Source organism: Vigna unguiculata, chromosome 6 (genome assembly GCF_004118075.2).
Source record: "Vigna unguiculata cultivar IT97K-499-35 chromosome 6, ASM411807v1, whole genome shotgun sequence".
Lineage (NCBI taxonomy): Eukaryota > Viridiplantae > Streptophyta > Magnoliopsida > Fabales > Fabaceae > Vigna > Vigna unguiculata.
The window spans coordinates 16555451-16627539 of record NC_040284.1 but is presented as its reverse complement, the minus strand read 5'-3'; the positions used below and the strand labels follow the sequence as shown (position 1 = coordinate 16627539).

The 72089-nt window shown below is 30.9% G+C and overlaps 3 protein-coding genes across 13 annotated transcripts; all 3 read right to left on the bottom strand.

Annotated features, from left to right (window-relative positions):
* Positions 1-15213: 15213 nt before the first annotated feature.
* Positions 15214-24156, bottom strand: LOC114188205 (citrate synthase, glyoxysomal-like). The gene is made up of 13 exons (XM_028076765.1): positions 23755-24156; positions 20685-20865; positions 20374-20459; positions 19584-19688; positions 18298-18360; positions 17988-18097; positions 17580-17699; positions 17338-17413; positions 17060-17133; positions 16769-16889; positions 16324-16421; positions 16098-16221; positions 15214-15601 (listed from the first exon to the last, which is right to left on the bottom strand). Exons 1-13 carry the CDS (start codon positions 23992-23994, stop codon positions 15470-15472), a joined length of 1530 nt encoding a protein of 509 aa, XP_027932566.1. The 5' UTR covers positions 23995-24156; the 3' UTR covers positions 15214-15469.
* A 6978-nt stretch (positions 24157-31134) lies between these two features.
* LOC114188261 (protein MAIN-LIKE 2) lies at positions 31135-35904 on the bottom strand. Of its 6 annotated transcripts, none has more exons than XM_028076845.1 (7): positions 35749-35904; positions 34325-34497; positions 33787-33919; positions 33036-33680; positions 32747-32914; positions 32271-32660; positions 31135-32196 (listed from the first exon to the last, which is right to left on the bottom strand). In XM_028076845.1, exons 3-7 carry the CDS (start codon positions 33856-33858, stop codon positions 31240-31242), a joined length of 2232 nt encoding a protein of 743 aa, XP_027932646.1. In that variant the 5' UTR covers positions 33859-33919; positions 34325-34497; positions 35749-35904; the 3' UTR covers positions 31135-31239. The 6 variants fall into 6 exon arrangements, with proteins under 6 accessions (XP_027932646.1, XP_027932641.1, XP_027932645.1 ...); XM_028076840.1 differs by having other exon boundaries at positions 33800-33919; positions 35749-35903; XM_028076844.1 differs by having other exon boundaries at positions 31135-32175; positions 33800-33919; positions 35749-35903.
* Positions 35905-50776: 14872 nt separating this feature from the next.
* Positions 50777-62363, bottom strand: LOC114188076 (serine/threonine-protein phosphatase 5). Of its 6 annotated transcripts, none has more exons than XM_028076583.1 (14): positions 62155-62363; positions 61022-61184; positions 60676-60845; positions 60516-60587; positions 57650-57800; positions 55636-55806; positions 54681-54789; positions 54478-54595; positions 53015-53162; positions 52427-52675; positions 52147-52272; positions 51964-52064; positions 51401-51475; positions 50777-51191 (listed from the first exon to the last, which is right to left on the bottom strand). In XM_028076583.1, exons 2-14 carry the CDS (start codon positions 61089-61091, stop codon positions 51132-51134), a joined length of 1620 nt encoding a protein of 539 aa, XP_027932384.1. In that variant the 5' UTR covers positions 61092-61184; positions 62155-62363; the 3' UTR covers positions 50777-51131. The 6 variants fall into 6 exon arrangements, with proteins under 6 accessions (XP_027932384.1, XP_027932383.1, XP_027932386.1 ...); XM_028076582.1 differs by having other exon boundaries at positions 61022-61187; positions 62155-62356; XM_028076585.1 differs by lacking the exon at positions 62155-62363 and adding an exon at positions 61991-62097 and having other exon boundaries at positions 61022-61187.
* Positions 62364-72089: the final 9726 nt, after the last annotated feature.

The window sequence follows — 72089 nt, the reverse complement described above, 5'->3', positions numbered from 1 at the left end:
CAGTTTTGATTGCAAGGTTTGTTGAAGTATTCATTGAAAGATTATTGAAATTATTGAACTATTCTATTTTGCTTTCAAAGGCCAATAGTTGGGCTTGTAGATCAACCTAACGAAGGTTGATTTGATCAGATAATTTGACCACCACCGGATTGTAATCAGCATCCAGTCCATTCAGCGTTTGAATCATCAAATTTGAGTTGGAGATTGGTGATCCTGCCAACTTTAATTTATCAGTAAGGTGTAAAACAATTAAGGGTCTTTAGAATTTAGGATTCTCACACGATAAAACATAATAGAGCACTAACCTTGATCCATAAGAGATCCTATGAATATGCGTTCTTCAATTTGTATTCTTTCGTGTGCTCTTCAACCACTGTTTCCCAATCTATCTCTTTGCCTCTCTTTCCTCTTCTCACGCGTTTTTGATGGGTTACTGTTAAAAGAACCTTATGGCCAGAGACAGAACTCCAATCCCTTTTATCAATCAACGTCCATCAAGTTGGTTTTTATTTTATCTTTATTTTATTTTATTATCACTTCCCATAATAATAACCAATAAGTCTTTAAATTTTATTAAATCATAATTGGGTCATCATAATATTTCAAATGAGTCACTAATAGAATTAATTCGTCAATCAATTCTAACATTCTCCCACTTGACTCATATGATGTTATAACATTATGTGATTTAATACATAAACATAATGCACATTAAAAGACCTTGCATAAATTGGTTCCATCATTATTCATAATTAAATATACAGAAATAATAAGAGTCATGACGGTCACACATCATTCGATCGACATGATCCCTTTCATGTTCTACTGTATCATCTTTTTCTCCTTAGTATGACCTTAAAACAAGAAGTCCATAATGGGTTCAAACATAATGTCATTTTACAAAGCAATAACATAACATAATTAGTTTTCTTCATCATAATTTGCATGCATAAACATAAAGAAGATAACACAGGTTTCAGAAATTTATACATTAGGGAGCTCAAAGTGTCATATAAACATTAATAACATTAATAGTCAACATTTAACATTCACTAGTAGACATAATGTTCATATTCTTTACATGACCAGCATAAAATTTAGGCGATAACCCTTTTGTTAAAGAGTCAGCAATCATAAGATATGTGCTAATATGTTCTATTGACATTCTACATTTCTAAACTTCTTTTTTAACGATAAAGTATTTCAACTCCATATGCTTAGCACCTTTGGAATACTTGTCGTTTTTAGAAAAGAAGACTATTGTGGAATTATCACAATAAAATTTTTAGCGACTTGGAAATACTGTCGACTACTCCAAGTCCTGAAATAATGTTTCGCAACCAATTAGCCTGAACTGTGGCCTCAAAGCATGCCACAAATGCAGCTTCCATGGTGGATGCAGCAATGACAAAATGTTTCGCACTTTTCCATGAAATCGCTCCTCTGGCCAATAGATACACATAACCAAATGTAGACTTTCTTTTATCCACACAGCCGGCAAAGTCTGAATCTGTATAATCTATCACCTCAAGGTGATCAGATTTTCTATAAGTTAGCATGTGATTCTTTGTTCCTTATGGGTATCTTAAAACTTTCTTTGCAGCTTTCCAATGCTCTAGTCCTGGATTACTTTGGTATCTACCAAGCATACCAACTACAAAGCTAATATATGGCCTCGTACAGGTTTGAGCATACATCAAACTCCCAACAACATATGCATAAGGGATATTTTTCATCTGTTTCTGTTCTAAATCAATCTTTGGACATTGCATGAGACTAAACTTGTCTCCTTTCTGTATTGGAATGGGAGATGCTGAACATTTATCCATTCTTAATCTCTCTAAAACTTTATTAATATATGCATTCTGAGACAAACCTAACAGTCCTTGTGATTTGTCACGGAATATTTTTATTCCTATCACATAGTATGCCTCACACATATCTTTCATTTCAAAGTTATTAGAGAGAAACCTCTTAGCCTCACTTAATAGACCAAGATCATTAGTTGCAAGCAAGATATCATCAACATACAGAATCAAAAATATAAACTTACTCCCACTGACCTTCAGATATATACACTGATCAACGGTGTTTTCCCTAAATCCAAAGGATACAATAATATCATTGAACTTAAGATACCATTGTCGAGAAGCTTGCTTAAGTCCATATATCGATCTCTTAAGTTTACACACCATGTGTTCCTTTCTTTCTTTAGTGAACCCCACCGATTGGTCCATATAGACATCCTCTTCTAAATCCCCATTTAGAAAAGTAGTTTTAACATCCATTTGATGCAACTCAAGATCATAATGAGCTATTCATGTCATGATAATTCTAAAAGAATCTTTCTTAAAAACAGGCGAAAATGTTTCTTTATAGTCAATGCCATATTTTTGAGTAAAACCTTTGGCAACAAATCGGGCCTTGTAACGTTCAATATTGCCTTGAAAGTCATGCTTAGTCTTAAAGACCCATTTACACCCAACTCTCTTGCATTCTTTTGGCAATTCCACAAGGTCCCATACATCATTATGTGTCATTGATTTAAGCTCATCTTTCATGGCATCTAACCACTTATCAGAATGATCACCATTAATGGCTTCTGAAAAAGAAATTGGATCATTATCAATACTTAAGTCATTCAAAATAGTCATTCAAAATAGCAGACTTTCTATCTCTGTGAGATCTTCTTAATATTATTTCTTGTGGTTGTTCTACTATTGGTTCATTGTTAACCTCGAGATCATTAATTTATTGTTGTGAGTTTCTACAACATGTGGAACAACAAATCTTGATAAAGAAGTACTAGCTATAAGAACTTATACTCTAACTTCCTTAATCTCCACATTTCGTAAAGCTTCACTCCCACTAGTTTCACCATTCTCAATGAACTGAGCATTTCCAGTTTCAATGATTTTTGTACTATGGGTAGGATAGTAAAACATATACCCTTTTAATTTTTTTGGATAACCAATGAAATATCCATGGATTGTTCTTTCATCCAGTTTATTTTCTTGCGGATTGTATATTCTTATTTTTGCCTAACAACCCCAAACATGCAGGTGTCTCAAACTGGGTTCCCTACTCGTCCATAACTCAAAAGGAGTCTTTTGAACAACTTTACTAGGAACACTGTTCAACAAATACATGGCAGTCTTTAAAGAATACATCCACAATGATACAGGTAAACAAGAATTACTTAACATACTCCTAACCATATCCAGTAAAGTTCGATTACACCTTTCTTATACACCATTTTGTTGTGTTGTGCCTGGCATTGTGTATTGAGCATAAATACCATTTTTCTCAAAGAACTTAGCGAACAAACCAGGGTGTTGTCCACTTTCATCATATCTTCTATAATACTCACCACCTTTATCAGACCTTGCGATTTTCACCTTTCTATCTAATTGCCTTTCCACTTCATTTATATAAACTTCCAAGGTATTCACTGATTGAGATATCTCATGCAGTAGATAGACATGTCCATAACATGAAAAATCATCAATAAAGGTGATGAAGTATTTCTCTTTATTGAAAGAATTTACATCAAACGGACCACATATATCGGTGTGTATGATTTCAAGAAGTTAAGTGCTTCTCGTGGCTCCTTTCTTTATGTGTTTTGTTTGTTTGACTTTAATACAATCCCCACACACATTCAGATCAGTAAAATCCAAATCCAAAAAGATTTCATTCTTTACTAATCTTTGTATTCTTTCTTTGGAAATATGTCCCAAACGTTTATGCCATAAGTAAGTAGATCGTTCATCCACTAAACTACATTTAGTGCCAACATTGTGATGCAAAGTTATAAGGGTTTCAACATATAAATTATCCAATTCAATTTATATAAACTATCATAAAGTGTATCAGATCCAATCATAAAAGTACGCTTAAACAAACTAAAACAATCATTCCCAAACTTACAAAAGTATTTAGCAACATCAAGCTTAGACAAAGAAATTAAATTCCTAGTGATACTAGGTACATAAAAAGTATCCACAAGGTCTAAGTGATATCTAGTGTCGAGGATTAGACGATAAGTCCTGACCGCTTCCACTGGAACGTTTTCTTTATTGCCCATGAAGACGAACTTCTCATTTGGGTTTATAGTTCGAGTTGTAAGAAATCTCTGCATCACATTAGAAACATAAGTCATACATCCAGAATCAATCCACCACGTATTATGGGGAACTTTAGTTAAGTTTGATTCAAAACATACGTAAGCATTATGCTCACCTTTTTTTTCGAACCAAACTCTACGCTTTATGCAGTCCTTCTGGAAATGTCCATACTTCCCACAAAAATGACATTTGTCATTTTTCTTCTGGATTTTGGTTGAGGACTCGTCAATCTTTAGTGGTCTTTTACCCTTTCCATGTTTCTTAGTACCTTTCTTTCCAACAGCTCCTTGATTCTTCACATATTGAATATAATGGCTTCCTAAGTTCTTCAGTCGGGTCTCTTTCTAAACTAGCATACTGTGAAATTCATATACATTCCACTTGTCTTTCATGGTGTTGTAGTTCATCTGAAATGGACCATATTCAGATGGTAATGAGTTTAGAATGAACTGCACGAGAAAACCTTCATCCACTGTCATTCTAGAGACTTAAGTCTTGTTGCGATATTTTTCATCTCGATCACATGCTCATGCATAGTATGTGAACCGTCAAACTTCATGGTGGTCAACGTACTGATCAGTGCCCCAATGAGAGATTTATCAGCAGTTTGGGAGCGCTCTTCCACAAATTTCACACATTCTTTTGCATTATCAGTTTTGGGGAGAGCTGACTTAATATTGCTTGCTATGCTCATTCTCATAAACATTAAGCTAAGTTTGTTTGACCTTTCCCAAGCTTTGTAATGGGCCTTCTCTTCATTGCTACTTACATCCGTGATAGCAGTCGGCTTTTCAACTTGAAAAGCTAAATCAAGATCCAACACACCTAAGTGAAATTGGACTTGTTCACCTGAGTGTAAAGATACCGGAACAGAGACTGCAATTAACATATGCCTAACATTAATGCTTTGAGTCATAAAACTAAACGTAAATACAGATTCAGACATAAACAATCATTCTATGCATACTAATGTTCTCCTTTGGGAGATCCAATAATACACAAACATAAACATAATGATGTTAATCATATTATAACATTATTGATAATTAAAATATGCATCAACTAGAATCACCTATTACCTTTGGGTATATAAATAAAACTAGTGACATAAAAAATTATCTACAATCATGCTCATTAATTATGAGAACAATTAATCAACCTTTGGGCGATCCTTAAATGCCTTATAATTAATGAACTTCAATTAACTCATAAATTAATTATTCATAATTTAGCATCCATACTATGAGTAATTGAAATAAAAAAATTAATAATTTGAAATCACAAAAACTTTAAAATTTTGACAACTTTGGTGACTAACAAAATTTATCATACTTGATTTCAAATAAGTAAATAAATACACATTGAATTGTTATAAACCATACATAGCATTCTCATTAATTTTAATTTTAACAATAACAAATATACATATTATTGCAAATTAAAATAAAATTATTCATATAATAAAAACATTATATGTCAATATATCATTATATGGTTATATGTAAAAGAAACAAAAAACAAAAAACAAAATGTAACCCACGTAATTGAATGGCACAACATTCCTTTAATTTCAAATAAATAAAATAGCGTAAGGAGAAAAGGAATTGGAAAACCTCCAATTTGGCACATTCATAGTAACGATTGTCATACTTTCACATTATGCCATTCATTCCAAATTAAAATAAAAAAGAAACACTTTCATACGTTCACACATAACAGTAGCGGAAAACATGAATTCAATCAGACACGTATTCCGATTAGTCGCACATATTCAATCTATTTGCATTTAAACCACACACACAATTCCAATTAATGGCAGAAGCGGGATGCAATTTTTTTTAACCCCAACAACATCGTTCATACACAAGTTGAAAACATTCATGAAGGCATTGCGATTATAAACCCTCGATTAATAATTAGTGTTCGTAAAAATAGGGGATAAACTTAAATTAGGATTTATAGCATTAGGGGAAAACATCATAAAGGAGAAACATCACATAATAGAAGAATCATAAATCCTACAATCTTGCTCTGATACCACATGTAAAACAATTAAGGGTCTTTAGAATTTAGGATTCTCACACGATAAAACATAATAGAGCACTAACCTTGATCCATAAGAGATCTTGTGAATATGTGTTCTTCAATTTGTATTCTTTCGTGTGTTCTTCAACCACCGTTTCTCAATCTATCTCTTTGTCTCTCTTTTCTTTTCTCACACGTTCTTGATGGGTTACTGTGAAAATAACTTTATGGCCAGAGATAGAACCCCAATCCCTTTTATAAACCAACGTCCATCAAGTTGGTTTTTATTTTATCTTTATTTTATTTTATTTTATTATCACTCCCCATATAATAACCAATAAGTCTTTAAATTTTATTAAATCACAATTGGGCCATCATAATATTTCAAATGAGTCGCTAATAGAATTAATTCATCAATTAATTCTAACATAAGGTTCTTCATTTTGAGAAGATAATGATCAATCTTCATTTCTTCTTTGCGAGTGTTGTGAAATTCTGACTTGAGGTAGATTGTCTTTGATTTTGTATGTGCACCTATTAGGCTTTGAGCTTCGTCCCAAAGTTCCTTGGAGGTTTCACAGTGCAACAACTATGTTGCAATATCAATGGCCATTGAATTTCTTATCCAGCCTAGGAGAGCTTGATCTTGTTCAATCCACTTTTCATAGTCAGGATTGGTTTTCTGAGTTTTGTCACTTGTAGTCCTAGTATGTAGCCCTCAAGTTTGCAACATTTTATCAATGGAAGAGCTAGTGACTTCCATAGGAGATAGTTATCTTTGTCTAACCTGACAGAAACATTTGTGGGTAGGTCATTTTTGTGATTTGTGTTAGCTGCGAAAGACATGATTAGATCGAGAGCCTTCAAGCTTAAAAGCTATAAAACCTAAAAAGATAAAATGGAGAAATATTGTAGTCTTTTTGTATTGCAGATGTTGTGTTTATATAAACACAATACAGTATAATCATAATCTCTATAATAAAGTCATCATTGAATACAATAAACAATATAGGAAATAATTGATATTGATGGTTGCACACATAAGAAATAATACACAGGCATAATACCAGAGATATTAGGATAATATTATTTACATAATATCTCTGGTATTAATTCTAATAATTAGAATTGTAACTTTCTCTAACTTTAAGAAAATAAAATATCTTGCGATCCTCCTCTTATACTAATATCTCGTTCTTATTTTTCTTTTATTTAATTGTTTCATATTATAACATGTGACAGCTAATTAAATTTTGAAGTGTCAATTTAAATAAGATGTCATGATTTAGTAATTCTTAATACCAGCTTTTTGAAAAAAATCATCCTTGATTTTAAAATTTGAGATTCGAGTCAGTGGCGGATCTTGATCAAGAATGTTGGAGGGGCCAAAGTAATATGGTTATTTGATTTTGATTGAATCATTAGTATAATGTTTTCAAAAAATAATTTATGTAACTGAACAATTGAATCATTAGTATAATGTTTCAAAATATGTGAAGAAGTAGAATCTATGTTGTTTTTCATCTTCACGTAGTTTTTCTTGTGTCACTTTTAAAAAAACATTTATTATTTTATTCTTCATCAATATACTTTCTTTTAAATATATTAAAAATAATTTGTTATAATCTAATAAAAAATTGAGAGACATAATTATTAAAAGAGAAATATATGGTAGTCAAGTCACATAATACATTATTTTTTACTTTTATAATAATAAAAAATGAATATACAAGATACTCATGAGATAAAAAAATAATTTTAATAACTATTAAACTAATATTTCATTATCAAGTACGACAAGAGAGTTACATCTTGTTATTCGAGAAAGAAAAGAAACAAATAAGAAATAAGAGCAAAAATAATGAATATATATATCTAACTTTATTTTTTCTTCAACAAAAATATAAGTGAAAAATTAGAAAGACAATGAGAAAGAAAATAAAAAATATATCTTATTAAATATTTTGTTTAATTACTCTTTTGGTTACTATTTCCAAAAATATCAAGATCTTTCCCTGTTTTTTAGTCTCAATTTAATCTCAATTGTTTAGTAACAATTTGATATTTTTAGATAAAAATATAGATAAAAAAGTAATTAAACATAAATATGTGTATTTTTTGTTATATTTGATTTTATATTTTATTATTTATTAGTATTAAATATTTTATTTTATAAAAGAAATAAAAATATATATAATTTAATTTTCTTCATTTTTTAAAATACACTATCTATAATTTAAAAAAATTTCAAAAACATATATATAATTTTTAAAAAAAATCAAAAATTTTTGGGCTTGCTTCATAGAAGCTCCGCCCTTGATTCGAGTGTTTTTATCTTGTGAAAAATTACACTCGTGTAAACTTTTAGAATTGTAGGTGAAATTTTTATTTTAACAAAATAATCAATTTATAATTTCAAAATGGTTTAATTACACGGAAGATTCATGTTTTCATTACAGAATCTCAATTGGGTCTTCAACTTAAAAGTTATCTCAATTGGATTCTATTTTTTGAAAATTTGTTCCAATTTGGTTCTTTTCGTTAGGGTATCATTGACGACATTAAGTTTGTGCCATGTGTCAGCTTGTGGTTTTTTTATTTTCTTTTTTAATTTTTTTTAATTTTTTTTACTTTTTTTTCTTGAAAAAATAATTGACACATATCAAATTAGGGGTTTTTCCATGTGTCAACTTGTGATTTTTTAAATTTTTTAAATTTTTAAATAAAAAAAAAACTACCACGTGTCAAAATATGATTTTGCCACGTGTTAATTATTTATGTGAAAAATCTCGATTTGGTCCCAGTATTTGTTATTTTGTCTCAATTTAGTCCTAATCTCTTTTTAAACTGAAGTAATTTCAAATCTTCCAAATTAAGACCAAATTTAACTTTTATATCAATATTATAATGATATTTTTATTATAATATATATTTTTTAAATTCAAATGTAAGTTGTTTAGAAATTATTAAAATCATTTTTTTAAATAAAGTTCAATGCAAAATTTAAATTTAAATAAAATTAATTTGGTCAAAAATATCTATTATAATAAAAATATCATTATAATATTAATATAAAAGTTAAATTTGGTCTCAATTTGGAAGAGATGAAATTGCTTCAATTTAAAAAGATATTAGGACTAAATTGAGATAAAATAACAAATACAAGGACCAAATCGAGATTTTTCACATAAATAGTTGACATGTGGTAGAATCATATTTTGACACGTGGCAGTTTTTTTAATTAAAAAATTTTAAAAATTTTAAAAATTTTAAAAATTTTAAAAAATCACAAGCTGACATGTGGCAAAATTCTAATTTGGCATGTGTCAACTGTTTTTTCAAGAAAAAAAAGTAAAAAAAATTAAAAAAAAAAACACGAGCTGACATGTGGCTCACAGTTAACGTCGTCAATGATGCCCTTATGGAAAGGAGCAAATTGGAACAAATTTTCAAAAAATAGAACCCAATTAAGATAATTTTGAAGTTGAGGATCTAATTGAGATTTTGTAACCAAAGTTGAGACCTTATGTGTGATTAAACCTTTCAAAATTGTAGCGTATACTATGAAATTATCTTTCATATTTTTGCTACTTTGTTTCATCTTGTTCTTTGTAATTATACTCATCTTAAATTTTCAATAATACAAATGAATTAAATATAACATGAGAAACCAATTTACTTATATATAAAAGTAAAAAAAAAATATAATAAATTTAAAATTGTTTAGAGAATAATATATTACATATTTTAAAAATAATATTAAATTATTATGTTATTATTTTCTATATAGGTATAACTGTTATATAAAAGAAAATATACCTTTGATTTAATTTTTTTAAGTAAAAGTTTAATTACATTTTTGTTAATTTACTATTTAATATATATATATATATATATATATATATATATATATATATATATATATATATATATTATACGAGTATAAATAAAATATTAAGTAAAAATAACTCATATTTAAAGTATTAAATTATTTTTCTATACTAATTTTTTTAATTTTGAATTCTATCCTTTTGTGATTTTTAATTACTTGGTTATTTAGTAAAATAAAATTTTAAAAATATATTTTACTTTTATTTCTTAAAAAAATATTATTTAAAAAATTATATATTTATTGATATATATTTAAATAATTATACTATAATTTAAAATTAATTTTAATATGAATATTTTTAGTATGTAAAAGTTAAACTAATATTATTTGATAAAAAAAAGCATAATTTAAAATTAATTTTAATATGAATATTTTTAGTGTGTAAAAGTTAAACTAATATTATTTGATAAAAAAAAAACTAACATTAATCGTATGTACATAGAAATTGACATAAGGTTTCAAATAATTATATTTGTAATAAAATATATTAAAATATTTAACTTAATAGTTCATTTAGCTTTAATTAGATATTTACAGTAACAAAAAATCATACCTCTTAATATAATAAAAAAAATTATATTATTTGAATTCACTCTTTACTATTTTTAACTTGAAAATGTAGAGTTGTAAGACTTATCGAAACAAGAAGTAAAACCTTACAAACTAATTATTTTAAAATATACCACTAATATATTTATATTATTAGTACTTGAGTTTAAAAAATTATATTAGATGTAATTTGATTAGATGAGTTGTCAATGAATTGATAAGACTAGTCTAGCAATACATATTAGATAAGTAATTCAAGTATTGATTATATGAGTCTAATTATATATAATTCAAGTATTTATACACAAATTAGACGAGTCTATTAATACACATTAGACGAGTATGTTCATTCGCTAATTAGACGAATCTTGCAATATACATTAGATGAGTTTGTTTATACACTAATTAGACGATTTTAACAATACACATTAGACAAGTCTCAATATACACTGATTAGATGAATCTAACGGTGCACATTATACGAGTGTGTTCATATACTTATGAGACCAGTCTAACAATACATATTAGAAGAGTTTGTTGATGCATTGATTAGATAAGTCTAGGAATACACATCGAAAAAGACTTTCCATGTATTCATTAGTCGAGTATAGCAAAAAATATTACACAAGTCTAACAATACACATTAGACGTGACTGTAGATACACTAATTAATTAAAAGAGTATAACAAAAAGATATTAGACGAGTCATTCTATACATTGATTAGATAAGTTGTCGATGAATTGATTAGACCAGTCTAGCAATACATATTAGACAAGTAACTCATGTATTGGTTAGACGAGTCTAGCAATATACATTAGACAAGATTTTTCATACACAGATTAGATGAGTCTATAAACACACATTAGACGAATATGTTCATTCACTAATTAGATTAATCTTGCAATATACATTGGACGAGTATGTTCATACACTAATTAGACGAGTTTAACAATAAACATTAGATAGGTCTCAACTCTAACAATACATATTATAAGAATTTGTCTATGCATTAATTATAAGAGTCTAGAAATACACATCAGAAAAGACTTTCCATGCATTTATTTGACGATTATAGAAAAAAATATTATATGAGTATAACCATACACATTAGACGAGATTGTAGATACCCTAATTAGAAGAGTATAACAAAAAGATATTTGACGAATCATTCCATACATTGATTAGATGAGTTTACGAATACTTTGATTAGATGAGTTGTCAATGAATTGATCATACTAGTATAACAATACACGTTAGACAAGTCATTCATATATTGACTAGATGAGTCTAACAATATACATTAAACAAGCTTTTTCATAACAATTTTGACAAGTCTATTAATACGCATTAGACGAGTATGTCCATTCATTAATTAGATGAATCTTGCAATATAAACGTTTTTGTTCATACACCAATTAGACGAGTCTAGTAATAAAGATTTGATGAGTCTACCTATGCACTAATTAGACAAGTATTTTGTGCATAAAACATAAAACAAGTCATTTCATGAATTAATTAGACAAGTCTAAGAATACGTATTAGGTGAGTCCATTCATACACTGATTAAACGAGCCTTGCAACACACAATAGATGATTTTGTCCATACACTTATTAAATGAGTCTAGCAATATACAATAGACGAGTTTACTTATACACATTATATGAGCCTATTAATACATATTAGACAACTTTATCCATTATTTGATTAGATGTATCTTATAATATATATTAGATGAGTTTGTCCATACACATTAGATGAGTGTAGCAATACACATTAGATGAGTGTGTCGATGTTGGATGAATTTTTCAATGCACTGATTATACGATTCTAACAATACACATTAGACCAATATCTCCAAACACTGATTTGTATTTATAACAAATATATTCTACATATTTTTGGATAGTTTATCCTTTGTATTACTCTATATTTTTAACATGTTATATCTTTTGTATTTTTAGATATATATATATATATATATATATATATATATATATATATATATATATTGACTTTTTAAACTTATGAATAACTTACAAATATTATTTTTTTTTCTAGATATTTTTTACTATAATATATATTTAAATACTTTTTGATATAAGGTTAAAATATCTTTTTGGTCCCAATTTTCGTCAAGTTTTGTTAAATAAGTCCTAATTGGTTTTGTGGTATAAAAAATAAATTTGGTCACATCTTCGATAGGGACAAAATTGGTCAATTTTAAACTAAATTGGAACTAAATTGAACAAAAATAAAAAATATAAAGATCAAATTGAATATAAAACATTGACTTTGGCACGTAGCACGCTACTGGATTGACACGTGGACATTTAAAAAAATTTAAAAAAATATTAAAAAATTCAAAAAAAAAATAAAAAAAACCACGAAGTGACACGTGGCAGTCACTATTCATGGATGTTAATGATTTAAACAGTGTTAGCAAAAAAGGACCCAATTGAACAAAATTGATAAAAATTGGGACCAAAAATGTATTTTAACCTTAAAATAATGAATACTCGATTATTTTAATATTAAACTACTAAAGTATAAATAAAAATTTTATAAACGAGTTTCATTAGTTATAAATATTCTCTCTCTAAAAACCTTTTCTCTAGAGCTATTTCCCTTCTCTCTAAATTTCTCACTCATGTGTTCATCTATTTGACGATAAGAGACCGTTATGGTGAATTGTGAGACGAGTTTTCTAGTTCTGCTCGATCAATTTCTCAAATAGAGTAAGTTGATTTTCTGCACATTTTCCTTGTTTAATTTGGTTTTCTGTGCATGCGAGAAATTTTCACTCACATGTGTCATTTGAGTTTTATTCATGTTTTTCCATTAATTAGTGGTTCTGATTATGTTCCCTGATCATGTTATTGTTGTTCTTAGGTTGAGTTGTGGTCTCTGTTAGGTTTAAAAAGGGGTTTGATACTCTCTTTGGATTTTTTATGTTGTTTGTTTCACTGTTTTATAAATGAAGTTGTATGAAAATGTTGATGTTTTGATTTGCAGTTGAAGTTGAAGTTATCTGATATTGATAGTTGTGGTAAACTTCATTGTGATCTGTGCTTAGCATCTGTATAGGTTCTTGGATTGTCTGGAATGTCTAATAACCATTCTTATTCTCAATTAGAGAGGAATAATGTATGTGGTGAGAGGAGTAGGAAATCCTAGTCTAGGGATTTTACCTTGACCATATGGATGTCAAAAAATTCGTACCCACGGATAAAACCCGCAATGGGTGAAAAATGGATATTATAAATGGATACCCGCGGGTAATGGATACTGATATTTTTAATACCCGTATGTTAACGGAACGGGTACGGGTATCATAGTATCGTACCTGTGCCCGCTATACTCTAATTTAAATATAAAAAAAATAAAAAACATGATTAAAATATTAACATATTGATTTTGAATGAATTATTTTTTATCAATTAGTTTTAAAAAATTCATTTCTTTGTAAAGTGTCATTCAACACTATTTAAATGGATTATTTGAACTTTGTTTAAAATTTATGATTGTTTAAAATTTATAAATGTTATGTACTGTATTTTATTTGAATTTACAATTAAAATATGTTGTTAAATGTTTATTTCTATTTTTTTTGTAAATACTCGCAGATACTCCTGAATATCGTGGATATTAAAAAATTATACGAGTATCCTACCCACCCCATTAACATCCCTAGACCATAGGTACTAATGGGCTAACCTTATATGTAATATAATTCTTTTTTTTATCACTCACTTTGAAGATCATGAGATGCCACATTAAATGCACAACTTACCGGGATTCTATATCAATTCGATATCAATGCAAGTATTTCGAATAATTGAGTCATAATCTTTATATGAAATTGAATGAAGATTATGTTTGATTGATGTAATTTCATTTATAATTGGTTCAACTATAAGTGCATATGTTTAGTTGTTATCAGTATATATCTGATGTATATTCTTTTAGAAACTTTTAGTTGGACATGTAATAATATTTCAGTTAATCTTACTTAATATGATGTTGTGTGTGTTGGACTTATATGCTTTGATTTCTATCCGCTATAAAATATGTTGTTTAATAGCTTAAACTGTTAAATGAAAAGTAACAAAATGAAATAGAAAAATATACGTTAAAAAATCCTTTTATATATTATTATAAATAGTAGAATTAAACTTTCCCGTCAGTTGAATTTTAAAGTTAAAAAATACACATATTAACGTGTTAAGCTATGTTTTGCCATTATGATCAATAATTTAATTTACAGGATAAAAAAATTAATAATGAAAAATAAAAAAAAAATTCAATTTTACCACTGATTTAAGTTTTTTGGAGACTGGACGAAACTTAATTCACTTTCAAGTTTGTATAATTTATGAAGAGCACAAAAACACAACAAAAGTTCGGTTAGATTATGCTCGTTCATTGAAACTATTTTCAATTTTTTTAGTTTATGCACTGTTGTTATTATAAAACTAAATTTCCAATAACTAATAATGATCAACATTAGTTTTACTTTATTAATATTCTATTACAGATTATGTTTATAAACAAATTATTGGCCTATAAATCATTTATTACTGTTTAACTACCCTCTCTAACAGTTGAACTACCCTGCATCTGTTCCAAATTCAATACATTGAGACTGAGTTATCAAAATTATATATGGCATTGCAAATACAAGGAGTTTTTTCCAGGTAGAAAAATAACAAGAAACAAAATACTAACACCATAGTCTGTTTTTTATTTAATGATTTTATTCATGGTGCCATAATTTATACATAAACCATTATACTTTTATGTACCAGAAGAAAAATATAGTTTCTCTGGAGCTAGATTTTATTGATCACTTTGGCAGTTTCACTAGTAAATCCAAGTTATGCCCCAGATCCAGCAAGTCGCCTCTTTGAGGCATTTGATACTGTCAATTGACCAAGTTTATCAGTGTTACCTGATACAGTCCTTTGATTCATGGGTGTATATTGCCTTAACCATTCCCCAACGTAAACCTGAACATATCAGATATTTCAAAATTAGTCAGAAAAGTCAATTCTTGTCGGGTTCACGATAAAAAACAAAAAAAAAATCAGTCTGTAATGGTAGTTCAAAAAACCAAAACAGTAAAATGGTGACAATTTGCAACTACCAAAAAATCCACAGCAAATTACTGTGATATTTGTTTAACTGCCTAATGGAATGTCTGCTATTAGAAAATGTTCCAGAAAACTAACTACGATTAATCCAAAAGTACCCATGCTTGAGTCATTTCCACCATCACATCAACACTAGTACAATTATGCCAATGTGATGGTTTACTATATGCATCTGATGTATTTACAAATATTTTCCATTACTAAAGAAAGATATAGTCCAGCCTCAATGTGATACTGAATGCTACATAACAAAACATTCATACAAGCATATCAGCATTAACAAAATGATTATGCCAATAAGCAAGACCTTACTTAATATAACCAGAAAAATGACTTAGAGAAAGGAAATAACCTGCTGAGGTCTCATAATCTTTGTATCAGGATCATTCAAGGACTCTCGCCAATGTGCCAAGTATCCAGCCATTCGAGGGATGGCAAATAAAATAGTGAAAAACTCAGGTTGAAACCCCATGGCCCTGATGGTACAAAAAAATGAGCTCAATCCTAGTCAATTAATCTGGGGGAGTAACATATGTTACCCTCTGTGGTTACAAAAACTTAATGTAATAGTAGGTTACCTATAAATTAATCCAGAGTAGAAGTCAACGTTTGGATATAACTTCCTCTTGATGAAATACTCATCAGACAGTGCAATCTTCTCCAAGGCCACTGCAATCTGCACAATCAAGTCATTTCAGATGAAACTTACAAATTCAAACTAAATTTATTGAAATGATTTGACATTCATTAAGTATAAGAACTTTTGCAGTAACAAGCTCAAAGAATTTGGCTGGATTATTATAGAATTAAATTCAAATACTTGTACACATACATATACAAAACAGTTTGTAACATTTGTTTTTAAAAATGTCCCAAAATAATACAAAAAAAGACTTTTAAAATATAATATTTAGATATTGTATTCACAGTCCAATCATAGGCCTTATGAACAGCGTACTCAGTTTAAGGAACATACAACAGATACACAACAGCACAAACAGATAACAGAAAATGGATAAACACCTCTATAAGAGGATCCCGGCCAACAATGGAAAACACTTCCTCTGTCAGTTTTCTTAAGACCTTTGCTCTTGGATCATAATTTTTGTACACACGATGTCCAAAACCACTGAGCTTTCGTTTCCTGAAGAAAGAAACACATCAGACAATAATATCAAATAAAACTATCATTTCTCCTACTTGCGGTGAAGAGACCCAAAAAGTAGGAGTCACATAAGAGCAAGTCATTACACCACTATTCTACACAGAAAAGGGAAAACGCAAAGATACAAGAAAGAAATAAGTAATAGCCACCTGGCTTTAACACCCTCAATGAACGCTGGAATGTTCTCAACAGTTCCAATTTCACTCAACATTTTGAGTACAGCCTGCGTAACAAAAAGTTACATTAGCATAGTCAAATGAGTATAATCAAAGGTTAGATTTCTACATTACTTTCTTTCCGTATTTAAGCAAGCAATGGTAAAATAATCACAAGAACATCCTAAGCCATGAAGATTTAACCTGTAGTTTCTACATTATACAAAGGTTAGATATAACTCTACTCTATTTGCTTTCCGTATTTACATTACCTCATTGGCTCCACCATGAAGAGGTCCATATAGAGCTCCAATAGCCCCAGCAACAGCAGTATATACATCAACACCACTGCAAGGTAAAAATAAGGCAATGTGATGAGATAGGTTACTTCCTTTTACTTGGAAAATTACTACTTGGGCTAAATTGTGTCACTTGTGAATATTTAGACGCAGTTAAAGCAGACTCAGTAAATTTGTTTTGCAGAACTCTCGTACTTTTATGTACCAGATTCTACCTTGATGAGAGGTGCCGCACAGCGGATGTAGAACAATTCATTTCATGTTCTGCATGCAGGATGAAGATAATATCTAGCGCTCGAGTTAGCCGAGGATTAGGTTTATATGATCGATTGCCACTGAAAACATGAATAATGGAGACATTATTTGATTTATGCCATATAGTCTCCCGATAACAAAATTCAGCTAATGTGGTTACAATTCTACCATCATTGATTAAATCATACTACATAGTATTTTTTGGTGAGTAAATCTTGTTACTTCTGATTCAAAGATTTTGATTTTTTATATATATGAAGAACAGAAAAAGAAAAGCATCATGAAGATCAGACAAAGAAATAACTTAATACAAGAAACAACTTCAGGTTAATTCAAATATCAATCAGACTTTACACAGTAAGACATACAAAGAATCTAGCATGTATAGGAAATTCTCTGTGTAAGAAAGTTTGTTGGATGGAAGCACAGGCGGTCTTCCTGCCAATCTAAGATTAATAGCAGCAGCAATTGTCGTTATCTGCAGTCAAAGTAGAAAAAATGATGATGGAACAAAGCAGTTGGACAGCCCTTGCAAATTAGCATTGAATTGAATAAATATTTCACAAAAATTCAGAAAATAACCGATAAGCATGAAAAGCATTCAGAATAATTGAATCATTAATTACATATACCATGGACTGATAATTAAGAAGAATAAAGACAACTCAATAAGTAAACCTTTCCAATAACCCGTGCTATTTGCTTGTCTCTCACTTGCTTTGAGTTGTAGATATCAAGACCCTACATTAAAATATAAAAAAGTGTTACGAGAAATAATCAAAGCTGAATCAAATACAACAAGACAGTCAAGGTAAATTATTATTTAAACTAGGAAAGTAAGATGCAGTTCCTTGAATTACTTGACTCATTATACACTTAAATAGTGCAATCACCTTACGCAATAGCTACCAACTCAGACCAGCAGGGTTAGTAACTTAAAGAAAAATAACATTAATTTATAAAATGCTGTAGTTCTGAGCTTTTATTTAATTCTAAATTCCAGTTACCCATTTTTGTAGACATCTAAAATCTTCAAGGGCTCCAATAATGCTTAGAATCAGTTAGAATATCTAGAGGGAATATCATAGTATCATCATTATATATTTAGAGTAGTTTTGAATATCTTAGAAAATTTAAAGGGAGTAGCTTCCATATTTCGTTACATTTTACTATTTGTTTCCCTATTTCATTAGTGTTAAGAAGTAGATTTTAAGTTTAATTCAACTCCACAAAACCTGCTTGTAAGGTGAGGTTTACACCCACTTTTATACTCTAAATTGACCTTATCTCTGGTCGATGTAGAACTTCCAACACACACCCCTCATGCCGGGGTATATACATCTTGTGCGTGGAACTAGACATTAATAGATGATCTGATAGCGGTCCGATAGCGGATGGAATGATATGTCCAACAAACACAAATCTCGCTAGGATAGACTCTAACAATGGTTCTGATACTATGTAGTGGATTTTAAGCCTAATTTAACTCCATAAAATCGATTTGTAAGGTAAAGTTTGTACCCACTTACATACTCTAAATTGGCCTTATCTCTAGTCGATATAGGACTTCCAACAATTAGGATTAAGAGTCTTGTATAAGTAAAAATAGATCTTTGTTTTTTGTATCACTTCCAACGCGCATAATGTCGTTACCTACATGACAATATTATTCAGAATCTCTATTCTCTCTCTTCCTCCTTACCTGCCTAAATCCCTTTAATCTCAAGAGAAGCAAAGTTTATTGTCGTATATAATACTCAAAAAGTCAAATGAAACAAGCTAAAAGATTTGCCAAGTACAGAAATTTTAAAAAAATAGGACAAGTTACACAAAAAAAATTAGCATATTTCCATTACAAAAGTAAGGTTTGAAGGATCCGTATTATATTACCATAATTTATGCATCAATGCTAAGCAGATAAAAAATTCAGTAACTTGAACTTGGCCAAAGTTTGTGTTACTTACATGGAGAGCAGGGTTTGCATCGGGATGATAAACAGACAAAGCGCTCATGGCATTAACAAGCATACCCATCGGATGTGCATCATGTGGCATTGCTTTTATTATATCCTACAAAAGAAATGTATACCGCTGTTGTTAGCTTAATACACTTGTACTTCTAAAAAGAAATTAACAACCTGATTACTCTCCTTTGAATGATCATGACAAAAGAACTATGTAGAGTGATTGCACAAGAAATTCCCAGGCTTATACATTAGAACACAAACCAGTCTGGTAAAATAGCAATATTTGTAACATAAAACATGAACAATAATCATACTGATACATGAACCACCCCTAACCTTTATCAACTATCCAATTAAGTGAGATAACAACATGCTTAGTATGATTCTCAATTTTCTCCATAAAAGCATTGCTAGAATATATCTTCGAGAGTGAAGACAATAGAGACATACAATACTAAAGTGCAAGTTATGACTTCATGATGTATGAACTATATGAAGTGTATGTGTATGTGCATGAACTTACTGCTTAATTTACTCTGATCTACTAAAATAGCTTTGAATCACTTGTTCACTCTAAATGCTAACCAATAGATAAAAATAAAAAGAGCTACCAAAGTTTTTTGACAATGTAAAATACAATTGCCATATTAAATTTTTAAGTAATAATACAAAAGATGTGATTTGCTAACAAATCTAAAAGTGGTTACTGACTGAAACAAAAAAGGTTGCCAGATAAAAATTTGGGTCCTTAAACCAATAGTAAGTTATTTGATAGCAGAAAAGCTCACCAAAACTCCTTGTGGTACAGCTGAATGCTGTGATATGTTGAACTCCCATGCTGCTAACTGACTTTCAGAAGGCAAATTTCCATACACTAAAATGATAGAGTAAGATAGATTTAACAAACACTAAAAACATATAAGTAATGCATAAAATGAAGCCTGAATTTATTAATAAGGAGACTACATCTACGCATCTTTGGTGATATAAAATTAGAAACTCAGATAATCATCAGTGAAAAGAAAAACCCACTATTTATCAGAAGCAATGGCAACAAAAGCCCCATGCACGTGCAAAGAAATTACTAAACAATACTCACTTATGAGATATGACACTTCCGTAAAGGTGCTTTTCTCTGCCAATTCCTCAATCGGATATCCTCTATATCTAAGGATTCCCGCATCACCATCAATGTAAGAAATCCTTGAGATGACTGGAGCAGTGTTCAAGTAGCCAGGATCATAAAGCTTGAGTCCCTTGTCATTTTTCCCAGTTGATATCTACACATCAAAAAGTTAAAAACCCTATAATCTAATACTAAGAATTAGCATACATAAACATCATTACAATTAATTACAGACCACCATATCTACAATTTCAGTGCTTCACTATAAAATCTGAATAAATACCTACAAACAAAAAATACTTACCTTCAAAGTTGTTTGGATTGTGAAACCCTTTTTTTTTTCATTTTTAGTTTTACTTGTAATAAAAAAATTTCACAATGTTTCCATCTTATCCTATTTTCAAATGCTTGAATAAGAATCATTGAAAAACAACTTTTTTCCTTTTCTGGTTTTTACTGTTTTCTATACAAACTTTTGAAAATAGAAAATAAAGTGAAATAACTAAAAGAAAACATTTGGAGTTTGGTCGTTTTGCATGTTCTCAATTACAAAAGAGAGAGACCCTAATGCCAAATTAGTGCATCCCCAACTTGATCCTTGAAATTAAAGCAGTCAGGTAATTGATCCCTGACATTAACAAAAAAGCAAAATTACCTCTGAAATTGTAAATTATCAATCAATTCAATCCATCCATTAGTTGGTGTCTTGTAAAATTGTTAGAAAAACTGAGTTGGTACCTCAAGTGTTTGCATGACATCCAAAAGTGCATGCCATGTAAGAGGAACCAAATAAATTGACTGAAAATTTGATAAATCATTTTTGATGAAATTGACCCCTTCTCTCTTCAAGACCAGCACAAGGGTAGGGCCACTAACACTCAAACCCTAGGCTCACAAACAAAAAAATATTTTTGCCAATAGTTTCTCAAAGCAAAAAGGTCAAATTTGTTGACAAAATGACCCAACATACAGCTCCCTAGAAAAGTCTCTTTCTTCCAAAGTTCGCATTAGGTCCCACTCACTGTTGGCCGGCCTCACCTCACCTCTCTTTGTCTTCACACTATTCATGAGTGCACAGGAAAAAACATTTCTTCAAAATTTCAAATTCCAAGTGCATACATATAGGGAATAAAAAAGACTTTCACAGTGGTATGCAGTTGAGTGCTAGGATTAATCCACGTACAAGCAAGAAGAACTAAAACAAGGAGCAAGCAATTACTTCCACATGAACAAAACCTAAAGTTTTGATCAAATATGCAAAGTTTACTCGAAACACATAAACCCTAATCCGGAATTTTGCGGGGAACCCCAAAGCTGGATGCAGGTTGAAATTGGCCACAGCTTATGTTCTTGGGCTTTATGTTCTTGGCAGTGTTCAGGAACTGAAAGAATTAGGGAGAGAAATAGGAAAAGGTAGAGCGAGATTTAGCAAAGACGTTTATTGAAATGCAAAGATAGAACTTCAAGAGTTCCCCCAAGTTAACACTCCAGACAGAGAACAGACTTTCTCCCAATAACAATCAAAGAACCAAAAGTAACTCTTACAAACAACTCACTTAGGTATTTATATAACACAACCTTATACTCCAACACATTACTACTAACTAACTGATGTAACTAGTTCTTTTTTCTTCTAACATAAACCTACCATGTCTTAGGAATCTTAGCCACATCTAAGACTTGTCTTCTTCTAAGGTCCTAACATGGTGAAGTCAAACAATTCAATTAAATTTTCCAGTTCAGCCAATGCATAAGTGATTGCTTGCTTACGTTTTGCTGCTTCTTGTTCAAACACAAGGTCAGTGTTATAATTACAGAAATAAGAATCATATCTCTATAATTCCAGATATAGGATCACATCTTTATATGAGAAATATCAAGATCATATTTGTGCTATTCTAGGATCATATTTTTACTATTAGATGATATAAAATCTCTTTAATTTATTCTATTGATTTCTGTATTTCAATAGAAATAAACTACCCGTGTTGTCACAAAAATGTGGTTTCAACTCAATGTTTCTTTTTATCTTTATAGTTTAACAATCACAATAATTCTCATTCTCCACCAAGTGCAGAAATTTTTTATTTAACTCCATGTATATGTACGCCCTTTAGAATTGGAAATGTTCTAGAAACATTTTTTCTGAGCTGAAATTGATAATGGTGTGAGCTGCGAAATGGAGCTGAAAAAGTTGTACTTCAATTAAATGGAGAACACAAAGAGATGGGTGTTCAATTTCATCAAAAAAGATTTATCCAATTTCAGTCAAATTTTTCCCTACTAAGTGGCAGGTATGTGTGTGCTTAGTTGGATGACATAGGTATTCGACATGCCAACTAAGATTTTTTCACGTTAAATGACACCAGCTAATAAAAAGACCAACCTGTATGACAATTTATAATTTCATACATCAGTTTGCCTATGTTGATGTCAGTGACCAAATCGACCGATCCCTAAACCAAATTGGTGATTCACTCATTCCAACAAATTCAAGAGACACAAAAATAACGTAGTTCGTCCTTGAAATTGTTAGGTGTAGTTACCTGGTCTCTGAAACTAAGGAAATTAAAAAAAAATAAAAAACTTAGAAACTTGAACTTTGATATTTCAATCAACTTTGTCCAACTGTTACAAGCGTAGTGTATAACTTAAATTGTTAATATTAACTTCAGTTCACAGACCCAAATGATAGTAATTAGTAAATTTGGAGACTTGGATGGAACGGCTTCTATTTTTGAGGATTAGTTTGAAATTTTCATAGTTTTAGGACCTAAGTGACCATAAAATTCATTTACCGACAATCACAAAGGAGTAAAATTGAGCACAACCCAATTCACCAAATTAAAACGCCTTTCAAGGATCAAGATCACAAGAGAAAAAACTTTCTACTAAAAAGCACATCGACATAAATCACACCACAAATCCAAAAAGAGGAGCCAACCCCAACTCCAAAACGATTCAAAGCAAACGAAAAAATAACAATTGACAAAAACCCACTTCCTAAAATCGGAAATGGAGAATGAATCAGCATCAGCAGTACCTTCTTGAAGTCAGAGGCTCTAACGGTGCCTTCTGGGGAAACCTCGATCTGGTACTTTTTTCCGGTCCTCTCATCGACGATGGTGAGGGTACCTTTGAGGTTCCCAGGCGGCGAGGCTCCGGAGGCCGCGGAAAGGTGGAGGGGTTGGATCGTGGCGGTGGCGGCAACGTCGGAGGGAAATAAGTGAGCTGCGAGAGTGGCTAAACGATTGCGTGCTGTGTGTTCGGAAGCGGTTGACATGGTTGTTTGTCGATGGTTCCTTGTTGATTGGAGAATTTGAATGATTGAAGAAAGGGAAAGGATTGAATAGGCCAATGGATTTGCGGATCAGAGTTGAATTGGAGGTTTGAAGGAAGAGAGAAATTGCTTCAGCAATTGATGCACGTGTGCGTTCCAGAGTTGAATATGCAGAAAATGCACGTGTTCCCATTTTTGTTTTATTTTTCATATTTTTTTCGACTATTTATTAATTTAATTAGTTGAATTTTGTTTTTCATTAATAGAAACTCTCACTTTTAAAAATACAATCATGATCTTTTAACAATTTAGTTAATCCTTTCCATTTTAAAATGTATATAGATTAAGGCTTTCAATATTCGTTAACATTTTTATTAATAATTAATTATATATTAATAGTGTGAATAAATATAAAAAAAATAATTAATAAAAATAAAATAAAGTAATTATTTTTTTACGAAAATGTAATTGATTAATTTTGGTAATAATCCTCTCAAAATTATATTTTTTAAAATACAAACTCGAAGTCTTATTCTAAAATAGAAAAAAAATATAAAAGTAAACAAAATGATATAATATTTTTTTATTAAAAAATTTTCATTTTCTTTCTTGAAGTTATTTTATCATTTATCTCTCCAAAAAAATGGAAGTATTAGAAATAACTAGAATAATGATTAAGGAATTCACTCTTAGTATAATTGTTTTGTTAATAATATTATCTTTAAAACTAATTATTCTTTTCCTTGATTTTGTTCTCTTAGTATAATTTTGTACGTTAATTTTTTTACCTGAAATTACTTTTATGTGGTTAATTGTTAGATTGTATTTGAATTTAGATCAATTATTTAAAGTAAGAAGAATGTTAATAATACCTTAAGGGAATTTAAGATGTAATTAATGAACATTAAATATTGTAAAAGTTTATAGATAACTACAATATTAAATGAATAATAACTCCAACAATTATTAATGTATTTTTATTTTATTTAGAGAAAAAAAATACTCATAAATAAGTGTTATACATTTGTAATTAATAATTTATTTGATAAAAAAGAAGTTCAAAAAATAATAAATTAATTATATTTTAATATTGTTAAATATTAAAATATAATTAAATATTAAAAAATAAAAAAAATATTATTTTTTTAATACAAATAATATTATGTTAATTATTCTTTTATTAAAAAATAAACAATTTTTATTTTCTGTTAATTTAAAAAAAATTTACGTTTAATTATATTTTAATTTTTAATAACATTAAAATATACTTATGTTAGTATTTAATAATTTTTTAAATTTTTTTTTTAGCAAATAAATTATACTTATATATATGAATTTTTTTTTCTAAATAAAGTAAAATTATATTAATAATTATTTCGGTCAAAGTTTATTTAACATTTTTGTTGTTTATAAATTTTTATAAAATTCAATACTTATTAATTATACTTTTAACGTATCCAAAAATATGGGTTAGCATGACATAATAAAATTATTTCATCTTCTTAAAGATAAAATTAACTTAAGTTTTGGTACTGCGAGAAGCAACTTATTTCAACTTTAATTTATATATTTAAAAAGTAATCATTTACATAAAATTTATTTTATGAAATTACGGATACTAATAGGTACTTAATGAGAATGAGAATTTAACCCGAGTAGTAAATATTTAAATATTTCTTACCATTTAATCAAATTTCATTTCAAACTCAAAGATACTTTATTCATATTCTTCGATTTATAATTTTATTTTATTTTATCACGTCAATTAAATCAATCATGAATAAATGTTTTACTTGTTTCTTTTCTTTTCTTTTTTAAATTTTCATTTTTTTTTCACTACTGCAATTTTATTGATTTATTCCTGGTGTTACACTTTACTTGAACGGTTGCTCTCACCATATTTACAAAATCCAAAATCAAATAGGCTTTTCAAAAAAACTAGTTAAACTGAATTCTAAACCTTAAAATATGCATACAAGTTAATTTTAATCATAAATTCCATTATTAAATGCAGATCACGAGAATTTGATTTGAAGAATAAATGAAAACTTATAACTTATTTAAGCTAAAATAGTCTGATTAGATAATAGTTTTACATTTTACATTCTATAGATTAAGGCATGTATGATCCTCTCTTTGTCGCTTATTGTCTCTCTGTAAAAATTAGTTTTTAACTTGTTAGAGCTAAGAAAATCGATGCTAGAAAATAGAAGAAAAACTAGTTAAAATATTTGTTTTATTAGGTATTGAACTCTCTTCCTATGTGGGGAAAATGTTCAAAATCTGAAAAGTTCATGTCTCATCTGACTTAATGAAGAGGATGTCGCAAAATAAATAGAGAGGCAGAACAATAAAGTCAAAACACACTGAAAATCCTAACACATTGATGGAGAGATAGAGGAAAAAATATGTTCACCTTTTTTACATAGTTGCCACCGTAAAATCGACATTGTGGATTCATTCATCGTGCATCGGGCTGAAACTTTTATAGCAGGTTCAGGACACACTGTTCTTTATTCTGACCAGTCAGATCGTCGATACGAAGTCTAATTTTGGAGACATTAACTTCGCACTGCAGCAGTGATTTTATAAGTTTTCTTCTCTTTGTTCTTCTCTATTTGAAATCTTTGTTACTTTTCTATTTGGTTGGGTGTTAGACACTAATTTGTGCAGTTGATTGAGACTCATTTGTACTATTTTTGATCATAGTGAAGCTATTTCTTTGGTCTTGACGACTCGTGGTTTTTATGCTTTATTTGAGGGGTTTTCCACGTTAAAAATCTTGATGCCTTTATTTGTGATTCTGGTGATTTATTATTGTTGTTCTTTAATAGTTGCTCCTCATAAATTCTTCCAAGTTAGGGGAAATTATATTTATTGCATTCTCTGATATATTGCTTGTGTTGTTGTTTTCCCCATCAGAATGGTATCAAAGCCGATGGTTAGTCTTGGTGACCGGCACAAACGAGTAGTGTCCTTATATCGAAAGTCTTATTGGCAAGGGTTCCAAGTAAGCATGTCCCGTTAAGAAGAACGACGGTACGAGAAGGGGTACTTGAATGTTTTCATTGGAGGGGGAGTGTACCAATGTGGTGGAAGAGACTCACCCTTGAGGGGGAGATTGTTTGGAATCTAAGTGTGAGTCTAAGTCCTACATTGGGTAGAAATGAGAAAGTGAAGCACCATATAAGGACGAAGACCCATAAACCCATTGCCTTAAGGTTTTGGGTTGAGAGTGGTGTCAATGCCTTATGTGGTTGGGCTCAGGTCTCATTAGTGTTGTATCTCCCTAGTGAACCTCCTCCCTTAAAAAGCCCAACAAGGTTCTCAGCTCTGTAAAAAATGTGAGCATATTTTTCCCTCTACCTTTCCCTCAATGTGCTAGAATTTGTAGTGTGTTCTACCACTCTATTTATTTTACAGCCTCATCTCCACTAGGTTAAGTCAGACATGAGTTTCTCAAGTTTTGGTCTTTTTCAAGGGAGCCCAATACCCAACAAATTTCTCTCTCACAACTATATGGAGATAACCGTCAAACAGATGATCTCACAACAAACTTAAAACCTCCCTCTTGGTAATGCTTTAGTCATCATATCAACACCATTATCATCTGTATGAACTTTTTTCAATGGCAACAGTTTAGCATCCAAAGCATCATGTATCAAATGATACCTCACATCAATATGTTTGGATCTAGAATGGAAAGTTGGATTCTTATCGAGATGGATAGCACTTTAACTATCAACAAATAATGAATAGTTATCTTGTCCAAAACCAAGCTCTTGCAAGAATTTCTTCAACCATATCGACTCCTTGCATGCTTCAGTTATGGCAATGAACTTTGCCTCTATAGTAGACAATGTTAGACACCTTTGCAGTCTTGATTGCCAAGCCACATCTAAATTTGAGTATCGCACCAAATTAGGCTTAGCACCTCCAAAACAAAGCTTCATATCAACTTTATCATGAAGATATCTCAAAATCCATTTCACAGCATTCCAATTCTCTATATCTGCATTTGACAAAAATCGATTGATTGTACCAACAACATGTGCAATATCAGGTCTCGTGCACACCATTGCATACATCAAACTGCCCACCGGGACGCATAAGGAACTCTGCTCATATATGCCTTTTCAGCTTCATTTGAAAGACTTTGTTTCACACTTAACTTAAATGAGTAGCAAGAGGAGTGTGTACGGCTTTAGCATTTTCCATCTTTTCTATCTCTAATGATTCTTATTCCAAGAATCTATTTAGCAGCTCTTAAGTCTTTCATAGCAAATGACTTGCCCAATTGCTTCTTCAACTTGTTAATTTTGGAAACATCTTTCCCAACAATAAGCATGTCATCAACATATAATAACAGGATAATAAAGTCATCATCGGAAAAAACTTTTAATAAAGACACAATGATCAGAAGTAGTCTTCTTGTAGCCTTGCTTACAAATAAAAGACTCAAACTTCTTATACCACTACCTTGGAGCTTGCGTCAAACTGTATAGACTTTTTCTCAGCCTACACACGTAATCTTCCTTACCTTCAACAAGAAAATCTCATTGAAATCAACATCCTTTTTCTGTCTGAAACCTTTCACCACCAATCTTTGTGATTATCATGCAAAGATTTAATTTCATCTTGCATTGCATCCAACCATTATTGTTTTTATTCACTCTCCAAAGTCTCTTCAAAACACTCAGGTTCTCCACCGTCAGTCAAGGTTATATACTCATCACAAGAATACCTTGTATAAGGTTGTGTTAGACCTCCTAAGTTGGACTTGAGGTGGTTCAGGTATATCACTAAGATCATCATCATATTCCTCTTGAGCATCACCAATTGGAACCTCTACTCCACCTCCAACCTATTGATCATCAATATCACCATGTTGCTCATCATCTTGAGCTTCAGTGTCAACATTCTCCAGAAATTAAGCGGTCAACCTCATCAAATTACCATAAGTGAGATTACTATCTTTTTCGGGTGTGGTATTCTCCACCTGATTAATGTCTTCAATGGTCTGCGTCTTCCATGAGATACAATACCAATGAAACCTGAGTCCAATCACATAAAGCATTGACACCACTCTCAACCCAAAACTTTAATGCAATGAGTTTATGGGTCTTCATCCTTATATAGTGCTTCACTTTCTCATTTTTACCTAATGTGAGACTTAGACTTACACTTACACTGAAATTCTCAATAATTTTATAAATGATTACTTTTTAAATTGTGCATTTCGTTTACAAATATTAGTCTATTAAAAAAACCATGATATTTAATTTTACTCTCTAAAATTTTAATATATTTTTAGTTAATGCATTCTAATATACACACCATATTATTAGTTAGCGATAAAAGAATATAATCACTTTACTTTTAAGTGAAAAAAAAAATTGTTAGATTTGAATGGAGAACTTCATAATTCCTGGTCCATTCAAATACATTGAATTTAATTTCTAATGTTTTATTTGAATACAACAATTCATAGTGAATTTTAGTTTTCTTATTTTGGATAAAATATTTTAATTATCATTAAATTTAAAAAACTATTTAAATATTAAATAATCATTAAAATTTATAAAAATATCAATATCAATAATATTTTGTAATTTATGATTGATGTTATTTTACTTTATTTTATTTTTCTTTGGTTAAAATGCTTCCAGATTTTCTTTTCATTTTGTATTTGTAAAACTTTTTCTCAAATTATATTAAATAAAATTATTTTTAAATTATGAAATGCTAGATTGAGCTAAGTAGACTTGGCTTGATCTAAGCCTAAATTTAGTTAAGTAGGTATAGACTTATCGTGAGTCAAATACAAGTTCAAATAAGTTAGTTGGATTGGATCCAAGTTGAGTTGGCTTGAACCTATGTCCAATTAAGTTGGTCCAAGCTTAGGTTGAGTCAAGTTGAGCAACCCACATTCAATTGAGTTAGATTAGGCCTATGTCGGTCCTAATTTGATCAAAACCAAGTTGAGTGTAGCACAATCAAGACTAGATTAAGTCTAGTCAAGCCGAGCCTATTTAGTCCCAAGTCAAGTTGAGTCGGTCCAAGTTTGTCAAGTTAAATCAATTTGAGTCAAGTCAAATCGGCTCAAGTGAACAAATTTGAGCCAAGTCAAGTCGAGCCCAGGTTGAGCTAAGTCAACCTAGGTCTAAGTTGAGCTGAGACAGGGCTAGTTCACTTTCATCTAAGTTGGCCGCATCTCGCGATAGCTTGATCAAGACTAAGTCAAGTTGAGCCTAGGTTAAGCCAAGTCAGACATAACCTAGGTCAAGTTGAGTCAACTAATCTTAATCAAGTTGAATCTACTCAAGTTGGTCGAGCCAAGTCAACATGGGTCCAAGTTGAGCTAAGTCTGATCCAAGTCATCTAGTTAGAGCAGAATCACATTCAATTGAGTTAAGTTTGGTCCACGTCAGGTCAAACAATGTCCAAGTCAAGTTGGACCCAAGCGAAACTGAAACAAATTGAATTAAAATTAGATCAAATTTGATCATGTGTTGGACTCAAAGAATAGATCACGCTTATAATAAACTAAGTTTAGTCGATCTCAGATCAAATTGAGCCAAGACTACTCAAATCTAAGTCTTTATAAACTAAAATATGAATTTAATAATGTAAATAATTTCAAATTCTTACCTTTTTGAGGTAAAATTTGAAATAATAAAATCACTCTTTCAATTTTTTTTAAAATTCTTTACTCAATCAACATATTTTATCATAAAACATTTCAAATTTTCTAAAAAGTAAATTATCCTCATAAAATGTCTCCTCATCCAAACATACTATATTAGACATTTGAGACTAAAACCAACTTATTTTATATTTTAACGAAGAAAACATGGATTTTGGAAGACAGCCTTTATAGCTCCTTCATTATAGACCGCCAGCCTTTGATTTCCCATTTACCCTCATTTGCAGAGGAATACTGAAACTGCACAATCACACTAATCCCATCTTATCTTCCCATGGCACTAAACTATGGTTAAGATTAACGTAAAGTACAAATTTACCATTCCTACTGCTTGCATGGTCATATTTATTTTCTACTATGGTTAAGATGATGCCTTGGGAATTAAGTTGCATTTCATGCACCTTAATTCACAAGCATAGGAGGAAGTGCAAGCTATGCATCAAAAAATGAATATAAATAATTACACAAGGCACAATATAACACCTTTAAATTGAGTCAGCCTAAAAAATTTTGCTTCTCTACAATATTGTAAGGTATGTACCCTATACAGCAACACTACAATCACCATTCTGTGAAATATCCTCATGAGTTTCAATAGAAGAATGTTGAGACACTTCCATTGCTGCTTTAGCAGATGAAAGTTCACTTTCAGGGTTAATATGTGAAAGCTTAGAATTAACAAGATTGTCAGTTGGATTGCTCTGCAGTTGATTGACCAAACTTGAGTCACCAAGTTGGGAGTGATCGAACTCGGCAGCAGCATCATGAAGCGTATCATCAATATCATCATGACTAACATCACAAAGTTGTGAATTATCAATCACCATATTATGAGAAGCTTGCACAATGTGAATTTCATTGGCTGCATTCAGCTCCTCAATGTTTTCCTCACCAGTCACATGATTAAGCTCTTGCTTTATTTCTTCACCAGTTCTGTGCTTTAGTTCTTCATGGCTAAATTCGGCAGCTACATCATCTGGCTCTTCATTATTTTCTTCACCTGCAGCATACCCTAGCTCTGATTCATCAACATCAATGTGTGTATCACAGAGCTGCATGTTTTGGCCATCAGCATCTGCATGAATCAACTGCACAACGCTGACTGCATTCTCTACAGAACATAATTGTGCATGATCCAGCTCTCTTTCAATGTGACTTAGATGTAACTGGTTAACCTCAATAGCAGTGCCATAATACTGAGGTTGTTCATCCTCACTAACGGTGCTATAATGAACCACACCATCTTTTCGCATTCGTTTCCCCGCTCCTCCTTTTCTTCTAACCCTCTCCTTTCCTCTCACCCTTTTACCTAGTTCAACCTGTGGGCTCCCTGAAGCCATTACTGGACCACCAATTTGGTCTCTCAAACATTCATGTGCAATATATCTTATCCTTGATATTGATTCAATTTGTTGTGGATCTAACCCTTTTGTTGAAAAGGTATCCGCTATGTGTGCAATATCCCTCAGACCAGCATTCTGCATACATTCGTTTATTTTCTTTAAAAAGCATTTCAAACTTAATCCATAATTGCTATAAGATATGAAAGCAAATTCATGAAACATATCCTTACCGTTCTCTGGAACTCGGTTGACAGAGAAATAGGCCTGCCGATGAACTTACGAGTAATTCTCAGATACCACTCCATGTACTCACTTTCATCTACACCTTCATCCCCATCAACAATTTGCACTTGACGGTCCATCCACTCGTTAAGCTCGGATTCCATTTTCCCTGACAAATCAACACCACCATCAACTCCTCTACTCTTCCTCTCCCACCGCTCCACATCATCCGGAATTGATTGAAGCATGCCATATTGCCTTAAGCATCGGTTTGGAAGATGTCTTTCTGCCTTGTCAAAGCATATCAGCATTGTCTTTGACCTCCCAAGAATTAAAGTGCTTTTGATATGTTCTGGAATTACCATGCTGTCCATGTTTCGATATGGGAGCCACTCCACCTGTATATTTACATAGGTTCAACTAGATTCTACTTTTAACATGGTCAGAAGAAGTATTAAACATACAAAATGAAAATAAGACTTACGTCACATGGCTTTAGGGAATCCAGAGCCTTCCGATAGAAAACTACATCACGATTTGCAGTTGGGCCACTTTGTTTTCCTTTCCATCTAAGCACAAAGGGAAATCGATCATGCATCAGCTCAAGATTGAGCTTTGGTCGTCCAATGTTTAGGTGAAAGTAACTCCAACACTACAAATACACAATAAACTCTCAACACTTTAGAGAAAGTAAAATCGTGGTTTGAAGGGAAATGAAGATAAGAGTGAAAGAGAGGAGTTAAAAAGATGCAAAGCACATTTATATAAATTACCTGAAGTAGTGTTAAACAGCCACTAATGGTACTTTGAGTTTTTAGTGAGGCATTGCCCAGTGCTCTGTACAAGAAAGCCAATGCTGCAGCACCCCAGGCATATTGCCCACATCTAGCAAAATTCTCAAATAATGGCAAATACATTACAGGGACTTTGTTCCCTGTAGTTGTGGAGAATATGGTGCTACCAACAAGATAGAGAAGATATGCACGAGTATGTTGCTCAATCACTTCAATTGGAGCATCTTCAGGACAACGAGAGAAAAACTCCTTCAACCAACTTAGCTTCACCATTCCACCACTTGTGTAACCAGATTCTGGTGATCTACCAAGATACTTTTCACAAACAGAACTGCATGCTGTATAGGTAATGCCAATTACAGGTTCACCATCAATAGCCAGCCCAAGCAAGAGTGCAACATCTTTAAGGGTTACTGTCATTTCACCAACATTCAAGTGAAATGTGTTTGTTTCTCTTCTCCACCTTTCAACTAGAGCAGAGATAAGTGGATTGTCTAGACTAATAGCTGGGATTGACCTTAGGTATCCAAATCCAGCCTTCTCTACCATTTCAACCTGTTTATGAGTAAGGGTCCACTGGTCAAGCTTAGAGGTATGTTCGTGACATCTGAGGGCACCACGCTCCTGTTAATACATAAATGAGAGAAAAACTATATAAATAATCAAGATATAGACAAGATTTTTTAGAAAACCAAATGCAAAAAAAGATGAGGCAGAGAGGCTTCTCAACTAGCAAACAGCACCTGTCCATCCCAAACTGCTGTAGAGACATGCTTGTCTTGGTCATACAGAACCGAACCATCAATTGGACCTGGATTAGTTGTATAAGGGTCCACTGCTCCAACTTCCATTACAATGACTAACTACAAACATCCAAGAAAGAAGGGAAATAAGTAACATGGTCTTCCAAATTTTCTTAATTCATTTAATAAAAGAAATTTTACATAAGAGGAATGCAAGGGCTGGAAAAGTGCACACTCTTCAACACAAAAATGGACAAAAGAAGATAAAATCCATCACTAATCAAAGGAAAAAAGCCTACTAAAAATCCTAAGGATTATTATTTAGAAACCCCATCCAAAATTCCAGATTATAAACCCAAAACCCCACAAGCCTAATATTTTCATAACTTAATACACTGGAATAATCAGAAGGATGTCCTAGAATGAAACCTCACAGAAGTCAGCACCTAGCAACTCAATTAAGTAAATGACATCACAAATATATATATATATATATATATATATATATATGAGAACTTTCTTTACCAGGAATTGCAGGATTTATATTGCAGATTTTAGGGATTGATCATTCCTGTTATCTAAAGCAAGTAATGGATACACCTCAACTTTGTCTGCCATTTATTCTTGCTTCATTGAGTTACAAAGTTCCATTTCCTTGTATGAACAGCATTTTGAGGGAAAGTTGCCACAGAAAAAATCTGACAAAACACAATATTCAAGCAGTTAGTGATATACGACAAAACACAATATTAACACAGCAAGCGATATTTGGCAGAACACCATATTGATGCTGTTAGTGATATTTGACAATATTAACATGTTAGTGATATACAACACGTGAAATATCACAACCAACAGGAAGTCAAGGGATCATCCAACAGATTCAAAACATAAGGGAAATGTATAGTCATCTAACAGATTTGAAACGTTGCTCTTTTTACTTTAAGCCCAATAGAGTCACACAATTCAATATAATGATCACTAAAAGTAAAATAGCCGTCAAGTCCACACAAAAACATAAAAGTTAAAATTCTACACCAAGAGTTACACAAGGTAAGATCATTTTACTTTCATTGGAACCACATAAAGCCATATCCTTGTTCAAGAAGAAAACAATAAGCAAGTTCTTAAAAATAACTTCAAACTCTCTGGGTCCCACTCAAAAACCAAAGACAGAAAACTAATTTATTTTCTCCTCAGTTCATCAAAACCCAGTATCCTCAACCATACATTATGAATCTTTCTTGAACTTAATACCACTTTTCAATTCAAAAACAACCCCCCTCCCCCACATTACCTCTCAACTGCTACTCCAGAATTTCAAAAATTTCATTTTCCTATCATCTCATTCCAACCTCCTGAACCAAACGAACACCACAATTCCTCCTTGAACCTTAACTTCCAGAAAACACAAGACACAACCTATTCCACTCAAAACAAACCCAGCACATTCGCCCACAAGGCTCAACCTCAATAAAACTCAGCAAACAACCGTTCCCATTCCACAACACTAAACATAATCACTCCATAAACACTTCAAGAATCAGCTCCAAGAATCAATTGCATTACAGGCACCGTCCTTTTTCCCTCAAAAACAAAAAACCCCACAATCCCGAATTGCTACTCAACACCAGAAACACAGAGCAAACAGTGAATCACGCAAAACCAACCACACCCCACGAAAAAGATGAAAACTTTGGGCGAATTGAACACAGGGGTCCAACTGGGACATCACAAAAAGAACACCCACAGAGAAGAAGTGCCGGGGCCCCACACGAATTTGGGAGCCCAGAGAGAGAAAGACGAGAGGGGAGAGGTAGGGGAGGAAGGTGAGAAGAGATCTGCATGGCTTAAGTTTTCCTTGGGATTGCATTGAGTTTGGAATAATAATAAAAGGAAAAAAATAAAAACAATGAAAAGTGAAGAGAGAGAGAGAGAGAGAGGCTTACAGTGAATGGAGGAGAACACGATACGACTTCCACCGTCGTCGTCGCTTGATTTAGCACTTAGCACAGGTTTGTGTAATTGTTTGAGGGCAACAACACACAAAAAGGGTGTGTGTTGAATTTCACAAGGGGCTTCCTTTGGGTTTGGCTGTGGTCCAAGTTCAACCCATGAGTTTGTTAAATTCCTAAATTTTTGTGGGCTTTAAAATCATGATACTGCAATTGCTAAACCTACCACTAAATTGCTGCATCTAACCTTTTCTTTTTGAGAAAATAAATCATGCATTGATAATCTAGAACAGTGTTACATCATCATCTAATAACAAACTATTTTGCATAATAAATTTGTTGAATTTTATAATATTTATCTTAGAAATCATATTGATAGTGATTTTAAATTAATGGACAATATAAAAGGCTTTACAAAAGTAATGAATCAACTTTTTTTTTCTTTTTTATATTTTTATTATCCAACAATATACATAGTTAAAATAAAGTTATGTTTATCAAATTGTACAAATTAAAACCTAAATATATATCAGGTGATCATTTAATAAAACAAGCAATCTAATTTAATGAGTTTAACTCCTTTGGAGTCTCAATGAAGTGAAGTTTCACATCTAAATAATTTTGTTATCTTAATGTCCATCGAAAGTTTTTTTAGACATTCTTAAGTAACATAAATACAAATATATTGTTTTCTAAAATCAAAAAGATTAACTCTTATCATATAGAAATGAGAATGATGATGAATTTTTTTTCTTCGAAAATGGGATGGGACAATAAAACTCGTCCTCGTCGTCATCCCTAACTTCATTAGATCCAAGCTTTTAACAACATGGGCAATCCCTAGCATGTGATATATGTTCAAAGTAGAAAAGTATATTTTGGGTTGTGCATTTGGACTAAGTAATCTAGATATTTTAGGCCTTGTATTTGAGCTAAGTAATGTAAAGTTTTGGGCTTGGATTTGGTTCTTGTATTGCATAAGGTTAAACTAGGGTCATAGTAGCCTAGCTAAGGTTTCACTTGGGCTCACTCAAGTCTAAGAGAAAGTCTAGGCTAGTCACACATGGGAAGAGACATGTTAGTTCCATAATTAGCACATGTTGCAATGTGGAAAGCATGAGTGGACAAGTGTCACTTGATCCACTCTCTATGCCTTTGTTTTAGGAGCATGTGGGGAAATTCAATTTTGAAATCTCCCTCCTTTTTCCTATCCCATGGTTGGATCTCTAAGCTACAAATAGAGGCATTTGCTCGTTGTAAAAATAACTTTTCAATCAGTAGAACTTTGCACCTCACTTGTTTTGAAAGTCTCCTAGAATAGTCCTCCCTATTCTCAAGTACTCTAGACTTCTTCCTCTTAGCACAAGCAAGCTTGGTGCAAAGATTTGATAAAGTAAAGTGCATGAAGATCACATGTGGTTGATGAAGATTGATGAAGATCCGCTTGAATTTCTTGTTTCTATTGTATTAAATATGGAAATAATGTTTATAATATTATGGTTACATGTTATACCATATTGGTAGGCTATATGACATATGTTAGATTGTCTTGTTAGTCTTAGGGTGTCCTTTTTAATCTGTTAAAATGAGTTTTAATAAGTTAAAAGGCATGTTGTATATAGTTTCTGGTATGAATGTATTCAATCAGTTGAATTATTTTTCAATCGACTATCTCACTTAAGTCAAGTGAAATCAACAGATTGTATTGAAAATTCAACCAATTGATTTCACTTAAGACCAGACTATATAAATTGTGTTTTAAAGAGCAGAGACACTGTAACATCCTTACTAGATATTACTTATTTAAAATAAATAATAAAAAAAAGAACATCAAACTTTTATTATTCTCAAACGCGAGAAAAATTTAAAACATTAAATTCAAGCGCTAAACAACAATTAAAGCTATACGAAAGAAATGGTCTTATTACAGTTTCCAAAAAAAACCAAATAAAAGAACAGGAAACATAAATAGATTCCTAGCTCCAGCCCAAGCTATCCCCTCTCTCTGCCTCATGTATTAGCAGCATCACCTGTATTATCAACTGCTCCCGTGTAAAGAATTACACGATCATCGCCAAGCACAAACAGAAAGGGTGAGCTCAATAATATAAGAAATCACGTAAATTAAATAATATATAAATACCCAGTTATATTATCATAGTTAGACCTTGGCCAAGTTCTTAATACCCCAAGGCTTTTCAACCTTCAATTCACATAACAAGATTAACCATGGGCTCAGGATTTATGATGCTCACACAAACCTGCCCGCTCGTGATCCTGCCTCTACGAACCTCCCCATTCATAGTCCTACTCTACGGACCTGCCCGCCCGTAGTCCAACACACGTGATCCACCAGCTACGTACCTCCCCGCACGCAACATCTCTAAAATGTGAGCACGGAACATACAAACCTACATCGCTCGTATCCCCACATGAGAGTAACTGGGTATGAACCTCCCCACTCATACCATCACGTGTTAACCACCATCCATGAACCTACCCGCTCATGGCACAACATCTCCTGATCCATGTCCGCATAAATTCGTACAACAATACACACAAACTACACTAAACTCGTTTGGGCTAGGAGCCTTAGCTTAAGCGACCAGGCCTGTCTCGCTTAGCTAAGCGTCCTCGCCTGAGCGAGAGTGCTACAGGAACTTAATGCGAGGTCTGAGCGAGAGTGCTCAGTCGCCCAAACCATGGACTCCTCGCCTGAGCGAGACCCTCGAGCACAACCTCACAACTACTCAATTTCTCGCCTGGCCTGTCTCGCTTAGCTAAGCGTCCTCGCCTAAGCGAGAGTACTACAGGAACTTAACGCGAGGTCTGAGCGAGAGTGCTCAGTCGCCCAAACCATGGACTCCTCGCCTGAGCGAGACCCTCGAGCACAACCTCACAACTACTCGATTTCTCGCTTAGGCGAGATGCTAGAACCCAAACCATGAATTTCTGCTATTCTCGCTTAGGCGAGCCTCGCTAGCTTGGGCAAGAATAGCATACATTCTCCTTGTCATGCACTCAGAAGCATACATTCTCCTTGTCATGCACTCAGAAACCAGACCAATTTGCCCAAAACCACATTCAACTTTACCAAGCAATTCATGATGTGAACACCAAAATTCGAAATTGAACCTTAATTCAAAATTTGAAAGTGATAGCTATTTTTCCAGCTCCCTTGGCTGCCCATTGCTTCTAGGGTTTTTCCCACCCTTTCACATTCAAGTCACCATTTTTATTAGCAAAAATAAAGAAATCAATTTCGTTCTCAGCAAGGTTTGAACACAAAACCATGGATTCATAAAGTCAAAGCACAACCAATTCAACTAATCATGTTTCATGATAATTCTTATAATTATATAGTTATGTTATCACTCACATAATCATGCATATTATTAAAACTAATAATAAATCAAACAACACATAATGGCATACATAAGACTCAAACCCAAGTCCTCTCACACAACCAAAGCACTCCCAATCATTTAAGCTAGTACTTTTCCACGTCACAATAATTAACATTAAATGCCATAAAGGCTTTTATTACCCGCATTTATTAAATAATTATTTATTTAATTATTTAAATTTCACGGGTCTTACAAATACAATTATGAGTTTTTAAGCACGAAAATTTGCCAATCATCACTGGAAAACTCTTTTTCTCTAAATCAAACATCAACAAGGTGTAAATTGTTAATATTAATTAATCTTGGAGGCATTTTAGCTTGGTAGAAGCTTGAAGAATTCGTGTATAGTTGACTAGGGAGATCTACCATTAGGTTTTGTAGTTCTTATGCCTCTTGTTGTGTTCCTGGTTTGATTTCAGGTTTGTAAGTGTGACTCTTGCAAGGTAGTGGTTTAGATTTTTGTGAGTAAAAAATCTTGATGTTTTCTTTGTTCAAAAATGTAATCTTGGTTTGTGATTAGTAAAACTTTTGAATATAGTGGAAACCAGACTCAGGTTGTCCTGGTAACCTAGATGTAACTTTGTGATTGAGTGAACCTTAATAAAAACAATTATCCAACTCTCTTTCCTTCATCTCATTCACTTGAAAATCTCAAGAAAACAAAACAAATTATTCTTTGTTGTGTTTGAATGCGTTTATGTGTAATATGATATTCGAACTTTGTTAGAAATAGTGTTTGGAACAAATTTTGTGTGTGAAAGTATGTTGTTTAAGTGAAATTCATGAAATTTGCATTCTGCATAATTTTCCAGAATTTCAATCGATTATTTTAAAATTTTAATCAACTGATTCGTAGGTGTATGAACAAATTAATCTACTGTTTTATTTTTAACCGATTGAAAGTGTTTTTTTTTGTAGTTTTTGCATTTGAATTTTGTGGTCTATTTGATTCAATCAAAAGGAATTTAGAGCTTTTGAAAAAGTTTTAAACACCCAATTCACCCCATTTCTTTGCTTAAATTACCATTTCATATTTAACAATTCCTTGAGAGTTGGTATCACTTCTCCTGTAGGAAACTGATCCTAAATTTCATTTCAAAAATCCTATTATTCTTATACATCTAACCTTCTGCATCACAAAGATGCTTGAGCAAGGAGGAGCTCCTTCACAAAGACACTCTAAAAAAGTGCTCTAGAAATTCAACTTTCATTTATTATCATCAAAAGTTATTTATGAAGATAATGAGAAGTCAATTATGGCCATATGTGTTAGCCAAATAAAATTCAAATGCATCTAGAAATGAAATGAAATTCTAAACTATGGCCTTAATGGTTAAAAATGTGAACATTTGGAAAATTTTAAAATTCAAAATTCAAATAAAAGAATTGAAGAAATTATATATGTTCTTCTTACTTTTTTATTTTGACTTTGTTTGACCTTATTGCTTATATTAGGCCAAAAATTGGAGCCTCCCAATTTGGCTAAATCGGCTTCAAGTTCCTCATTATTTCTTTGTTTCCTATTATTTGTCATTCTAGCTTATTTGGATTACAAAATTTGCTAATTGCAGTTATGTTTACAAAAGAAAAAAGAAAATAAAAGTAAATTTATAGTTTTTAAAATTTACAATCAAAATGCTACTATATTTTGCACACACTTATTTATTTATAAGTTGGAACGATGTTTCTTTTAATGATTGTGGTGCGCAATGTCAACCCCATTATAATTATTTATATAATGCAATTCCTCTTCAAATTTATTTAATTGAGCATTTCTTAAAAATTTTACAAACATTGGTAAGTTGTATCAAACTTACATGACTTCATTGTAAATAAGTCGTGTTCCAATGGCATGATCTCTAACTTCTAAAATTGAGGTCGATTTAGCCCAATGCGACATTTGTGTTAGTGATGAAATTGTCTGGATCAAACACGACTTCATTTAAAATTAATCACATTTTGTGATTGTAATGAAGTTGTGCAAAAGTGACATAACTTTAAGTAAAGTCGTACAGATCTAACATGACTTATGTGTAATTTGATTCTTACTAAAGTTGTGTAAGGTTGACAACATATTTTGAATTTAATTAAAGTTATGTATGTCTCACACAAGTTTAATGTATTTTCAATTTAGCTAAAGTCATGCATGTCTGATACAACTTCAATTGTTTATATTTTGCACTCAACTCGTGCATTGATGACACGATTTTTGCATAAGCATTTTATAATTTTTTATAAGATATGTTTTATTAAATAAAATTTAGTAGACATTGTTCTTAATTATGAAAAGTGAGAATATTATTTATAAAATAATAATTAATATTTATTAAGAAAATATTAGTATAGGTTTTTGTACCAGGATAACATAGAAATTAAGATGTTTAATTTTATATATTTTTAGATTAATACTAGTTTATTTTTTTTCTAAGATTATAGGAAGAGAGGAAGCTATAAATTTGATTGAAGAATTAAAAAGAAAAGAGAAATTAATAATGCAAATTTTAATTAAATTATAACATAAACATTGTCTATATGGAATTGGCTCATATTCATTTCGTTTTGGATATGATTAGTTGGTTGTCTCCCTAATTCCTAATGGCATGGTGGGATCAGGTACAAAATTTGGTCCAGTGTATTTGAACAAATAATCTTTATTTTGAATCTAAAAGAAACTGGATCTCATAAACATTGAAAATATTGTGGATATTGTAGGTTGGGGCAACAAATATCATTTGTTTCAAATGACAATATGAACAAACAAAGATGATATGTGGACAAGGTAGTCAAAGAGCTTGAAACTCCCTACAATCACACCACCATTCATTTAATTTAATAGTGTATGACATAGGTTGGGGTTGAAGTTAAGGAGTGGTTATCTCTTGAACATCAAATTTTGAATTTTTTCAATCATACATTTGTGAAAGACACATAACAAATTGTTGCTCATTTTTTCTTAGTATAGCAATAATGTCATTAGGATAATGATGTTCTACTTATAAATGTACCCGATCTTTATCCCTCTTTCGATAAACCAAGAGTATGTTCTTTCAAATGTTGTCTTAATTGAGAAAAAATTTGTAAAGGTTGAGCTCCCTTCAAAATTGAGTTCATGTGTTCATTTAGATTTATTGTCATATGCTCATATCTCTTACTCCCCGGATATGCCTAGTCCACTTTTCCAACAATATTTGATTAATCCAAGAGACTACTTATTAAAATTATGATCTCATAGCCAATAAGTTTGCTTATAGAATTGGTTGTTTCACTTCATAACCTATGCAATGTAATAAATACAATTAGATATACATTTAGTCATTTTGCATAGATATACATTTAGTCATTTTGCAGTATTACACAACAAAAGTAAATGAATATCCATACCCATGTTAAATACTTGTCTCTTTAACTTTGAATTTTTGAACATGTTGATATTGGATGCATTATTTCATATGCAATAGACTAAGACCAAACCATTTTCTTCACAATCAACTTCTAGAAATTTTAAAGTTGATAGTATGTTTTTTTCCTCTATTAGTTATGAGGTATATATTTGGATGAAGCGTGAAATTTGCTCGTAACAATTGGAAGAACTATATCATAACATCCTTAGTTTGTCTTTCAAGAATGGCAAAAGCTCGTGGAATTATGTTTCAATTACCATCTTGACCAATGGTAGTCAACAAAGTGTCATGATATTTTCCAGTTAATAATCCATCAACGTGCATTATTGGCTTGCAGTAGGTTAACCCTTCAATACATGCCTTAAAAGACCAAAAGACACAATCTAAGATATAGGTATAGTTGCTTTCAACATTGTATACATCTTAAGGATGACTAACATACTTTACATTGTACATGAAATAGATTTGTGTGCAAATTGCAACCATCATGGAAGATATTTATATGATTGGCCCTTATTATCGAGTTTCGTTGCTACTATCTTTTATTCAACTATGCGAGCTTGTTTACAACTTATTAAATAACCATGATGGTTCTTTATTTAAACTATCACACATTTTATCGGGATGGAGGGATTTGCCATTACTTAATTGACCACAAGCAATTTGGGTTAAGTTCAAATTTATGTGATTAGGAAAAATAGTGGTTGACAAAGATGTATAAGGCGCTTCAACATTTTTTTTGTCACTAAAGGTGAATTGTGTTAAAAGAAGTTCGAATGTGTCATTAGTAGTCGTTTTCATAATGAAAGCAACATGTTACATATGTGTTTGTCTTGGATTCTACAACTTCGATTTTGTATGCCCTGGTCAATGTAGTATTGCTTGATGGTAGTCAAAGTAGCCTCTTTGGAATTGAAACACAACCTTTTAGAAAGGTCAAATTGAACTTTTTGGCATGCTCGATTAAACAATTGATGTTTTTTGGTAGATGATTTTGTAAATATATCTTCCTGCTCGTTGTGGTCTTCACCTTTACTGAAATCAGTTACTAAATTTATGATAATAGGTTCCTATTTATTACTCCTAGAATGTCCGCCAGTATATTAGCTATCCATTTGTGATTATAAAAAAATTGAAAATATCATTCAATCATGTATTATGAATACAAAGAGTAATAATAATATCATCTTTTCAATATCCAAACTTTGATTAATTATGGTTCACTGAGGTAGATTTTAAAGCATATAACAATGTCTAGTTAATGAAACCTCCACAATTTCTTTAGCAAATGGTTGTTTGGAAACACTTTTTATGTAAAGCTACACATTATGTATCAAATACAAATATTAGCAAGGCCAATTGATTGATTAATATTGATCACTAGATAAAAGCACTGCTCTTAAAATAATAACCTACACAAAGTTAAAACTTCTTGTCGTGCTTTCATTTCTTTTCCTAACATATGTTGTACCAAATTAAGCATCACATGTTTTTTAATAGGACCACTCAAACTATAAATGAATATTATACACAAATATTTAAAATGTGCATCGGAGTTTCCAATATTAAAATACAATTTTTATTTTATATATATATATATATATATATATATATATATATATATATAAAATCACAACATACAAAAGAAGGAAATAAATTTTAGTTTTAAAAATCGATCCCAATGAAACAACAAGCAAACAGATTCAAAGTGCATTTAACATTGAAGTTGTTAGGCAGTGTCACGCCTTCAACATAATAAAAGTCGTTATGTGGGTAAATGACTTCAACATAATTGAAGTCATTATGTGCATGCACGACGTCAACTTAAATGAAAGTCAGCAAGGTGTTGCATGACTTTTATTTCTTTTTGTTTTCACATTGGATTCTCTGTGTGCATTGAATTGAAGGTTCCCCATTCAATGGTTAACACTGATTTGGATCAAAAACTCCATACTCCTTGAGTATGGGCTGGTGTATTTCCTTAGCAACTTTAAGTGTTGTAATTCAAAGCAAAATTTATATATATTTGAATGCCTTAACAGAATGAGGGAATACATAATGCATATTCTTGCTTAGTCAAATAACATATTGATAGGGGTTGCTGAAAGTTATCCATGGAATCTGAGTGCATTGCTATTTGAATTTAAATTTTGCATCAAACCATTACAAACTCCACTACCCATTTGACTAAATTTTTTGATAAATAGGTAAGCTTTGGCTACAATTCTCACACACAAACATCATTCACTTGAAAACCTGATCTGGAATTGCAAAGATCACTCAGTTCAAAGAGTTATACTTCCTTTCAACTGAGATTATGTGTGTAGGTAAGGTTATTGTGTCAAATTTACATCAAATTCACATCACCATTTAATATGGTTGTAGTTTCCAGGTTTGTTATTCTTTTTTTTTTCTATTTGTAGTTTAATCTACGAACAAATAACCCTATAAACTAGCCATCATGCACATTGAGTTGGTAACTTTGAGTCATGACAAATTCTATGACCTATATTTAACCTTTAATATACAAAAAAGTTTACTTCGTAGCTACAACCAACCTCCCTCTCGCTTCACAAACAAAGAAAATATATTGATCTTAAATTAGTTTTTTCGTCCTTCTCGTATGGATTTATATATGAAGAGAAATTGGTTTAAAATTTGATTTTGATTTACTTTGAGTTGTCAAATACATTTATTATTTCAATTTAACTACCTAATTAAATTCAATGAGATTGGTTCAATTTTATTCAAATTTGTAACATATCATGTTTTTTTTTTCTAGTCTATCTAGTAAATTTAAAGTTGTCTTATTTAACTATTCATTATTATCATTTATTTATTTATTTATGTATACAAACACGTTGTCTATAAAATTTTACATTTTGCATATGGTTTGTATAATTTCACCTTCCATAACATTTAAAAAATACTTTTATGTTATGTATATGATTTGTTTAATTTTATAAGACTTTTATAATTTAGTCATATTGTTAAAATATAATAATTAAATCATTTCACATCTTTAAAAAAATATTATACTTCTATATTTTATAAATTTAATTTTAATTTTTTAATCTCATTTTTTTTGTCAATATACTTTTTCTAATAAAATAAGAGATATATGTATAATAGAGAAATAGTCATTATTATAATAGTGGGTTCCTTTATTATAATAGTTGTAATTGTAATTTTATTAAAAATTAATAGAGATTTAACCAAATATTTGTTTTCTTCGTTTAATAATGTTATAAATTTAATTTACCAATGTTTTATTCATTTTCTAAGAATTTGTTATAATTATTTTAATTCAAAAATAAAAAGGTTGAATTATTTAAGTGAATTTCTTATAAATAATTTAATTAAAAATGGAAAAAATAACCACATATTTAATATTTTTATATAGTTTCCAACAAGGTCATGATATGTAAACACAATATTTGTTTTCTTATCGAGCAACAAAATGAAATGATTTGTGTGTAGATAAAATCAAAAGGGGACGAATTTGGTTATTAATAAAAATTGTGCTTTTAAGATTTTTTCCCTTTTAATATCAAAGTTCTATTAAAATCATTTCTTTTATTTTAATAACCACAATAAAGTAAATAGATTATTAAGAAAGAGAAGATTGCACAAGGTATTTATACTGGTTCTAATCAAAAGACCCTATGTTCAGTTGTTAATCTCTCAAAAATGAGATTAATTCATTCACTAAAATAAATCACAAATCCAATCACAAATAAGAAATTTCAGGGTTTAGAAAACACCTCTTTTGAAGCCACAAGAGATGAAAGACACCTCCGTTAAAATCCACAAGGGATGAACATTTCCTTTAAGTCCCACAAAGGATTAAGACACCTCTCTTGAATCACACAAGAGATGAAGAAACCCCATCCTTGAATCACACAAGGAATGAACATCTCCTTTGAATCACACAAGGAATGAACACATTCTCTCAATGTCATGCTACTTGGGTTTTGCCTTTTGACTCTTGATATACTAATTTAACTATTTTAAATAACATACACAACTTACAAGATCTAAACAACAAAAACTCTTAAGTCTTCAATGAATCTCTTGAATCCAAGCATTCTTTAAGTCTTCAATATTTTTCCATAGATCATCATTAAGTCTTTCATACTTCTTCATAAGTCATCATCATCACCAAGACTCTTTATTGAAGGAAGATGTCCAACTTCTTTTTGTCAACACTTTTAAAATTTTTAAATATATTTTAATAAATTTGGATTTGATTTATTGAATTATAGATCAGTATGTAATTCTAATCAATGTGCAATGAAATTAAATTATTAATAATAATGAATTGAAGATATTATATTCAAAATTTCTAGCTCATGACAAATATTTATGTCCAAAAAATGGTTAGGTATCATAAACTTGATCATCTGCAAAAGAAGCATATGACCAAGACTATTGGGAAAGGTAACAAAGCATGGCATTTTTGTTAATGCATGAGTACAAAATTTAATACATGTCATAGAATTTGGACATATACCTATGTTGACAAATATCGATATTAATCTTCACAAATTTAATACATGTCATGACTTCAATTCTATTTCAAATTATAGTTGAGGTTCTACTGTGTTGGCTTATCTTTATCATGCTTTAGATTACGAAATTGACTTTAACCAAGATAACATTAGAGGTTGTGCAGTACTTTTGCAATGTTGAGTTTATAAACACATTAAATATCTTTCTCCATCTATTAAACGACATTGTTGCCACGGGACTTGATTTTCCACTTGTGAAAAAGTACATATTTATCTTTTGTCTACAAAATTACTTCTGCAATAATATAAGTTTGACTAAATTTTAACTTTTTCGGTTTAAATGAATGGTGGGTTGTGCATCGGCACAAAGACAACATCCACTTACAAGTACAATGGCTCTTATATTAAAGTCGTTAGACGAGTTATAGTCCAAATAATTTCTTATTGAAATCATATTATATTGAATCTCCATAACATTTTTTTCTTATACTAACGACCATTTTTCCAGTTCTTGTGGACTCTTTATAGTAGGGACGACATCACACCATTGATTCCTGTTAAGGCTTCTCCAATTGTTGAGTTGTATTTCCTCTAATATGTTTTGCCACAGTAGAATTTCATCACATACTAATTGGGTAATTCACTAATTTGGGTTTCAACAAAGTATTCCAACTTACCCATTAAACAAAGATCAACTTCACAAAGAAGATATAAGAGGTAGAACAAATAGATATTGGCTAGATTACCATCAAAGGTGGATAGTTATATGGAATGATCAACATAATAATCCCATCCAAGGTGCTCAATCAGTGAAAATGGTCATTTATATGACTCCACAACATATATGTAGTTGTTCATTAATCAGATTATTCATTATACATTGCCTTCAAATCAACCTTTGATGATGATGTAAGTTCACTTCCTAAAAGATTTAATCATATTTTTTTATTTATCTATAATTTCACATTCTCTTCTTACAGTATGACACGCCCCAAGAGTCTCTTCAACCCCACCTATCAACATGTTGATTTTTCTTCATATGGTCAACAATTTCATGAGCACATTATTGGTTAATATGATGTAAAACAAGCTTCCATATATTTGTTCCTATGGTCAAAAATTTCTTCCTAATGGGGTTTCATACACATAATTTTTCTAATCAACCATATATTTGTTTTGTCCACCAAATATGTTCGAGACTATTGTATTCACTCTTCCATTTGCATACAATCCCACATCATTTATGCAATATTATTGGTCAATAATGCCCCCCAAGGACTTAACAATAAGGTGACAAAAATGAAGACCAAGACAATAATGATGATTTGCTTCCACTTCTTATTAGCATCACCCTCAATGAAAGGCCTAGAAAATCGACAAAAAGACCATTTTGTTGCACATCATCTCATAGATAAATTATTTCTCAATATCTAACAATGTTGATATCATAATTTAATTACAATTTGAATTATTAACTTCTCTTTTTTTCTAATTTTTCAATCAAATTATAGTTTTCTCTCTTCCCACTATCCCACAAAATAATAAACCAATGGATAATATCTACAAACCTTATGTTAATATTCACTTAATAAATATTATTTATAATCTCTCATATAATATTCTAACTTTTAAGAAATAACAATAATATCTACAAAATTTTATTTAATAAAATGTATCTTATAAAATTACAAAATACTCATACAAATGTCGTGTCATCAATGCACCAGTTTAGTGCAAAATATAAACAATTGAAGTCACGTCAAGCATGCAAGACTTAAGTTAAATTGAAAATCCACTAAACTCATGTAAGACATGCACGAATTCAATTCAATTCATATACATTGAAGTTGTATCAGTCTTGCACGACTTCAATAAAAATCAAATTACATGGGAGTCATGCCAAACTTGCATTACTTTACCTAAAATCTAATTATATTGAAGTTACCACTCTTGCATATGTTTATTAAAATTACAAAACCTAATTAGTCTTAAATGAAGTTGTGTTTAATCCACGTGACTTCATCGCTCACATAGAAGTTATGTAGTGTTAACATGACTTCAATTTAAGAAGTCAGAGGTCGTCTCATTAGAGTACGACTTCTTTACAATGAAGTTGTGCTAGTCAGACACGACTTATATGTGACACGACTTATATGTGTCTATAAATTTTTCAAAAAATGCCCATTTGTGTAAATTTGAAGAAGAATTACACCATATTGATAAAAGATCGTTCTATAATATATTTGGTATTTTCTTGAAAAAAATGTTAGGACCTATTGTGTTATGGTTATAGGGAAGGGATTTATTTGATAAAATAATAAATATTTATTATAGAAATTTGACTTGTTCCTTGACCATTGAAAAATGTCCAAGGATATTATATATCCCTTATCTGATAAGGTTAAAGTATAACTATGTTATGTGGCACTTGTCAAGGCAAATTATGTATAAGGACAAATTGTTGAATTTGTTTAAATTCTTAGGAAAACACTTTGACATTAGTTTTAAAGGTAGGCCAATAATAACCCTTCAAAGTACCTAAAAAGCCATGTTTCTTACTTTTAAATGTACTATGAAAAAACTTCTATACAATTAGCTTTTTAATCATAGAAAATATAAAATAATATCATTCTTCATACTTTCTTTGTCTCAATTATAGTATTAGGAAAAATATATCTTAAGATAATAACTAAATAATCATCATTGACACCTGATCGACTCGAACATATCAAAATTTGTTATATCTTCGACAAAAGATATATTAATACCAACCTCTTTACTATTTTAAATATTAATTAAATAATTATTTTACAAAAAAAACACATTTGAGATCCAATTATATTATAAAATATTTAATCAAATATTTAACGTAAAAATGATACATATCTTTCTTTATCTTCAAATATCAAGAAAAAGAAATTATAATGATATAAATATCCATAGTTACAAAACAAAAAAGGTTTGTTTTAATAAAAAGTTACAAAAATAAAATCAGAAAAAATTAATATAAATTATTTAGATTACCAAATAAATTAAAAAATATTTTAGTAATTTAAGATATGAATAGATACTAGAATAGAGTTGAATATTAAGACAAATACGGAGACAAGTAGGATATGAATATCTAAATACCTATTTCTATCTCTATACCTAATTTAGAAAACTAAATATTATTCATATGTAAAAAATTTCCACATATTCAAGACGAATTTGAATTATACTCCATATTAAGACAAATATGTATATATCCATTCTCAAATTAAAAAAATAAAATATTACTCATCAATATTCAGACTTAATGCAAGAATTTTACATCAAATTTAAACAATACCTGCGTATTCATTAAATAAGTGAATGTTTATAATCTACTGGTCTGGCCAAAACCTTGGGACTTTTTGGCATATAATCTTGATGAATCCCGACTCAATAAGCGAGTATAGATCATGGTTTCGTATTACTCTAGAAGTTCTATATCGAAAATCAATTAAAAACTCCACATAATAAAAGTGGACAATAAGTTTTTTATGATAACCACACGCAAAAAATTGCTAAGCAGAATATTATCTCACGGTCATGAACTGCTTCTCGCAAGGATGAAATTTAATTTGATAAAAAAAAGCCATGTAAAAGAAACATTGAATCCTAAAAGCAGCCTACAAATTTGGTAGCCAAGTCTAACAATCATCGGCAACACACTAGCACAAAAACAGAATAAATGGTCTTGCATCTAAGCAGTGATTTTCATGTGGTCAATTTCAGTTAAACATTATCACCAGAGTTTCATGAAGCTAAATGGAGATGCAAATTTCCTTACACTTGTTCACAGAAAGAAAAAACAGCACAAAATTGAAGGGGTAAAGATCAGGGGGGAGGGGGAGAAAAAATGAGTTTTAATAAAATGTTGAGCCAAAAATATTATACAGAACAACAAAGATAAACATGTAGCACAGTACCAAATCTTCTCTAGCCATCGCTTGAATCTTGTCCTTGGGGAATAACAGTCATTCAAAACAGCATTAAACCATTGGCAGTTCTAGGCTTTTAGTCAGCTTTGTAAATTATGAGAACATCCTGAGGAAGTTGTTTGCATAAGCCATTGGTTTGACATCAGGGTGTGGCTGCAATTTCAACAAAGTAAACAGACAGAAGAAAAGAATGTCAACCCCAATATAAGAATACAGATTGAAAGAAAAAGCAAAGCAATCATATTGCACCATACTATGTTATATAAAACAATTAGTGAACATATTCATTTATTGGTATTATTTTTTAGGACAAAATATGACATACTTAGCATAGCATGGTCTAAAGCACAAAGGATACTAACCACTGCTGAGAATGTGACAATGTTAGGTTTCAAATCTGGTGCTTCAAATCGAATAAAGGCACCTTTGTTACCCATCTGCAGGATGCAATAAAAATCAACGTTATGTAGATTTTAACACCAAGATCAAAATATACTTTAGGAAGGAAAGTGATTACTCAGATATTAATATAAGAATGCCTATGACATTGCAAACTGTCCATGCAAACAACATGTACAAATATAAGGTGGGTAATATGGTTTTCATTTACACATTTAATTTAATGTGATTGGAAAAGAATCCTGGTCAATCATGCAATGTTTAGGGTTTAAGGTTTAGAGTTGAGACTTTTGTTATTGTAATCTATTCTTACTCCTAGAGCTTATCTTGATATGTTTACATACTCAACCACAGTTTAAAGAATGAGTCTACTCAAATGATTAAAGATGAAGGCTGTAAGAATAGATTACAACAACAAAAGTCTCTTTCCATGAAGAGGGATTGGGATCCACAAATTTTTCTGAGACAATAAAGTAAAATGGCTAAACTTACTTAGAAAAGAATGTAGTAAAAGTGATTTGATTACCTGGTCACAGTAATTTGGAGCAGAAAAGACAGTTATGAGTTTCCCATCATGTTCAATCTCGTAACCCTCATCCTTTACTTCATGAGATCTCACAACTAAATCTGTAAATTGGTAATTTATGTGAAGCCACTGACTGAAGAACAAATAAACTTTAGAAAAGACTCTGACTAATGGAAAACACACCTAAATTATTTTCCTTCAAAAATGCTTCTGTAACATCTGGACCAAAAGAAAGACCCACACCACGCTTGCTTGGGCCCCTTCCAGGGAGAGGTTGTGGATCACTCCAAAGAACTTCACACATCAGCCCTACACATACCAATCATAGGGTATATAAAACTACAATACTCAGGGTGAAAAAGCCAGAGAGGTTTCAGTCTGTGAAGTGCACCAAGTGAAAGTTTAGAGTGATTAAGGTATTGCTGAGATCAATTAAATGCAAAAAAAAAAGTAAGCGTCTAACCTTCTTCAGGAGGTTCACAGAATCGATTAATTGATCGGATGTCAGAGAGTTTGACCCCGTCAACACTGAAAAGACCTCCATGAACTACGAAAACTTTCTCATTTATCACATGAGCCAGTGGTAGAAAGCAGAATACTTCCGCAAAGAGTTCGACAAAAGTATCATTCAACTTTGAGCGCACCTCACCCTCAAAACCATATATCTTGTTCATGCTCTTGCTCTCGTGATTTCCTCTGGCTAAATATATGGCTGAAATTTACATGGCAACAGAAGAAGTTACCGTATTGTATGAACAAAATATTAATATTCCCCTAAACAAGTGAATTTTACAAAGAAAAGAAATTAATGAATGTCCACACACAAACAGCATGATACAATTCGCTTGAAACAATAAAACTAAATATTGCAATTTAAAGAGGCTAAATTTCCCAAGGAATTGTAATGGATTTCAATTTATGTCGTCATGAACAAAAAAACAGTTCTTTTGTTCTAAAAGGTCATAAAAAGTATCTAATCAGGTCCTTAAATATTTATGATGTTTCCAAAAAACAGGATAACAAAACTAACTCATAAAGATCTAGGGTTTACCTGATGGAGACATGCACTTAAATGCAAACAAGGTCAGGATAACTTCTAATGAAAAAGATCCCCTATCCACAAAGTCGCCGTTAAATAGATATGGATTCTCTTCTGAAGGAAGTCCATTAAGCTCAAAAATATTCAAAAGATCATAGAACTGCAGAAATCGAGGTGGAAAGAATCAATCTGCAAAGTTAAGAATTACTGGGGGGGAAATACGATAATACAAAAGCCAAGCAGCATGATGCAATTAGATAAAAAAGACTACACATCACATTCAAGTTCGTTTGAAAGAAATTAAACTGACGAAAAGACATTTATAAATTAAATAACCTACAATGACAGGAGGACCTTTTTATGAGGGTCAAACTTTATTTTTTCTGCATCACTATGACTACTAAAAGTTACCTTGGAAACACAATGCTAATCATGTCGAGGCTGGCTTTTAAGAAAAATGGGCTACAGTTTTCTCCCTCAAATGTCACTTTTTCAAAGTTCCTCCCTTTTCAGGAGTCTATTTTTGTATTAAAAAAATCACCTACTTAGAATTGCACAACCATCTTACTTAGTGCCAACACTGCAATAGGAATTATTCGCCTCTAGACAGTAAATTATGATATTTTAGTAAATGTGACTTGTTAAATTTCAAACTCCATAGTGTTCTTTCCCCCTGCCTCCATCCACTAGAAAGGGAAGATGCCTTATTTCACAACAGTGGGAGTGGTTAGTTTTTATTTTCACAGTTTTTTTTCAGTTTGAGATGTTTACAAACGCAAACTACTAACAATTTTAGTTCCAATGCCATTTCCAAGGTTTTGGTAAGGTATGGCAAAGGCCCTGTAATTGAGTGCACTAGAGCCAGTGGGCTTCAAATTGGTGATTATGTTTAGAAATAGGACCGAATGCCTGAATTGTAAACGACACGCTTTGCAGTTGCTTATCATATGGGATAAAACCATTATTTCAAATGGGTTTCTTGATCAAACATTCAAAGGAGGATTCCGTTTTGTTCTGTATTATTTACTTATCCCCTCTCTCAAAGAAAGATTTCATATCCCATGTTTCTGTGATTCTTTCTTTTTTCCCATCTAATAGCATTCCCTTTCATAGTGGTTCTAAAATAATTTAAGGGTCTTATATTCAACATGGCAGATAAAGTCCCTCCTGAACAATGGTGCAAAATTAACATAGAAAACTAAATAAATAATTGGCATGCTTATCAGCACAAAAATAGCTACCCAATTCCTCCACATAAAGGTCAGGGAATCTGAGGAAAATCAAACCACAGTTATAATAACAATCCTAAGTCTTAAATGTCTAAAACTATCAGAAGATATCACGAAGATATAAGCAACAATTTGTTTTACCATATTAAAAGTCACCAATCAACTTCAGCAGTTCTGAAGTTCAAAATCAAGAATGTGACACAAATAATATCATAGACAATTCAAAGATTATAATAAACCAATTACCTGACCATGCACATCACCACAAACAGTAAAACGTTTGCCATTAGGAACACGTATGTCAACAAGAGAAGGCAAAGATTGCAAAATTTCTCTTGTTTGTAATACAATCTGGAATGCATACCTAAAAAATTGTAGGACAGGAGAGAAGATGCTTCAATAACTCATCAAGAAACAAAAAGAGAAACAAGGTTTTCTTCCTTCAGTACCGTTTATGTAAGAACTTCTGGTTCTTGAAATCTTCCATCATTTTTTTCACAAAATCCAAAGTAACAACGTCCCCCTCTATTCTTGCTCCTGAATACTGTGGCTCGACATCTAGCATTAAAACAAAAAGCCAAATTTGGTCATTTCCATGAGTGAAATTATATGCAACAGTAGAACTTGGAATAATAATATGATCAGAAAAAGAGGCCATTAATTTTAAAGACCACTGACAAAACAAAATTAAGAGTTCATCTTTCATGCTAATGTGTGTTGTTAATGGTCCTTGTGATTAACAACTCCCAACAAAAAATAGAGGGTCTGTAGATCAGGAAATTACAATATCTCTACCAAACCCAGAGGCATCTATAAAATGCATACACTTTGAAATACAAAAAGTTTGTAGATGTTGATCCAGGTAGCAATTGAACACCCCAAAAGGAAAAGATAATTCAACCAGGGTTGTAAGCAACTGAAAATAGTAAAAATAAGTATAAAATGTGCATTATTCTTCATTAGTCAGTTTAGGGGAATGACTTATCCTTCTTTCTAGCACCTCTTACAGTTTCAGATAAAATGTATTATGCTTATTGGAAAAATTACAAATTGAAATCAGCACAAAAGAATGAAACTAGGTTAGTATAAGAAAGCTTAACAAGGGTAATAATCACATTTTAAGGAACTAGTATATTAGAGACATAAGAGAATTTTTATGATTAATTAGTTTTAGGTATATTCATTTTATGTATGATTAACTTGTTCCAAAAAAATATAGTATAATGAATTATGTTGCATTGTAAAGAACGAAACAATTTACTTCCCAATTCGTTTATAAATAATGATTCCATCTGACTTAAATTGAAATTCAGATTTTTAAAGTTCATTGTATGCTTAATTAGTTTAAGGTATTAAATAATTTTAAGCTAAGGCCTGGGTCATGCAAAGGACTCCCAAATGTACCAGTATTGTGGCCACTCCACCAATAAGCCCCGAGGAGCAACAGCAAACCAACCACAATTGCAATTACTATTGTGGTCTTTGATGTCCTGAACAACATCACCGCTGCTGCCATAACTGCTACCACTGCTGCTATGGCCACTTCGGTTGGCACCGAAGAATTGCGGCCCTTTCCTATAATGATACAATATATACAAAGAGTGATGATTTATAGAAAGTTGGACAAACATTCATTAAAGACAGGAATAAAAGGGATTTGTGAGAGAAAGAAGGATGATTAAGGAATTTGACGGAAGCTAGAAAGTATTAACTACTGATTTGGGTTGAGGAAGGGAAAAATAATGTGCATGAACCGAGAGGTGAAAAGGGTGTGACCTCCTACACTGATCATTTTCTGAATTTTTCATTACTTCGAAAGACATGTTCCTCAAACACGTGACTCAAGACGAATGACAAATTCCTGTTTTTAGGTCTTCTAAATTACCAATGAAAAAGGAAGGAGGTAGAAGGAAGAAACATGAGGTTGAAGTGTATAGCTGAAAATAGGAAGGGAAAATAACCAAATATAATGATTAACCAAATAATTTACTTTGGCAAGAAGTGTTCCATTCTAGCTCATATAATGATTAACCAAATAATTTACTTACAGTTAACTAAGTATCAAAAAATTGACAGATTATTTTTTAAATTACTTTGATGCTTAATTAATCACTATACAAACTGAAATCAAAACTTCTGTCAGTGGTAATTATATATGTTCCTTGGGTTAAAATGTCATTATTTGGTTAAAAGCATTCTAGAAGTTCAATGTAAAACATATTAGTCAGACAACCTTCAGAATCATCTTCCCAACTAGGAAATGGATGAAATAAATATGTAATAGGAAAATACAAAAGAAGACGAGATCACACAACACTAATACTTGTTTGAAAGATAGTGATCAAATCAATAAGATGTTCTTGACTCTTGAACCATTGTGAATGAAATAGAATCAAACAGGATGCATAATCTTTCACATAACATTGCACCAAAGTTTTGACTTGTAGTTCTGGAAGTTGGAGAGGAAAGTTTAACCATTTGATGGTTCATCATCTTGATATTTAAATATGCATTTCTTTGTAATACTGAGATGAGATTATATTACACTATTTTGCCCTTCCAATCCATCAACATCACACTTCACGCTTTTCTCAATAAGATTGAAAACAAATTCCATGAGGATGTACATAATCAATCGAAAATCCCCAAGTTCATAACAAAATAATCCATTAAACATCTCTCAAAACTATTCAAGAACACCAAAGTCATCACTATTTATTCAAAGAAACAGTACCAGTAGCCAATACAAATTTCACTACAAAGAGTGGAAGAAACAAGATAGTGATCAGGATCTTACTACATGAAAATAACAGTGTTCAGAGAAGGAAATCCCATCAACAACACAATTAAATGAGAGAAAACCGAGGACAATATACAATCAAATAATTTAATGGAAAAACTGAAAATTTCATGCATAACTTAATTATTGAAGTGATACTTGCCTCTTTTTTTCACATTATTACATTAAGAATATTTTAGGATCCAATTGCAAGCTAATGGACTTGAATCCCGCATTGGAATATGTGATTACAGAGGGGGCTTTATAAGACCTTGGGATCTCCAACTACAACATCTAGCTCTTGTGGTGGCATTCTCCCAAGGTTCTTATCAAGAAACCATAATCGTACAAAACATGCGTGTATATATGAAAGAATGTTAATATAAGGTAAGGTATTCACTGCAGACATTATACCAGAGCTTTCAAATAATAAAAACAGAACTACAGTTAGTCTTATAGGGTCATGTTATATATTATTTATTTGAAGCTTTACAAAATTAAAGTTGCAATCATACCTTTAGAATACACACATCCAGAATAAACAAAAGTTAAGAAATATAACAGAATGACTCCATGAAAGAATAAAACATAAGTATAAAATTAAGATACTAGCTTAAGAAATTATATTCAAAATACTACCTATTGTGTGGAAATCTATCGATTCAGCTACTGAATGCCTTTCAGACTCAGGTGCAGCAATTGCTTCTTCAAATTTAAGCTTCATAACTGCCTTTTCACATTCCTTCAATTTCTTTGAAGCATCAGGATCATTTGGACACATTTTCTTGACCTATTAAATAAAAGTCTATTAAATATAAGACATTTTCATATTGAAACAAGTATGTGTTACAGGACAATAAGAGGGAGGTAGGTAGCCACAGTTATTTGAAGGAATGTAAAAGCTTAAAAGTAGAAGTTGCAACATTCAAGCTGATATTAAAGGACAAGAACCGTCAGCTTCAGCATACCAAGATGACTTTCATGTGAGAATATTTCAATGGGGTTGCATACCAAGAAAATTTTCATATTCTAAAAATTTCAATAAAAAGTTGGCAACTGCTAAGTTTTTATTTTAAAAGAGTTAGAAGTAAGACAACAGCTTCTATTGGCACAAGGGTGGTAAGAGGAGAGAATTGTAATCATCAATTGTAAATTGCAGAGCCCATTACATGATGCAGCTGCAAATGTGCAACATTTCAGTTGCAGTTGCCCCTGAAACAGTATCAGGCTGCAAGTACAGACCACATTGGCCCACATTAGCCAGCACCTACCACAACTGCAACACAACCATAGCCAAAATTCAAAACCTAAGTAGTAATCTATTTCAAGACATAAGAGTCTAAAACAACAAAAACATTACTTACATAGAATCTCAACTCAACAAATCCATTATCAGTGTAAAGAGAAAAGGGAAGGTGCTTCACAACCTTCAATTTGTCCCAAAGATTTTATCAAAGTTAAAATGTTTTATAAAGTCCAAATAATTTGAATAAGAAGAAACACAAATATCCCTAAATATCTATATTAATGTCTCTCATGACTCCACATTATCCCCTTATTCCATCAGTATACTACTACCCTACTTTTCTTCTAAACTGCCACCAATGTCTTTGTTTTCTTAATGTTTCTATCTCTCACGTAGCTGGGTGTGCCAAGCTCTCCAGCTTTGACAGAATTTGCAATTTTTATTAGAGGGATAACAACCATTTCAAAATATAAATAGTTGTGCATGTTTTCAAATAGTATGTAATTATTGTATGTGCTAGAAGAATTTACAGGGTAATCTACAGATTAATAAACAATTAACAGTTAGAAATTTAAATTACTGTAGAAGCATCCTTCATTTTCTAGCATGTAGACATGCATATGCGTGGTACTATTTGCTATATGAATAAATGTTGTAAATTTTATAGTGGATAATACAAGACAGCAATACAATTTGGTGGCCACCTTCACATTCAGCTTACTACGTATTTGCAGATTTACTTTTAAAGGAATTTTTTTTTTAATTTCACATATAATTTGTGAATATCATGTACACAAGAATTCAGTGTGGACTCAAACTGGGAGGAAGCACGTCCATCAAAGTTAAGAGCAATATTTTGCTTTTATTCTTTCTTTTTCCCTTCCTTTTGTTACCCATTTTCTAGAATGATATGACTGGTATTCGGACAAATAGAGTACATTCAGAATATAATAATACCTATTTTTGGTTCCAGCATTTAGCAACTGGAACACTGGATTTGAAGAAGAAAATATAGAAATGGCAGAGAGAAATATAGTAAATTCAGAGAGAATCTTGCAAGATGAGGAATGAAGGAAATAGAGTATTAACAAAAAAGGAAGCCCAACAAAATTGCACCAAGGAGTTCAGAGGCTGGACTGAGCTGCAGCATCACATCAAATCTTTGCAGCAGTCATATTTATTTGATGCTAAGAACTCTCTTCACAACTTCTGTCCTCTAAGCTGTGCTGTGAGACCCCCACTCCTGTTGGACATATTCTGAACCGCTGGTCGATTATGAGCTCCCTTCTGTAAGTGCTGTGCAACCTCAGCTACTGTATCCTTCTAAACCTAGTCAATTGCCTGAGTACTGCATTTATTTCTTAGTTGTTTTGGCACTGTTTGGGTGAGTGGTTGGTGGTTATATTGGCTCTGAGGGACTGAGACTGATGCCTGATTTGCTAGTGGTGATTTTAATGTTACTTTGCTGATTTACATTACTTTAGATTTCATTTAAATATGTTAAAAATCTATTTTGTGCATATCCTCTTTGAAGATTTGGTCTTTGACCAAGTCAAATAGCATTGTGCTGTCCAACTAGTGGTATAAGGCTTTTGTTATAGTAGTAGTAGTGTAATATTGCTCTTAGAAAGTGAACTTTTAAACCTAAGTCAACCTCACAAAACCAACACATAAAATGATATTTGCACCGACTTATACACTATAATTTGGTCACATCTCTAATAGATATGGAACCTCCAACAATTGCATATTAGTGGGATCTAATGAACCATATTACGATCTCTTGTTTTACTTGTCTATCTATCCACCATTCTTTCAATTCTAGTTCTAGGTAGAATATATATATATATATATATATATATATATATATATATATATATATACATATATATATATATATGAACATTATTTCATGCAATTTCTCTTTTTTCCTTTCACATCTTTTTGCAACTGTTGTAACCCATATTCTGGACAAGTACAATTGATATCAGGCAGGAACTAACACAGAATATATATTCAACGAAAAATACTATCTTTTAAAGACTAATGTTAGTACGGTTTCATAAAATCTACTAAATTTATTGACAACTTTTGTTTTTCATCTCTGATTTCTCTTTGATATTCTTATCTACATGACCAATTAATGGAACGTGAATATTAATCTATCAATGTTTTGCATTGCAGCTGACCTTCTATTATGAACATGTTATTTTCCAACCAAGCTTATTCGAATATTTTACAGACATCAAACACAGTTACCTGCTGAAAATCTTTCAGTGCTTCCTTGAATTTTCCCAGCCCAATATAAGCAGCACCTCGCCTGTAATAACCCTATAACAATAAACCATAATCAGGACATGTCTTTTATTAATGATAACTAAATATAGGAAAGCCTGTAATGTTTTAGGACTCAGAGCACCTTTGAATATTTAGGATCAATTTCAATAGCCTCTGAGGCATCTTGTATGGCACTACCATATTCCTCAAGCCGAAGATGAGCAAAGGCACGATTAGAATAGTAAACTGCATTTCCACTGTTTAGCTCAATTGCTTGAGTATATAGATCAATGGCTTGGGAGTATTTTCGAGCTGAAAAAGGGATTCACACGTTCGGCAAGCATTAGCAAATAAATGTATTAAAGCAGTGACAACAAATAACCTTATCAAAATTGATTTAGATTCAATAATTCAGCTATTACCACAAATTTCACTGCAAAGATGAAGAAAGTAAATTAACCACAGCACAGAGAAATTGCATTATTTACCATTGAAAGCTTCATTGGCAAGAACTTTAAGTTCTTCAGCCTTTGAAATGTTAGATTTTTCAGTTTCCATTTCAGTTAAAACTTGTAACTTTAGTTGTATACGGCTGAAAATCAGAACCCAGAAGAATCAGTCTGCTCACTTCTTTTCTCCACAATGATTGACCTGCTACAATCAATCAAATAAAAGAAATCAGTACTATTACAATAGTTGTAACTGACACTGTAATACTCAGCTTGCAAAGAACTATATCAAAATGCCTAAGCCTCATACTTTATTTTTGTAGGATTTGGTAGAGTGTTGTAAATATTGATAAAACGGAAGTAAATACATGTATAAATAACACAAATCTAAAGTTTCTCAGTTTCCTAAACTCTCCTAATGTATTATAGCTAATTGCAATCTCCTTACTCATTATGAAAAGAAATCAGTTTTAAATACAAACAAGCCAAATGTGAACTTCTACCCACATGATCTTTGTGTAAACATAAAAAAGCCAATCACTTAAATCACATTACTAACACCATCGTCAATAAATTTCTGTCACCACTATCATCAAAATCTTGAATCACCACTTCAAACACAATTCCCTTGTTGTTATACTCACTCCTTCCATTCCCAAAATCAAGCTCCAGAACAATTAATTCTCAAAAAGCAAACACATCCAAAGGGTTTCAAATGCCACACACCCAACAAAAGTAAACTCCAGAAACAATAAATTACAGGGAAAAGATCGGAGTTTGATAAAAGGGCATCTTATTTTTTTTTTATTTAGTTACTCACGCACACACAATCATGAGCATCACACACAATAAAAAAAAAAAAAAAAAACTCCCCTACCATGTTACGGTACATACAATACATATATTGATAACTAAGCTGCGAGGATTAATAAAAAAATAGTCACGAAAAAAACATGATTGATTGTAGAAATTGTTGTGAAATGTTGAAATAAGTGGGAAAAAGCTAACTAGAAAGGGTAGAGAGGTAGTTGGGAGAAACAACACAGGGACAAGAAGACGAAGGTGAAAATAGGGTAAAAAAGAAAAATTAAAAGGATCTGGTGATGGATTAATTGCATACACAAGAGAGAAAAAAAATTAGAAAATAAGATATAATAGAAGGAGTGACGTACGATGAGAAGTGATGCTTTGTTTGTATGAGAGAGTGGAGGCTGGAAGAACAGTGAACAAAGTGTGGCGATTATGAGACACAGCACAACACAACACAAAACAAAGGCTTCTCTTTCATTCACACTAAACACTTTCTCTCTCTACCTACCCACCCTAATCATCAAGACTCTTGAACCTTTCTGTAACCTCAAACTTACACATAATTTGCAATTGTCAATCTTTTACAATCTCTTTTAAAGTTTTATTTTTTAATAAAATGGGCATGGTTAAATCTACCCTAGATCTTTATATATATATATATATATATATATATATATATATATATATATATATATATATATATATATATATATATTAAGTTGTTGAGAAAGAATTAAGAATTAATAACGAAAAAAACATTTCATGATTATGAACTTTTTAATAAAATAAATAAAAATAATTACGTAAGTACCATATAATAACCTAGTAGTAGAAAGAAATTAATAATTTGTAGTATACTGTTTTTGTTCAATTTATATTGTTAGTTTTATTTATAACCTCAAATATAAATAAAAAATGAGTATATTGATAAGCAAATATTGTGGTGAAAAGAAAATATTTTTGTGTCCCTCTCTCTATGTATCTTTTAAATAAACAATATTAACTACTGTTGTTTCATATAGTCTCATATTTGAATTTTTCTTTTCATTTTTTTAATTAATGATAGTTATTTAAAATAGTTGATACTTTGTATTATATTGTAATATTAAGAAAATGCAAATTTTTTATAATGTGTTAGACTTGTTAGACCATTGAAGTGTTTATACAGTCTCACATTTAAATATATTTTTTAGTTAAAGATTAATAGAAAAATGAAATGTGTATAGTGAAAAAATATAATTATGTTATAAATTATACATTTATTATTTTAATAAAATAATTGTGTAGTTTTGATTATTTACTTTCTCTTTATATGTAAAATATTTTAAAGTACATGAAATTGTAATTAATATAATTTTAACTAGATAAACAAAAAAAAAATTCTCCAAAAATCCAATATTTAAGAAGAAAGGGAAGAAATATATATTTTATATTATTGTCTAATATTACTTTAAATGATTGAGAAATGTACTTGCAAGGGGTGCACGAGAGGTTCCTTTTAAGAATGTGTAGAGTTATCTCTACTTTGTTGATGAAAACAGACACTGCAAAAGAAACCCTCTAATGTTATAAAGAGAATAAAGATGTGAGAGAGTGCACATGACTTTCTGCTAACATTTCCATTTACAACAAAAAAATATTTCCTTTATATTCATCACAATCATGAGATTGCATGATATAATATGATGTCAATAATCAGATTTATATATATATATATATATATATATATATATATATATATATATATATATAAAATGCAAGATTATACTTATTGATGACAAGATAGATCTCAGTTGAGTACACTACATAAATTTGGAAGAAAAAAATATGTTTATGATATTGTATTTTTTTGTTCTGAAGTTTTGATTTATGTAATTTTAAGTTGGAAAAAATAAATAAATGTTGATTTTTTTTTATTTTGTGATAGTGAGAAAATATCGCTAAATATTTAAGTTGAAATGTATACAAATTTAGAATTACATATTTTGTAAACGTTGAAAGATTAAGTTGATTGATTTGAAAGTGTAATGATAAAAAAGAGATTGAAAAAGAAATACTGAAAAAAAAAGTTTTTTTCATTTTAAAAATATTAATATTTAGATTTATAATTGCAAATTTTGGAAAAATAGGTTAAGAAATTGATTTAAAAACGATCTAACTATAGAATATATCATAAAAATATAGTTGAACAACTAAAAGTTGTTCACCTTGAGAATGGCAACTCTTTGGTTTAACTGCCAGAGGAAAGTTGGTTTAATTATATATATATATATATATATATATATATATATATATATATATATATATATATATATATATATATATATATATATATATATTTGATTATAACAATATTAAAAATGATTTTTTTTTAAATTCTCACTAAACAATTCTAAAAGAAATAAATAAGAAAAAAATTTATGAAAACCACTAAAACATTTTATCTTTCTAAAATTCTTCTCTAAAGGAGTTATCTATATGTTCTCTAAAATATCTTACTTCGTATACATCTTTTTGAAAATCAAAGATCGTAGGATTTTTTCTTAAGACAAGTTGATCAAGATCAACCTAGGGTAAGTTAGATTTTCATCTTTTCTTGTCTCCCTTGTTTGTTCCTGTTGCACACGAGATGTTCAAGCTCGCATGTGTCCTTGTGATTTTTCTTTTGAATCTCTATCAACTCATGTTCTTGTTTACATGGTCAGATCGTTTTTATTTTGTCTCTAAGTGTAAAAAGGTGTTTTCAGCGTGTAGAAGGGGGTTTCTCCATTTGGGACTTGTGAGCAACCTGATCAAGGTAAAGGAAGTTAGTAAACATATGCATGGGTGAGTTTATAAAGTTGATTTGGTATTTGATGATGAAATGGACTGTTTGATGAATATGAGTTTATGTGTATGTTTTGATATGAATTGGTATGTTCTATATGTAAATTGATGCTTGAATGGTCTAGTGGGATTTAAGTTATTTGGGAAGCTTAGAATATGGTCAATTGAACGAATTGATACTCCTTTTCTTGTGCTAAAATTTTTTTGAACCAAAGCACTAAGAGAGTAATATCGAAGGGAGGAATTAATAAGGTCTAAGTTCACTCAAATGCAAAAAAAAATCATATACTATGAATTGATATGGTGTTGAGTGGCAGTTTCCACCACTGAGCACCACTTTCTGCACATTGTTGGATGTTGAGTGACGTCTAGATGGCGTTGAGCGCTAGAGTTCACTACATGTTTGGGAACATTTTAGTTCTAAGGCGTTAAACGACAATTCTCACTTTAAGGGCATATTTTGTTAGTGTTTGGGCATTGAGTTGTGCCAAGGTGGCGTTAAGTGACACTCATTGCGAGAAGAATGGCGCTGAGCACCATCACTGAGCGTTAGTCTTCTTTGTTGACCGTGTTTATGTTCTCTTTTATCTTTGGTGATGATTTATATTGACAAAGCTATTTTGTTTAGTGTTTTATGATTAACAATGGACATGAAAATGATGTTGTGAGCATATGAAATGATGATGTTTAAAGAGTTTCATGGGAAATTATTTGTGATGGTATTGTTTGTGTATGTTTTAATATAGGAGATGTTAGTAAGGAGGTATCTTGAAATCTAATAATCATTGACACTTAAATAGAGGAAAATGAGTTATGTGGTGAGAGTCGTAGGAGATCCTAATATTTGAATTTGTTTAGGTCCTAGGTGTGAAAGAGATTAATCTTGCGTGTGATTGGGTGATAACCCCTAGGGGCTAGACTCTGCAGAGTTTAGGAACCATAACAGGTACACACCTCTAGTAAATTCTATATCAAAGACATATATCAGGATAATTGAGTTTAGTGTCAATTGTTACATGTACATTATATATATATATATATATATATATATATATATATATATATATATATATATATATATATATATATATATATATATATATATATATATATATATATATATATATAATATCTTTGTTTGTGTGAAATTGACATGTTTGCCTGGTTTATGATTAGTTTTTCTTTGAATACTAGTTTACCATGTAGTATGTATTGTGTTGCTTGTGTTTGTTTGATTCTTTTGCAATAATTACTTAATAACTATATAAATGTGAGGATACTTCTCCGATAGACAATAATGAGATTTTGTAATATGACTTAAGTTTTTTTACAGTTGAATAAAAATATTATATATATATATATATATATATATATATTATTTTATGGTTATTTATTTTGAATAACTGTATAAATTAATTTTGTTAAAAGAGTAATTTTTATTTCTTCAATAATTCTATGTGGTTTTTTAGTTCTAAGAGACTTATGTGTATGAATATTATAGAGGATTTCAAAAAAAAGCTTAGCTTAAAAGTATGGTCATTAAGGTAAGAGAAAGAAGATTAATCGAGGAAATATTTGTTCAAGTATGACTCTCTTCTTTTAATGTATATGGAAGTGAAGTTGTAGACCATAAAACTAATGAAAAACAATGAAACATTAACACACAACAAATTATTAAAACAACTAATGTACCTTATAGTGGTTGCTAAAATCTAAGTTTTAATTATTAAAATTGACTAATAAATTTTCCAAACACATTCAAAATAAGGTTGTCAATAAAAGTGCTTAATCCAGCATAGGTTTAGGTCATAAACTTGTAATTATAAAAGAAAGGAAAGAGTAATGGTACTTTTAATTTTATAACATTAATATTGGGATTAAGAAGCAGGTGACCTTAATTATTTTATTTAATATTTTATAAATATTGTAACTAAAATAAGTTACACACGACAAAAAAAAGGCAATGGCCACGATTTTAAAATTAATTTTATAATTTAAAAACTCATTTTAATCATAAATAATTTTATTTAGTCAAATTTGAAAGGATTTTTAAATTTCAATTTAATTTAATTAAGTTATGAAGATTATGATTCATATTGGGGAGATGTTTCACTGCATTGAAATGTATGAAAAAAATCATATTATTTTAGCTCCTTATAAAATTATTGAGAAAAAGAAAACCGTGAGAAGAAAAATTGAATATAGAAAAATACTTTAATGCAAACTAATTTATGAATACTGGTTGAAAGAACGCGTAGTAGCTTCTATCTCCTGTAAATTTTGTAGATGTCTCTATAAAACAGTTACAGATCAAATAAATGAATCAACTCATGTGTCAGGATTGTGGAAACATTAGTGACATTGACGTGTTTGAAAATCTTATCCTCTTAGGGATATGAACACAATACATTTCTATTTCCTTTTAAGAGGATTTATTTTGGCAATAAAAAAACGTTAAATTTCTTGTCGCGAAAATAAAATTGTTTTTTTTTTCAAAAATTTAATACCTTTTGTCTTTAAATTTAAAAAATAAATATATTTCTTTTAATTAATTATTTTGGACATCTAAATGTAGTTTTAAATTCACATTGAAGTGAGAACATATAAAAAATGTAAATAACTCAACACTAAAAAAAACATGAAAATAGTTTTCATATATTAGCTTGACATGATGTAAGAAGCAAATAAAAGAAGAAAACAAAGTAAAAAAAAATTAGCGTGCGCCTAATCCACCTTTAACCCACTCTAAAATATTATTTAAAATTTTAAAATAATAGAAGAAAAAAGTGCGGATGAAAAAATAAAAGTGCACCACGTGTAGTTTTTTGAGTGACCTACATAATAAGTTGCACAATTATATTAAATTTTCAAAATTTCATTATTAAGTCACGTGTCACAAAGTGCATCATATTAATGACGGTATAGTTTGGGTTGAACCCACGCTAGCTATTAATCTGGATATAAGAGTTTGCTTGACACAAAAAGAAAATATTATTTTATTGAAGAAAAGCTAAAACTTGTAGTGTAGTAAATACAATGTATTATTTTATTCAGGAAAGCTACACTACTTTCTCTTACTCCTTGCACTTTGTCACCTCCCATCTTTTCACATTCCACTCTTGTATCTCATTTTCAACCATTTTCCTTTTTGTCTCTCTCTATGCTCCCAAGGTCAACATTTCTTCTTTACACAAACCGCTCTCCAACTTTCACTCTTCTTCGCACAACACGGTCTTGAATCTAGGCTTCACGTTTCGCCATAGTAGGTTACGTGCTTTGAGCTTCAAAGATTGGTTCACGAGTTTGTGTTGTTGTGAGGTGTGAGTTTGGGTAAGCATTATGTCCCCTAAACATTCATTTTTTTAGTTTCTTTTGGGGTTATGGTGATCAACCATGAATATGAATGATGCTTTTCATGTTTCAAAATTATTGTTTGAGGGTATTGTGATTCCCATTTTTGTTGAGGGTGTGTGGTTTGTGTGTGACAATGTGCAGATGGGAAATTTGGTGTTTTCTTGCATTGTTTCTCCGTGCCAAGGAAAAGTTTAGGAAATAGTTTCAAAAAAAGAGAAGAATTTTTTTATTTGTGGTGAATGAATGAGTGGGTATTCATCAGACTATAGAAAATGGAGAGGAGTTGGGTGAGTGAAAGAGAAAAGGTTTCAGACTTATGCAGGGACAATGATGTGCATTTATTTATACAAAATGCAGAGAATTCAATGTGCTTTGTGATGATTCCTTATTATATAATTTCATTTGTTCTTACATATTCCAAACTAAACCTTTTGTGTCTCCAACCTTTGTGAACACCTTTCTGCAAAGTGATAGTAGTTCTACATCTATGCACATGTGCAACATGTATAAAGCATATCATCAATCATAATTATTTCACCATATAACACTATCAATTCAAACACCATGGTTGGGGCAACATCATCATGATGTATAAGATATGTATTTTAGGTTAAAAATGCTCTGTCACTGCCTTTTTAGCTTAGAAAATGGGGGAATGTTCAGAAAATTCTTACCATCATTTTATCAGTTTGAATAAAAAAAAGGTAAGGAGATGATTGTAGTAGTAATCTTAACTTTGGTAAAATATGAAAGAAAATCTTTCATTGAAATCTATGAACCTGTTTTAAAATATTTAACTCTCAAACCACATTATTTATTTATTTATTTAAGTGGGATCGCATATAATAATGCAATATAGAAGTTCCTTTCGACCAATTAAAGTTATCCTGAAGTGCAAATTAAGACATTTTTCTTGCAAATTGCACTTGGTTTAAATAATCTTTATTTATATATATATAATATATATATACATATATATATATATATATATATATTTGCCTTTGCTTTCACTTCCTTGATTTTTATTTTATGTTTTTGTCCTTTTAATATTAGATCCTATGGTACAAATTTCTTGTTTATCACTAGAAAATTCATCCCATCCGTGCCATGACCAATTCACATGTCACTCTCACATTTCCTCTACTACACCCAGATGGCTCTTTTTCCTTCATTATCTTTTCTTTATTCCATTTTCCTCTCTAATTTCACCCTTTTCTCATCCCTCAACACCTTTCTTTTCCCCTTTTGAACCCTCGCCATCTATCCAATCCAATCTTTCTCTTGATTCCTTTTACCTAATCAATGCCCTATAAATAGAAAAACACTTGTATACAGTCCTGCTTCATCCCTCCATTTTTCCTCTCATTCTTTACTTTTAAATTACACTTTGAATGGGTCTGATCATATCTAATTTGTTATCAATTGTTAAAGCGCACTCAAATATTGAAAAGCTTCTTGGTACAGGGCAAGGATCGAAAACTCACGCATGATAGATGCATTAGTGTTCGTTTTTTTACTTTGGGGGTGGATTTTATTGGGACTCTAATCATGACTTTTCTTGTAGTGCAAATAATAGTATTAAACACGTTTGACACGTTCAAAAAAATTAACAAAATTGGGTTAAAAGGATTATATCTATTCATTTTTTTAATTTAAGGACCAAAATGTATCACAGTTTTGAACTGGGACAAGTTCCAATTTTGCATCAAAGTTTAGGACTAAAAACATATTTAACCCATAAAAATATTTTTGGCACTTCAAAATGCTAATAGCCCATGCCAACATAAGAGGTATTTGCTTCCTACATGCAACAATTTTAAGTCCATCCATTACATGCCATGTTGGTGGTTTAATTGTCACAAATTTTACCATATATTTCTGTAAATTTGTTAGCCTTTTGTAACATTATTTTAGAATCTTAAAATGGGACACTTCATCATAATATTAAAAACAAATAATTCAATATATAAAACATATTAATATAGTCTTACAAAATATAAGACTATAAAAATATAACATTTATAAGAACAAACTAAAACCAACAAAAGCTCCCTAAGACATTCCACTAGTTTAATTGATGACTCCTTATCCTCTAGAGGTGTCTTTAAACTTACATCTTCCTCCACTCACACCGATATGATGATCATTGAAAAAAAAAAGAGACAAACAAACACAAGAAACACAAAACACTCAAAAGGGTAAGCTAGTGTACAAAAGAGTTAACCCAAAACAGATAAATCATATTATATATATATATATATATATATATATATATATATATATATATATATATATATATATATATATATATATATATATATATATATATATATATATATATATATATATATATATATATATATATATATATATATATATATATATATATATTATCCATGCAAAGAAAACATGGATAAAATACAAGGAATGTATATGCACACAAAACAAATGATTCTAAACTCAATTATTTGGATACATGCTAATGACGTCGGACTCACTAGAGGTGAGCACATGTGGTGGTTTCTAAGCTTTGTAGAGCCTAGCCTCAAGGGTTTATCACCCAACCATACATAATAAGTCCTTTTTGCGTTTAGGACCAAACCAACCCAGTGTCGGTTATTAGGCTCCCTTCCTATGTGAAAAAAAGGCCCAAAAGTTAAGAAGTGTTTGTCTCACTTAACCTAGTGGAGAGAGGGCTAGAAAATAAAAAAGAGACAAAAAAAAGTAGAGTCATAATCTATTAAGAACCCTGGCACATTGAAAGAGAGGAAGAGGAAAAAATATGTTCACGTTTTCACTGAGTTGCCATCGTAAAATCAACACTATGAATTTGTTCACCATTGGATCGTGCTGAAAATTTTACAGTAGGTTCAAAACATAATGTTCTTCATTTGGATTATTTGGATCGTCAATATCAGGTCTAAATTGGGAGAAATTAGTTTCGCACTACAACAAATTTTTTTAGTTTTTTTTTTCTCTTTATTCTTCTCTTTTTGAAAACTTTGTTGCTTTCCTGTTTGGTTAGGTGTTAGCACTAATATTTGTAGTTGATTAAGACTCATTTGTACTCTTGTTGATCATAATGAAGCAATTTCTTTGGTCTAGATGACTCGTGGTTTTTACCCTTACTTTGAGGAATTTTTCATGTTAAAAATCTTGTTGTCTTTATTTGTGATTGTGGTGATTTATTATTATTGTTCTCTGATAGTTGTTCCTTATAGATTCTTGTAAGTTATGAGAAATTATATCCGTTGTATTCTTTGGTAAATTGGTTGTGTTGTTGTTTTTCCCATCACTCAGTGACTATAACCTCTTGCGACTCTCGCCACATAACTCATTCTACTATATTTGAGTGTAAATAGTTATTAGAGTTCATGATACTTTCTTATTGACATCCTTATGTCAATGCATACACTATGGTAATCGTCAAATAATTTTTCCTTGAAATTCATCAAACACCACTATCATACATGTCAACAACCATATTATCACATCAATTAATAATAAACGACATTATAAACATACATCAGCTCCATTGTAGATTTATATTAAACAACCAAATAAGCAAACAAGGCCAACATACAAACTAGCGCTTAGCGCCACACCTCTTACAAAAAAGGTGGTGCTCAGTGACAATTTTGGTGCTTATCGTCATTCTTCTCGCAAAAGGTTGCTCAACGACACTTTTTGGTGCTCAAGAGCTAAAATGCGCCAGACTTGCAGTGCAAAGATGACGCTCAGCGGGTGCCTTGCTACCGCTCAATGCCAAAGCATTCACAAACTACCACGCTCAGTAGTACAAACTAGTGCTCAATGACCTTAAGTTAAAATGCTCCCAAACTTGCACAATAAGGCTGATGCTCAACCCTATATTGCCACTATTAAACGTTGTATCATATATCAGCAAATGAAAATATGTGATTTAAGGAAATGAGACATGTTCAATTGATTAATTTGATACTCCCTTTTTAGTGCTTTGGTCAAAAATTAGTTTTAAAACATTAGGTTCGTACCAATTCGCTCGTAATTCCTTCAATCAACATAAAATAAACCAAAACACTTAGGCATGAAACAATCATCCAAACCTTACAAATCAAACCAGATTCATTAGAAACAA

Bases quoted from the DNA above. Each gene is read 5' to 3' on its own strand.
- LOC114188205 (XM_028076765.1), bottom strand. From the start codon at position 23,994: ATGTCAACCGCTTCCGAACACACAGCACGCAATCGTTTAGCCACTCTC. The intron at 20,866-23,754 runs GTACTGCTGATG...TTTGATGTGTAG, and splicing joins GAGCCTCTGACTTCAAGAAG to ATATCAACTGGGAAAAATGA. The intron at 20,460-20,684 runs GTGAGTATTGTT...CTATCATTTTAG, and splicing joins GGAAGTGTCATATCTCATAA to TGTATGGAAATTTGCCTTCT.
- LOC114188261 (XM_028076840.1), bottom strand. From the start codon at position 33,907: ATGGAAGTTGGAGCAGTGGACCCTTATACAACTAATCCAGGTCCAATT. The intron at 32,915-33,035 runs GTAATTTATATA...GTGTATTTGTAG, and splicing joins GCTGTTTAACACTACTTCAG to TGTTGGAGTTACTTTCACCT. The intron at 32,661-32,746 runs GTAAGTCTTATT...GTAAATATACAG, and splicing joins ATTCCCTAAAGCCATGTGAC to GTGGAGTGGCTCCCATATCG.
- LOC114188076 (XM_028076583.1), bottom strand. From the start codon at position 61,091: ATGGAAACTGAAAAATCTAACATTTCAAAGGCTGAAGAACTTAAAGTT. The intron at 55,807-57,649 runs GTAGTATTTTGA...GTATCATTATAG, and splicing joins GATAGATTTCCACACAATAG to GAAAGGGCCGCAATTCTTCG. The intron at 51,476-51,963 runs GTAATCAAATCA...TGCATCCTGCAG, and splicing joins CTCCAAATTACTGTGACCAG to ATGGGTAACAAAGGTGCCTT.